Genomic DNA, 60,948 nt, shown 5'->3' with positions numbered 1-60,948 from the left:
AGATCTGAATTAAAAAAAAATTTCCAGGCTTTTTTAAAAACTCACTTTTTTTAGAGCTTGTATTTATTGAGAATAAACAGTATTAAACCCTTGAAAACAATGGCAGAATTGCTTTTGCTTTTCATTTTTCCACCTCCCTGAAAATGTAATAAAAAATATAAAAAAAATCTTATAAACCCCATAGTGGTACCAATGAAAACATCAACTCATTACGCACACAGCTATGTCGATGGAATAATAAAGTTATATCACTCAGAATATGGCAACGTCAAAGCAGATTATTTTTTTAAATGGATTTATTGTATTAAAACTAGGAAAACATAATATAAAACATATAAATTTGATATCTCTATAATAGTATTAGTATTACCCCATAGAATAAAGTTAACTTATCACTTTTGCAGCATGGTGAACACTGTAAAAAAACTCGGAACAAAAATAAAATTAGAATTGCAGTTTTTTTCCATACTCCTCCCCCGACAATCACAAAAAAAACAACAAATTCATAATACATACCCCAAAATGTAACCATGCTTGCCGAAGGGGTTAATAGAACACGCTCGCTCATCACTAATGACGATCTTTATTTAAAAACAAAATTAGTAAGCTTACAATTTACACTCTGGCCACTGGGGCTTTTTAAGACTCATGTTTCCTGTGTGAAAACTGCAACATTTCTATTTTTGATTTTTATTACAGATATAAAATACAGTATTAAAATTAAAAATATATATTTAATATAAAAAACTTGAATTAAACAATAGGTAATTTTTTGATGATCACCCCTTTAAGAGGTTAGGGAAAGGGAGATGCCCCAAACATTACTTCAATATAATACAATTAAAGGGAACCTGTCACCAGCAAAAAGGCTATTAACCTGCAGATATGGGGTCAATCAACAGGTTAATAGCGTTACAGACCTGCCCAGTGCCCACACTTAGCTAAACGCTGCGGGGAGAAAATGAACTTTATTACTCTGCAACGTTCCGATTTCAGTCACAAGGGTGAAGCCGGCGCTGGTTCAGTCACCGAACTGAATATACAGAGCGGCGGCTATAACTACGTCCCCAGCCCTGACTGACTGCTGACCCCAATGTAGGGCAAGTGTCAGTCTGGGTTTGGGGAGAGGTTACACGCCCTTGTGACTGAAACTGGAATGCTCCGGCGGGGAATAAAGTTCATTTTCCCCACGGAGCATCCGGCTACGTGCAGGGAAGGTTAGCAACGCTATTAACCTGCAGATTAACCCCATATCTACAGATTAATAGCGTTTTTTTCTGGTGACAGGTTCCTTTTAACATAGGTAGTGTTTGTGTATTACACCAAAATTGAAGGTTTAACAAACTTTCTGTTCAATTGAATTCTAGCACTTAATATAGTTTGGCAGCCATTGAATGTCTACACTCAATATTCTGTAAAAGAAAGAGGAGGAGGGGGCAAAAAAAAGCCTCCATTCTAAAGTGCATGGGCAAAAGCTAAGTCGAGAGTCCACGACAAATGTTTTGCCTCAACTGAAATGAATGTATCTGTGGGTTTGTCCATAAACATTGTAGGAGATCTGCATGTGTTGTACTATATATTTGGCAGGCATGTGCCAAAGAGTTTCTTATACGATATACCCTGTTAATGGAGCTATAAGATAAAAACTAATGGTGAGAGGGGAAAATCTTGGCGTGTTCCTTGTGATATGGGAATAGGTGGGGAATTAAGTCAAATAATTAAAAGAGGTGTTGGCATTTAGTTAATGTTGCAAGAATATATAAACTTTCTCCAAAACCTAAGTGACATAGTATAGTACTAAGGTATGGTCATGACACAAAATCAAACCCTTTACAAGGCCTATTAACATTGAGTTTATAGAGGATGCATTATGAGATTATATACAGGGTGGTCCAAAAGTAGGTGGCCAGAAAATAATAACATTTATTTTGATTTATATATAAAATTATATTTACTAACACAAGCATAACATCGACAATGAAATTTTATTCTGAACAATAATACAAAAGCCCTTAAATTTTATCAACGCAGGTGCTCAAACTGTTTCCCATTACAATTTGCACAGCTTTGAAGTCTGCCTCTTACGCTTCGACAAACTTTTTTGCACTAATCTCTTTGGGTATTAATTTCTTGAAATGCATCTCATGTAATTTTTCAAATAACTGACACTTTTTGGTTTTCGACTATAAACTTTGTCCTTGAGTACTCCCCAAAAGAAAAAATCCATTGGGTTCAAGTCTGGTGAACGTGCCGGCCAATCAAGTGGGCCTCTTCGGCCAATCCATTTATTAGGAAATGTTACATACATAGTTACATAGTTTAAGGCCGAAAAAAGACAAGCGTCCATCCAGTTCAGCCTATTTCTTGTGCACTGCAGCTATTCCGCAGCGTTGATCCAGGGGAAGGCAAAAAAAAAACATGCAGTATAGGCCAATTTACATCATTGAGGAAAAATTCACTTCCCGACTCCAATCTGGCAGTCAGATTAAATCCCTGGATTAATTAACTAAGCATAAAATGTAATTTTATTGTTCTCAAGAAAGGCGTCCAGGCCTCTCTTGAACTCATTAAGTGAGTTGGACACTCATTAAGTGAGTTGGACATGTTTCATCAAGATACTCGGGGACTACTCCTGAATAATGTGGAGGGGCCCCATCTTGTTGGAAATAAAGGTAATTTGAATTAGGCTGTTGCTGTAACTGGGGAACAACTTGATTCATTAGAATTTCGAGATACTTATCTCCTGTGACTGTTCCATCAAAAAATATTGGTCCTAAAACACCAAAATTTGAAATACCACCCCAAACATTGACACCAGGCTCATTTAGTTGTTGCTCTAATGTTAAATGCATGTTCTCATTATACCAGTAAATACAATTATGTCTGTTAATATGGCTGGATAATTTGATAGAAGCTTCATCACTCCACATAATGTTATCTAAAATTACTGGATTTTCTTCAATTTCGTTAAGCATAATCTCACTAAATTGCAGCCGCCTGTCTGGATCATCCTCCAATAAACCATGAATTAGACGTGGATAGGCTTTCCACCCAATAGATTTCAGGATTCGCAGATTCGCAAGATAGAAGCTCGTGAAATTCCCAATTCCAAAGAGGCTCTTCTGGTGGACTTTTTTGGACTCTGAACAAATGTTTCAGCAACAAGTTGTTTATTATCTTCTGTACAGACTGTTTAGGGTCGACCAGTTTTTGGAGAATTAAGGATTGGGCCAGTGGCATTGAATTTGTCACAAATGCGGTAAATGGTTTGTCTCTTTGGGGCTTGAGTACCAAATGTTTCAACCCAATTTGCTCTAACGGTTTCAGCATTTTGAGATTTCCAATACTCTGTTAAAATCCATTTTTTTTTATCTGTATTTAAATTATTTGCCATTATGTGTTATCTGAATTGAAAATAGATTTGGGGGAGATCTATCTGTGAAAACTAGATCTGTGAAACTGGCTCAGTTGCCCTTAGCAACCAATCAGATTCCACCTTTCATTTTCCAAAGAGTCTGTGAGGAATGAAGAGTGGAATCTGATTGGTTGCTAAGGGCAACTGAGTCAGTTTCACTTTACACCATGTTTGATAAATCTCCCCCTTCATAACCTTATTACACTTTCTGTCCACCTACTTTTGGATCACCATGTATAATAGAATACCGTATATGATGGCCGCTACGGTTTGGCGGATGCTCTTGGTAGGATGTCTGTTTCTGATGGGTCCCAGTTGAGCAGTTGACTCATCAGAAACATGGTTTGCAAGCAATCATCTGTAATAGGAGTTAGTATTTTATAGTCTTCATTAAAGGGTTTGTCTAATCTTTTTTCAGGACTGCACTCCTCTGTCTGATTTATTAATAAACGCACGCCACTGACTGGAGTAAGATTTCTGAGGTAAGGTACGCCGCTTCTGGTAATAAATTAGACAAGTGGATGTTGCCAAATCCCCTTACTGCCCTAGCCCTCTCCCTCCCCATTTTGGCAGAGATGGTCTGAACTGCAGTTGCACAACTTGATGTTGTGCAAAAATTTGGCGATTTTTCAAAGTATTTTATGCCATAAAACTGCAGTAACCACTTTGATGTATCAGCCCCTTACAGTTGACATTCATACTGTAAAAAGACAGTATGCACAAGTAACATGCCCGGGAGCCGAGGCCGTGGGCAAAGTACTCACCTTACACACCCCACCACGTTGCATGAAAATGGGGGTCCTGGCTAGGTGTGTGCTCTTGTTACCTGGGCGATACGCCTCTGCAGACCACATGCGGCCTTTGTACTTGGCAGGCCAGGACCAGATGTTACGGAGATGAGTGAGGAAGACCAGTGTCGCGTCAGCGTCTCTGCCTCCGGCCGGGCAGAGACGCCGATCCCCTCACCGCCGCGGTCCTGGTCCGGCATCCTCCGGCTCCCCTGCTGCACCTGCCCAGGGTGTGCGCACCACGCGCAGTTCCACAGGCACTGTACTTAGGGCGCTCCCACCCTCCTAAAGGGGCCCGCGCACCGTCCTAAAGAGTCCCAGGCCAATGGCCAGAGGACTGCCCCTATATAAGGCACCTCCTCCAAAATGGAGGTGCCTGTGCAAGGTTGTTTGTGTGCTAACACGCTCTCCAGCACTCAGGTTCCAGTGCCCGCCAGCCCGCTTGTCTACCCGCATCACCTGCCTGTCTACCAGCCGTGCTCATCTGCTGTGCCTGTCAGCTTTGGCCATCAGTCCCCTGGGAGTCGCCTGCTCTCACACAAGGTCGGTCCCAGAGTGGCACCTGGTTCATCTTCCCGAGCCCTCCTTGGTTCACAGAGTCGACTAAGCCGCCGGGTGACCAGGGTCGGTCTGGGTAGGCACTTAGTTACGCCCCTCTGGTCCCTCCTTGTATCACAGCACAGAGGTTCCACCACTTTATTAAAGTGCCCTCTGATGGAATCCGCATCAAGCTAGGTACTGTCCTAGTTTGGTGCGAAAAAAGCCTCAAAAAAGCTTCAAGTAAAAAAATGCTCAACACTTGAAAAAAATCTTCAAAACTGTTTCAGGAAATTAAAAACTCGCCCAAAAAGTCCCCAAAGAAGTTTCCTGAAGAGGTTTACATTGGAAAACTCGTCAATTTTGACCGCCTTAAAAACACTCCGCCTGCGTTTCATTACAGCATTTGTGCATTTTTATTGTCTGAGCTTTTAGCGTTTTGCACCATTTTTTTTATTTGCTCTATATGTATCTTTCCATTTGTGCCTTTCCTAAAATCAATTTCATGCGATTTTCGTTTTATTTTCACGCTCGCCATTGTGGGCAAAGTAATTGATGGTAGGTCGGGTTTTGTGGTGCATTTTGTAAGCCATTTCGTGTAATGTGCGACTTTTAAAATTGTACAAAGGGTAAAAGGAAAAAATAAAGGCTTTTTTTACTTCGTACAAAATTCATGAACCAAATGCTTCATTTTGGAGAATTTGGAGGAAAAAAATGGCAACGAATACCACAAGACAAAAAGATTAAAAAACTGCAATGCAATGTCTGCAGAGAGGACTACAATGTCACTGAGGAAAACAGATTACTAATGTTACAACAGAGAAGACTATGAAACCTCAGCACAGAAAGAGACTGCACAGAGACAGAGAGACACTGCACAGAGAGAGAGACTTCCCGGAGAAAGAGAGAGACTTCCCGGAGAAAGAGAGAGACTGGAGAGAGAGAGACTGCCCGGAGAAAGAGAGAGACTGGAGAGAGAGAGACTGCCCGGAGAAAGAGAGAGACTGGAGAGAGAGAGAGACACTGCACAGAGAAAGAAAGAGAGAGACTGCCCAGAGAAAGACAGAGACTGCCCGGAGAAAGAGAGAGAGAGACACACTGCACAGAGACAGAGACTGGAGAGAGAGAGACTGCCCGGAGAAAGAGAGAGAGAGAGACACTGCACAGAGACAGAGACTGGAGAGAGAGAGACTACACAGCGGAAGAGAGAGACTGCACAGAGAAGAGAGAGACACTGCACAGAGACAGAGAGAGACTGCCCGGAGAAAGAGATAGACTACACAGCGGAAGAGAGAGACTGCACAGAGAAGAGAGAGACACTGCACAGAGACAGAGAGAGACTGCCCGAAGAAAGAGAGAGAGACTGGAGAGAGAGAGACACAGCACAGAGAAAGAGACTGCCTGGAGAAAAAGAGAGAGACTACACAGCGGAAGAAAGAGACTGCCCGGAGAAAGAGAGAGAGACTACACAGCGGAAGAGAGAGACTGCCCGGAGAAAGAGAGAGAGACTACACAGCGGAAGAGAGAGACTGCCCAGAGAAAGAGACTACACAGAGAGAGATACTGCCCAGAGAAAGAGAGAGACACTGCACAGAGACAGAGAGAGACTGCCCGGAGAAAGACTGGAGAGAGAGAGACACAGCACAGAGAAAGAGAGAGAGACTACACAGCGGAAGAGAGAGACTGCCCAGAGAAAGAGACTACACAGAGAGAGATACTGCCCAGAGAAAGAGAGAGACTGCCCAGAGACTGAGCCTCTTCACTCGGGCTGGGGACGCAGTCTCAGGGTGCACAGTCACGGATTCCGTGTGGCACCACGGTGCCGGCGCTTTGTTTCCGGGGGAAGCCAATTCCAGAGGACCCGGCGCTGTCATGGCTGCCTGACAACCACACGGTAGAGCCGGATAGAGTGTGTCCTGACCAGAACAGCGAAGTCATAAGGTACGGAGTGCCGGAGGTCCGGTTACCGGGATAAGGAGCAGGAGCGCGGGCTGTAGAGAGGATGAGGCCCGGGACCGTGTTACTCCGCAGCCGGGGTGAGGGGCCGGGCCCAGTGCTGCTCCGCCAGGGGTGACTGGGAGAGAAGTGCCGGGCCTGAGAGCGGACTACGGGCCTCTGCAGTTACCGGGGGGCTTGCTGGAAGCTGTAGGGGTCCGGCACACTGTGGCTTCGTAAGTGGTGTGTGTCAGGCCGGTATATCCGGGCACTGCCTGTATGTGGAGGGGCAGTATGATCTGATCATGTGGTGGGAGGAATAAGCCTCACACAGAGAGGGTCCCCACGATGGCAGCCGGCTTCCCCAGGCTCCTGAATGTCACTCCTGCCTCACACAGCTGTGCTGTCTCCTCATTGCTGCCAGCTAGTCCCATTTACCAGCCCAGAGACTTGGTGACAAACCAGTGAGCTCTGTTATGGCGGCAGATTGGTTGTCACCAGCTCTGGCTGTGTACGATCCATACACCATGTTCCCCACAATGCAGATTGTTGTTCCCATGGGGGTGAGGGCCTTGTTCCTGACGTGTATACCACTATTATACAGATCTGTTGGTGTCAGTACGTAAAAGGGAACCTGTCGGATGATTTTATTACTGAGAGTGCATTGGGGGATGACGCGCACTTGGAAATAAATTGTCACGCCACCAATGCACATTCTGGCAAATTTGCATGTGGCTTGAAAGCTTGACTTGTCACCACTGACCTGTTGGACTACTACAAATCTGGCACCATATATATTGTACTAGAAACTACACAGCCATGCCACTAGATTCAGAAGTAAACTTTTCTTGACAGGTTCCCTTTAAGGTGTTTTTTTTTCAGTGTTTTGTGAATCATAAATTAGTATAAATCAAACTTTTTCACCTTTCTAATTAATTTTGTGTGTTCATTTCCTCATCAGATACGATCAGGAAATGGAGACATTCTTTAAATTCACATGTAAAGGCAGAAAACGGTCTATGAAATCAGCATCATAGATGAGGCACAGAATAAATCTCTCATCGCCTCATAGTTTACTACAATCAGATCGGCTGGGAGTTCTGCTTGCGTAATTCACATATAATGTGAGTGCTGTACTCGGCTACCTCGGACAGTTCCGTAGACATTAAGCTGAGCGCTAATGTGAATGTTTGACCACCACTCCAGTCAATCTGGGGCTATGGGACCTTGGTTGTCTTAGGATTCTGAGTCTGAAAACCCTTGTTTACCATGTGTATTTTCTTAACAGATTTCTGTAGCCATCTTGCTCTTTAGATGTGGGTATTTAGACTCTGTCCCACAAACTACATTTAGCACCTGTTTATAAGATAGGTGATAAATGTATGACTGCACTTCATTCTAGGGCTGTGGAGTCGGTAAGTCAAACCTCTGACTCCTAAATTCTCCTGATTATGACTCCACAGCCCTGGTCACTACTGAGCAAGTACATAAAGTGCAGCACAGATTCATCTCAACTAAAAGCCGAGATCCTTAGATCAGGAGCAGAACAGACATTTGTAGGATATTTCATAACTTTCCCAAATTCTTATGAAAACATTTACAGCACATACTACATTGTACTACTGTACCCAATTTATTGTACACTGCTCAAAAAAATAAAGGGAACACAAACAACAGAATATAACTCCCAAGTTAAACTTCTCTGAAATCAAACTGTCCACTTAGGAAGCAACACTAATTGACAATCAATTTCACATGCTGTTGTGCAAATGGAATAGACAATAGCTGGAAATTATTGGCAATTATCAAGACTCCCTCAATAAAGGAGTGGTTCTGCAGGTGGTGACCACAGACCAGATCTCAGTACCAATGCTTTCTGGCTGATGTTTTGGTCACTTTTGAATGTTGGTTGTGCTTTCACACTCTTGGTAGCATGAGACGGACTCTACAACCCACAGAAGTTGCTCAGGTAGTGCAGCTCATCCAGGATGGCACATCAATGCGAGCTGTGGCAAGAAGGTTTGCTGTGACTGTCAGCGTAGTGTCCAGAGGCTGGAGGCACTACCAGGAGACAGGCCACTACACCTGGAGATGTGGAGGGGGCCGTAGGAGGGCAAAAACCCAGCAGCAGGACAGCTACCTCCGCCTTTGTGCAAGGAGGAACAGGAGGAGCACTGCCAGAGCCCTGCAAAATGGCCTCCAGCAGGCCACAAATGTGCATGTGTCTGCACAAATGGTTAGAAACCGACTCCATGAGGGTGGTATGAGGGCCCGACGTCCACAGATAGGGGTTGTGCTTATAGCCCAACACCGTGCAGGACGCTTGGCATTTGCCACAGAACACCAGGATTGTCAAAGTCGCCACTGGCGCCCTGTGCTATTCACAGATGAAAGCAGGTTCACACTGAGCATATGTGACAGACGTGACAGAGTCTGGAGACACTGTGGAGAGCAATCTGCTGCCTGAAACATCCTTCGGCATGACCGGTTTGGCAGTGGGTCAGTAATGGTGTGGGGTGGCATTTATTTGGAGGGCCGCACAGCCCTCCATGTGCTCGCCAGAGGTAGCCTGACTGCCATTAGGTACCGAGATGAGATCCTCAGACCCCTTGTGAGACCATATGCTGGTGCGGTTGGCCCTGGGTTCCTCCTAATGCAGGACAATGCCAGACCTCATGTGGCTGGAGTGTGTCAGCAGTTCCTGCAAGATGAAGGCATTGAAGCTATGGACTGGCCCACCCGTTCCCCAGACTTGAATCCGATTGAGCACATCTGGGACATCATGTCTCTATCCATCCACCAACGTCACGTTGTACCACAGACTGTTCAGGAGTTGGCGGATGCTTTAGTCCAGGTTTGGGAGGAGATCCCACAGGAGACCATCCGCAACCTCATCAGGAGCATGCCCAGGCATTGTAGGGAGGTCATACAGGCACGTGCAGGCCACACACTATACTGAGCCTCATTTTGACTTGTTTTAAGAACATTACATCAAAGTTGGATCAGCCTGCAGTGTGTTTTTCCACTTTAATTTTGGGGGTGACTCCAAATCCAGGCCTCCATTGGTTAATAAATTTGATTTCCATTGATGATTTTTGTGTGATTTTGTTGTCAGCGCATTCAACTTTGTACAGAACAAAGTATTCAATGAGAATATTTCATTCATTCAGATCTAGGATGTGTTATTTGAGTGTTTCCTTTATTTTTTTGAGCAGTGTATATCGTCAGTCGGTCCATTTTATACCGACACCTATTCCACGACTCTGCCTCCACTGCCCTGCTTCATTCATGAAAACCCGGGCGCCATGGCCCCAGGTTGAATAGAGCGGTGGTCACTCATGTACACTGCCACTCAGTTTATCATCTATGGAACTGATGGACATAGCAGAGTACAGCGCTCAGCTATCTCCATCAATCCCAAAGACTTTGAATGGAGCAGTAACAGGTTCCCCAGTCTTATGTCCAGTTGGGGTCCAACAATCATATATTTCACACTTCTCTTGTGGATTGGTGATAAATCTGGTTTGTATGTTTCAGTACACTAACAGCAATCAGATTTTTGAAAATGCTACCAAGGGAAAACACACACATATGTGAGCTATTGTGGCTCTTCTGACTGGATGGGAGTTTGCTCCTCTGCATTGTTTCTAGGAGAGAATATTCCCGAAGTACAGTTCCCTATGTAACACCTTTCTTTGGCACGCAAAGTGGCTCCAATTCCATATTCTGCCTCCTGTACACAGGCATGGGCATGATGCCTTCATGTGTGCCCACTAGGTGGTAAGAACTGATAATGGTTCCCATGTATTTTAAGGAAATGTCACTGAACTCTCTAATTTCATTGAAAATGGGTGACCATCTAACATATGAGGGCTTCCCAATCTGGTTTCAAAATTCAACATGCCTAAACCTTTTTTCCCACGGCATCATCTGTTAGGGTAAGAAAGGGCTGGGCTTGTTTCAATGTCAGAACCTTTTGTTTTCAGGGGAGTCTGGCGTGGCAGCATTTTACTTCATGCTCCAAATTGAAAACACATAACCATGTGGCCTATTAGAGCGTTTGTATGTGGGGAGATGTTAGCAGTGTGTGTTGGTACCTTAAAGGGTTTTCTGTTGACAGCGCTATAGGCAGTCAGTGAGCTCAGTGTCTCTACCTGAGAAGACTGCAGGAGCCACTATGCTCACTGATCGGTTGCAGCGCTGTTGACATGATGTCAAGGCTGAAGTCAATAACTGACACCAGAAGCAACGGCGGAGACTCAACGCTTGATCTGGGGGGGTGAGTAAAGCCAGGGTTTTGTGTTTTCATGAGAGCTCACTTGTCACATGTCCACGATTGTGAGTACACCTTGACTGAAAGGTCTTTTCAGTGACACATGTTCTCTAAGAGATCTGCGCATCCTCAGTGGAGTTTGTGACACGTCACTTATTGATGAAGCTTTCCACACAGTCTTATAATGCATCTTCTTTCTTCCAGCTCTTAGACCTCTAGCTGTAGTATGGCAGGAGAACAGAAGCCAACCAGTAGTGTCCTGGAGCAATTCATCTTACTAGCCAAAGGCACTAAAGGCTCAGCTCTTCCAGCCCTTATCAACCAAGTATTAGACGCCCCAGGAGTCTATGTATTCGGAGAACTTCTAGATTTACCCACAGTACAAGAGGTAAGATGCCCCCTTTATAAAATGTAAGCACTTGTATACACTGTAGTGACCTCTTTGGCTGTGTTCACACTTAGTGTGCATTTCCTCTCCAGTGCTGATAATCAAAAACTTCTAATGTCATCTCTATATGCCATATTTCTCTTCAGTGAGAGGGCATGCTATGGTAATTTTTTGTCTTTGGATATGGGTACATTCATGAGAAATTGTGTACATGTTTCATTGCCATAGATGATAACTATGTAAACTCTGCTGTTCCCCTTTTACCCGGGGTTCTGAGATAAACACTCATATTTTGTATGTTCATACTGTATATTCCTAGGAGATCCCTTCTGTAAAGCTACAATCACTTACACTAGGATATATGCCGCTCTGCAGCTGGGTAGTTGGGAGGGTGATGCACAAGTAATAATGGTAGATGGGATGCAGTGCTCTCCATCTTCAGAATCATTGGGGTTCCCAGGTGGCATTATGGAATGCCAGTGATTAAAACGTGCCAGTTTACCCACACTTGATATTTTTATTTTTTTTCTTTTAGCTTGCAGACAGTCCACATTCTGGCTACTTACAGCTCCTAAATTTGTTTGCCTATGGGACATATCCAGATTATGTTGGTAAGATTCCTTTTGCTTCACATCGTAATGGTGTACTTCTGTTGATTTGGTAATTGATATGTACATTATAAAAAGCTCAGTAAGTAAAAAAAATCCACTTTTTAATCCATATGAAAATGGGGCTGAAGTGCTCTTTGCATGATTGGAGCACTCCCCGAGGATCTGCATTTCCAGCAGTATTCTTTGTCTAGCCTCACCTTCTGCTTGACTGTGTAGTCCAGTCAGTGAGTTATTAGCCAAGAAGAGCAAAATGGCACTGGGCAGACAATAAGCTGAGGAGGCAGAAGCTCAGGAAGTGCTCCAGTCACACCAGAGCACGTCAATCGAATTCAAATGTGGAATTCTCAGTTATTTTATGATTAGAGCTATAGATTGGTTCATCTTTCAAGGAGCTACATGACAGTGTAAGTGGATTGGGTGGTAAGGGTGCGATGGGTTTGTCTTGAAAGATTCCCTTTAAGCTGCACCTAGAAATCTGCATTTTCCTAAAACATGACATTGTAACCTTGTCTAAATGTTTTATCCCCAGCATTAAAGGATAGTTTGCCAGAACTTTCGGCTGTACAGAAAAACAAGCTGAAACATCTGACGATTGTGAGCCTTGCGTCTAGGATGAAGGTAATATGGGGGGCTAGATCCACATGGTCATACACTACAAAGTGAGCCCTTTTTGCTTTCCTTCCTCTGCCAGCCTAATACTGTATTCACTTGAATACACTTTTGTTTTTACTATATTTCTATGTCATATGCATATATATTATTTTACCAAACTCTGTATGTTTAGATGATGTTGACTATGTGACATTGTCAGGGAGGCTTGGTCCTAGTTTTGCTGTGACAATACTGTTTTCTGTCATTATTACACTGGGGATGTTAGCAGATGGGTTTGCATAGTTCTGTTTTAATTTTTTTGCACTAATCTTATTTTTTTTACTTGTCAGTGCATTCCATACTCTGTGCTGCTGAAAGATTTAGACATGAGGAACCTCAGAGAGTTGGAGGATCTAATCATAGAAGCAGTTTACACAGACATCATTCAGGGCAAACTGGATCAACGCAATCATGTGCTAGAAGTTGATTTCTGCATTGGACGGGACATTCCCAAGAAGGACATAAGTAGCATTGTGAAAACCCTTCAAGAGTGGTGAGGAACTATTGTATGCAGCAAAATTGATGGCTTGTTTTTATTCTGCCGACTAACCTGCTGTAACAAAATATTACAGACAGATGATTGTCCAGTTGTCCTGGCAGATTAGGCTCCGGTCTCCAGACCTAATATAATTGTTTTCTAACCAGGTGATTTTCACCACGGCACAAAGGCTGGCTGAGTTACTGAGCCTTACTCTTTTGCTTGGCATTTAGAAGAACAATGTGGTTAGATGGAGTACTCAGTTTCTCCCTGGAGTATTTCTTAACTGCAGTATTTGTTTCAGTTCTAGAAACTGAAAGGGTTAGCTCACTCCTAGCACTCAGTGTCGCCATACCGCATCGCAGTGCCGTGGCCATTATATGTGGACTCTCTATAATGCCTCATTCAGACGCCATATTTCACGTATAATCTGTGCTTCTGTTTTGTTTTTTTTGGCAGCACAGATGAAAAGTGCCAATACAAGTCTATGGGTCCATGAAAAACAGGGACAGCACACGGATGGCATCAGTGTACAGTCCATGTTCTGTCCTTGTTTAAAATTGCAAAGGATAGGGGACGTTTTGTTATTTATTTATCCAAACATGAAAAACACAGATGACACATGTATCCAAAATACTGATGACACCGGTACCATTTTTTTGCGTATGTGAAAAACACTGATGTCTGAATGAGGCTTAAGGCAGTGGAGACCAATTAGTAGATCATATTCTTACAAGTAGATTTCATTTCAAGGACTAGTAAATCTTAATATTGGCAACCAGTGTATTGCTGGCTTTGGCACAGATGCTGTAAAACTGCTTCCACACATGTTCATAGTGTGTGTCTTTTATTTTTTTCGAGTGAAATGCTCATTAATCCTTTACGGTCGTTGAACCTACTGCTATGTCCAATATTGGCTCCCTGACTTTGATGCGGTATCATGAACTGAGCCTGCATCTTTCCCGCAGACTGTTATTCAGCCATCATCTGCCTATAACAGCTCCAAGTAGAGTGCACCGCCTGCACCTCTTAACCTGTTAAATGCTGCTGGCAATCTGACAGCAGTATTTACAGTTCTCGGCCCGGGACGGGGTAATTGTTTTAGCCGCCCATCGGCTTCTTAGACATGATTGTGGGGTGACATTGGGTTCCCATGACAGCCAGGGATATGCTGAATACCATGTGCTTGTCATGATGGTACTCCTATGAAAGCCAGCCTGTGGCTGGTGTTCATAGTAGTCTGTGAATTTTCCAATATACTGTAGAACTGTGGTATTTCTGTGTATAGTAGAAGTGATCACTTGATCGCAAGTTCAAGATCCCTAAAGGGACTACAAAATACAGTAAAAAGTAACAAAAAAATGTTTTTGAAAAAATATATAAAAGTTTGAGTAAACTCCTTTTTCGTCTATTAAAAGTAAAGAAATAAAAAAATTTAAAAATACAGGAATGTGTATCCCCACGTCCTTGAAAGTCAAATGTATCAAAATATAAAATGAATTAACCCGATCATTAAATACTGTAATGAGAAAAAATATATAAACGCCAAAATTGCGTGTTTTTTTTTCGCTCACTGCAATATTACAAAAAATCCACTAAGAGGCGATCAAAACATTGTCTACACCCCAAATAGTACCATATATACTCGAGTATAAGCCGACTCGAATATAAGCTGAGGCACCTAATTTTACCACAAAAAACTGGGAAAGCTTATTGTCTCAAGTATAAGCCTAGGGTGGGAAATACATAGGCTACTGGTAAATTTCCCCAAACCTGATTTGCATGGCCCCCTCATCCCCAAACCTGGTATGCATGGCCCCATCATTCCCACTCCTGGTATGCATGGCCCCCATCATTCCCACTCCTGGTATGCATGGCCCCCATCATTCCCACTCCTGGTATGCATGGCCCCCATCATTCCCACTCCTGGTATGCATGGCCCCCATCATTCCCACTCCTGGTATGCATGGCCCCCATCATTCCCACTCCTGGTATGCATGGCCCCCATCATTCCCACTCCTGGTATGCATGGCCCCCATCATTCCCACTCCTGGTGTGCATGGCCCCCATCATTCCCACTCCTGGTATGCATGGCCCCCATCATTCCCACTCCTGGTATGCATGGCCCCCATCATTCCCACTCCTGGTATGCATGGCCCCCATCATTCCCACTCCTGGTATGCATGGCCCCCATCATTCCCACTCCTGGTATGCATGGCCCCCATCATTCCCACTCCTGGTATGCATGGCCCCCATCACTGCACACATGGAAAAAATAAACACTTCTACTCCCCTTCCTTCCCTCTGCTCCAGCGCTGCGTCCTGTTCTGCCAGCAGCTGACCTCAGCATCTGAGCAGAGCATGATGTCAGTGCCATGCTCCCTCAGACCCCGTGGTGAACTGCGGGGATATTCACTCCTCTCCATGCCGGGACTATGGGCTTGGAAAGAAGCGAATAGTAATTTTCTTTAATATTGCACAGTGTAGCCGCAGCCGCCAGCTTCCTGCTGCGGCTCAGCTATCCTCTGTGCCATCTACTAAAGAGAATGAATATTCACTTTTCTCCACGCCTATGGGAGTGGGGAGGAGTGAATATTCATACTCTCTAATAGCGGGCAAAGAGGATAGCTGAGCCTGCTACGGCCACTGCTGACACTGCACGCTATTAAAGAAAATGAATATTCATTCTTCTCCACTTCCATGGGGGTGGAGAAGAGTGAATATTCATTTTCTTTAGCAGCGGGCACACGTAGCTGCAGCATTCGGCTACTGCCTGTGCCCGCCCCTCCGCCGCCAAACCCCTCCCACCCTTCACAGCCGGTGTATGTATGTATATGTGTGTGTGTGTATATATATATGTATGTGTGTATATATATATATATATATATATATATATATATATATATATATATATATTAAAGTATATACTCGAGTATAAGCCTAGGGGGGGCTTTTTCAGCATAAAAAATTGTGCTGAAAAAGTCAGCTTATACTCGAGTATATACGGTATTATTAAAAACTTCAGCTTAGGGCGCAAAAAAACAAGCCCTGACACAGCTCCATCAACTGAAGATTGGAAACCTTACGGGTCTCAGAAAATGTTGACACAAGAATTTTATTTTTTTGTTTACAAATTTCCAAATATTTTTCACGCTTAAGTAAAAAAAAAAGAAACAAAACAATGCATGTTTTGTATCACCGTAATCGTATTAACCTGGAGAATCATATTGCCAGGTCATGTTTTCCATATAATGAACGTTGTAAAACGGCAGACAGCAATAGATTTGTGCAACAAAGAGACTATTGAAGGAAGATGGTGCAAAATTTTTAATGAAACTCAATTACAAAAATAATTCTTAGCAAACAATACATGCATTTAAGTAAGAAAAAGAAATGTGTCCAAAGGTGGGAAACCCACTTTTTTTTGTTTCAAAACTATATTATTATTTTATTTATTAACAAGGGGTTGTTTTGATGAATTTAGTTATGTATCATTACAAATTCTTTCAAATTTCCTGACAGTGCAGTCAGCTCCCCCCCCTACACACACACACACACACACACACACACACACACACACACACACACACACACACACACACACACACACACACACACACACACACACACACACACACACGTAATGGTACATAGCTCAGCTGCATCTCTACACGAAAGCTGCAGAGATCGGGGAGAAGAGGATGGCATATTCTTTTCTGCCCTGCATGATGCTGCCTGCTTATGATTAGTCAATCCCACCAGGGAAAGAAGTACACACCCCTGGAGACAAATCTACAATAACGTCCCTTTTGAGTTTATAATAAATTATGACCTAAACTTTAGCTAATATCTCCGCAACAGAGGAGAAATAAAAATTAAGTTTTACTAAGCTCTGCTGCCACTATTCCATAAAGTGGCCAGTTTATCATACTCAAACAGGTGAAAGGTCTTCTTTTACAGTTTTTTCATTTACTGCTCAAATAAAGTGTTGACTTTATTCTGTGGGTCAGTACAATTATGGCGATACCAAATTAACCCCTTACCGACAAATGATGGCTGGGATATTTGGCCATTATCTGCCTCTAGCAGCCGCGTGTGGAGTGGGGCTCTGCCTGCTGCTGTTAACATGTTAAATGCCGCTGTCAATCTCACAGCGGCATTTACATGCATATTTCTATGTGCCCATCGGTGCCCATGATGTGGTCTGATAAAAAACCCTGTTCCTGTCATGATGGTACTCCTCTGAAATCAGGCCCGTGGCTGTCGTTCACAGGAGACCATGATTCTTGCTATGTACAGGAATATATATAGCACAACCACAGGTTCAAGTGCCCTAAGGGGAATAGCAAATACAATATAGAATAAAAAAAAATCTAAAAGTTAAAACCACCTCCTTTTTCACCCATTAATGATTAGGACAAGAAAATACACAAATTTGCTATCGCTGTGTTCGTTAAAGGCCGATCTATCAAAATATAAAATTAATTAATCCAATTGGTAAATGACGTAACTAGAAAAAAAATAGTGTTTTCTAGGCCTCCGCAAGAACACAAAACATTTTTTTTAAGAGGTGATCAAAATATTGTATCTACACCAAAATTATCAGTCAAAACATCTGTTCATTGCACAAAAAACAAGCCCTGACAAAGCGCCATGTCCCAAAAATTGAAAATATTACCGCTCTCTGAATATATATATATATATATATATATATATATATATATATATATATATGCTAATTAGATTTTGGTGCACAGGGGCCGGACTGTACATGGGGTGTCCTCCTCCCTGTCTGTGATTCCATTGCCCCTTTGCTGGCCTCCGAAAAAGGGACCAAGAATGTTGTTTTGGCCTCCATCTCTTAGTAAAGTCCTATATACTTGTTTAGAGGGGTATCTTGAGTACTTTTCCAACGTACATGCGAAATATGGAAAATATGTGGTGTGAACATAGTCCAAGTCCATTCATTTTTTCATCTGCAACTCGGTTGGAAAAAAAGTAATTTTCCCAGTATTTTTGCTCTTCTCTCATTTCCATGCATTCCACTGACATCTGAATATATCTTGCTCCAGGTGTGATGGTTGTGAAGCCGTCTTAATGGGGATTGAACAGCAAGTGGTGAGGGCAAACCAATACAAGGAGAACCACATCCGTACACAGCAGCAAATAGAAACAGAAGTAAGTGATATCTGACGTGTAAGAGGTCGATGGGGGAGAGAACAGGGCTGCTCTGCAGTTTAGTATATTTTTTTTTATTAGGGCAATATATTGGTATGTTGATGATGTTTTTAGAATGTAAACTATTAGTACACACCGCAATGAAAAATATAATGTGCACTTACATACAGGCTTTCTTTCTTTCTGCAGAGGATGCATAGATATGATGCTCTTATCTGCATTATAGGCTGTGTTCGAGGATTTTGTACTGGCTCGAGTGAGCAGTCAGTCATGGGAGATATTTAGAGAATATCCTTCATTTCATTGTTTTTCACCAAAAAAAAGTAGGACAAAGAATAAATAGCACTTTCTATCATAATGTCAGACACCACAGCAAAACCATGAGACAGATGTGACCTGAGCTTACCACTCGGTGTTGTATACTTGTAATCCTATACCAAGTTTAAGAACATGTGTTTGAAACACGTCTGGTAGACTGCATATTTTCTTCCCAATGTTCCACTCTCGTTTTTCCTACAGTGGATTATGGTTTATTCCTATGAACATTCGTGGAATTTGTATCTGTTTTTAATCTGTTTGGAATAAAGAATCTACTAGTTTTATTGACACACAGCATCCTGAGAGCTGGATCATTTTCCTCACTCGTACTTGTGACTGCACATAGCCACTGAAGGCAGGAGGGCACGATGCCCACTGTCACAGCATTCTTCTCTGTATTACTGTATACAGCCAGCAGAGGGCGGAAGCTGTCCACCGGTGATATTCCAGGATGATCGAGTGTGGCCTTTCAGATGTCTGTCTTTTGTAATATGGAGAGGGAAATTAGTGTATTATACTCATATATAGTCATCTACATGAGAATTCCACATCATCCGTGCCGGCAATAATGTCTCTAGAGAACAGATGAATTACAACTTCATGTTTTCTCATTGAAACAGAAACGAATATCTTTAATTTTAAAAACGCTGTTCTTCCTTTGGTTTTCCAGGTGACAAATATTAAAAAAACTCTGAAAGCCACAGCTTCCTCAACTGCTCAGGACACGGACCAGCACCTTGCAGAGCGGGAAGGACCCCCTCTTGCTGAGCAGCGACAGCCCACTAAGAAGATGTCAAAGGTTAAAGGTCTGGTCTCCAGTCGCCACTAATGAAGCTGAAAATATGGAAGAGGCTCCAGGTGGCATACAACTGCTCCTGGATTGTTTACAGACTTAACCACATGCCATCATTGTATCGGCCTCTTTCCATCCAAAACCCTTGGAGACCCTGCCTGCTAAGAGGGACAGTGAACCCATTAGCGCTAGCAGTGCTGAGATCCAGCTTGGTTTGCAGATTGTTGTCCATGCAGATCAGGACACTTTGCCTATAAGTTTGTGGATCCATCTCCCTGCTGGAGAGGTCTGCTGTGGAAGTCACTGCGGTACACAGTAGCCTTCTCTGTCAGAGAGAGGATTCTAGAAATGGCTGCTTATTGCTGTGTGGTTATAAAATCCCAGGTGACTTTGGTCCTGTCATCTCTTCTCTGGAGATTTAAAATGTGCAGTAGGGACAGACCTGTACAGTAAGTTTTCCTATTTTCTTAAATGCACCCTGTTATAGTGTTATTTTTCCAGGAGATTGTATTTTCTTTCTTCTTTCAATGAGACATTTTTGCCTGATCTTGTCATACCATGTGTTTGAGGGCAGTTTTTGAAATGCAGAAAAATAATTTTTAATGGTCATCTGGCAGGAAGAGAAAGTCCACTTCATATGTGAGGTTCAATTTCCTGTATCCAATTTTATCTGTATGGCTTGTGGAAGAGATTAAGATGTAAAACAGTAGCACATATGTATGTGATGCTTTCTTAAGACAGATCACCGAAACTGCCAGAGAATGCAAAAAATGATAAAAAAGACACATAAGGTTAGGTTTCCACAATGAGCGTTTGGTGAGTTTTTGATGCTGGGTAATGTCAGTGTGCAAAAAAACGTAGCGTCTTACAAGTTCAGCAGAGTGGATGGATTCATAGAAATCTCACGCCCTCTGTGCTTTGTTTAGGCTGCATAAACTGACCTGCCGTGCGTGTTGAGTGTACATTGTTTTATGTGTGGATTTTTTTCATAAACTTGCCATTGATGCAGAAAATCTGCAGGTAAAAAACACGCATGCTGCATAAATGCGCTAAAATCGCATCCGCACACGACTGTATCAATATTAAGTTTTGTCAAAGCTATATACCAGATAGTATCAAAAACAAATCTGCTTTATTTATAACATGATGTACCAAAAAGAGACAAAAAGCGCAACGTCAAAAACAAGAAAAAAAAATGCACTCCAAAATGCAAAGAAAGAATGCAAGTAAGTTAATGTACCCAATAGGTGCAGAAATCTACAACATCAAAAACTCACTGTATACTCCTAGTGGTAACATAGCCTGAGTCTCCCTATAACGTAATAAACACAACTCCCTTTTCTTTAAAGTGTTATTTGGGGATCCCATTCATGTGTTTCACTTAGAGGAACCACATCTCCCGTACATGCCTTTCAGTTCTGGGGTTGTGGAGCCAGTTTATTGATGATACACTGTTTCCTTGCTGTGCTTCTAAATCTCCAAATAATTATTAAAAAATTACAAATCTGCGTCACATGTCTGTAATAGTTTTTGTGGATGGTCATCTACAATATGGGAAAGACCTTATTAGTCCGTAAAATGGGGCTGGTTGCAGGTAACATTTGACTGTAATTTCTCTATTTTTATGATGGTGGTATGGAAGTGATGGAAATATGTTTTGTGCGGGTGCAAAGAAATCTATAAAATCTGGGAAACGTACTGAAAATCGACTGGATTTTTCCACAGATCCACAGCAAAACATCATTAAAATTAGTGCCAAGCTCCCCATGTGTATGCATGTGTTTTCTAGGTGAAAATCAGCAGCATAAATTGATTTCTGCTGACTTTTTTCTGCAGTGTGGATCCACTTTGCTACTACTTCAGTATGCCGTGGATTTTCCATCTACAAATACAGATGGAGAATCCACAGCATTTATATCAACTAGTGTTGAACGAGCATGCTCGTTTAACCCTTTAAACAAGCACACTCACGTACACGCCGAGTAGTTTCGGCGTGCTCAGCGTCTGTTTTAGCCGCTGCGAATGCATGTGTCGCGGCTGTTATACAGCTGTGACACATGCAAGGATTTCCTGTTTGTTAGGCAATCCCTGCATGTGTCACAGTCTTAACAGCCGCGACACTTGCAGCCGCGGCAGCTCAAACAGATGCCGAGCACGCCGAAGCTACTCGGCGAGTACTCGAGCGTGCTCTTTTAAAGGGTTAAACGAGCATGCTCGCTCAACACGAATATCAACTCTTTAAACCATTGAATCAGATTTATTTTCTTGGGTGTACTTGTAGTCCTCCATTTAATCAATTGCAATTCTACCTAAAATAAGAATCATTTACATGTCAAAAGTTTGGACACACCTTCTCATTTAAAGATTTTTCTGTATTTTCATGACTATGAAAATTGTACATTCAAACTGAAGGCATCAAAACTATGAATTAACACATGTGGAATTATATACTTAATAAAAAAGTGTGAAACAACTGAAAATATGTCTTATATTCTAGGTTCTTCAAAGTAGCCACCTTTTGCTTTGATGACTGCTTTGCACACTCTTGGCATTCTCTTGATGAGCTTCAAGAGGTAGTCACCGGAAATGGTTTTCACTTCACAGGTGTGCCCTGTCAGGTTTAATAAGTGGGATTTCTTGCCTTATAAATGGGGTTGGGACCATCAGTTGTGTTGTGCAGAAGTCTGGTGGATACACAGTTGATAGTCCTACTGAATAGACTGTTAGAATTTGTATTATGGCAAGAAAAAAGCAGCTAAGTAAAGAAAAACGAGTGGCCATCATTTCTTTAAGAAATGAAGGTCAGTCAGTCCGAAAAATTGGGCAAACTTTGAAAGTGTCCCCAAGTGCAGTTGCAAAAACCATCAAGCGCTACAAAGAAACTGGCTCACATGAGGACCGCCCCAGGAATGGAAGACCAAGAGTCACCTCTGCTTCTGAGGATACGTTTATCCGAGTCACCAGCCTCAGAAACCGCAGGTTAACAGCAGCTCAGATAAGAGACCAGGTCAATGCCACACAGAGTTCTAGCAGCAGACACATCTCTTCAACAACTGTTAAGAGGAGACTTTGTGCAGCAGGCCTTCATGGTAAAATAGCTGCTAGGAAACCACCGCTAAGGACAGGCAACAAGCAGAAGAGACTTGTTTGGGCTAAAGAACACAAGGAATGGACATTAGACCAGTGGAAATCTGTGCTTTGGTCTGATGAGTCCAAATTTGAGATCTTTAGTTCCAACCACAGTGTCTTTGTGCGACGCAGAAAAGGTGAACGGATGAACTCTACATGCCTGGTTCCCACCGTGAAGCATGGAGGAGGAGGTGTGATGGTGTGGGCGTGCTTACCTGGTGACACTGTTGGGGATTTATTCAAAATTGAAGGCATACTGAACCAGCATGGCTACCACAGCATCTTGCAGTGGCATGCTATTCCATCCGGTTTGCGTTTAGTTGGACCATCATTTATTTTTCAACAGGACAATGACCCCAAACACACCTCCAGGCTGTGTAAGGGCTATTTGACCAAGAAGGAGAGTGATGGGGTGCTGCGCCAGATGACCTGGCCTCCATAGTCACCAGACCTGAACCCAATCGAGATGGTTTGGGGTGAGCTGGACCGCAGAGTGAAGGCAAAAGGGCCAACAAGTGCTAAGCATCTCTGGGAACTCCTTCAAGATTGTTGGAAGACCATTTCCGGTGACTACCTCTTGAAGCTCATCAAGAGAATGCCAGGAGTGTGCAAAGCAGTCATCAAAGCAAAAGGTGGCTACTTTGAAGAACCTAGAATATAAGACATATTTTCAGCTATTTCACACTTTTTTGTTAAGTATATAATTCCACATGTGTTAATTCATAGTTTTGATGCCTTCAATGTGAATGTACAATTTTCATAGTCATGAAAATACAGAAAAATCTTTAAATGAGAAGGTGTGTCCAAACTTTTGGTCTACTGTATGTGCCGTGAGAAGAATGTGAGCAGTTTTTGGGTGTCTGTCTATCTGGAATCTACAGTAAGTGCTACGCCTTTTTCAATATGGTAAATGCTCATGAACAGACTCCTTGTGGTGCCTTGGGATTGATCACAAATCTTTTCCAGCTGACACAATTCTACACATTGAAACTTCTTTTAGGCTATGTTCACATTTGCGTTTTTTTGTGGGGTGACTTTGTCAGGGCTTACGTCTGAAGCTTTGGAAAACTGTATTTGGTCATATGCCGTGACGGGGCTGTTGACCGTAATGATGCAGATGCATTGTGTGCTCTGTCAGATATAATTTTTGTCCAAATACGCCTAGTTGAAGAGGTCTCCAAGACACAGTTGGCCACGTCTTGGAACCTTCCTCAAATAGGTGTCTACAGCTGAAAATGATGTCTGACAGAGCACACAGTGTCTCCGTCTGCATCATTACTGACAATGGCCCGGTTACCGCATATGCCCGAATACTGTTTTCCAGGGCTTCACACATAAGTCCTGACGGAGCCACTGACATGACCGTAAAACGCAATATAAACCCAGCCAACTACTCAAATCGTGGTTCTTTCAAGGAAGGAAGAATACAAAACTCTTGTTAAAGAGGTTGCTTATGTTCATGCCAAACATCTGCGGTGCACTAACAATCACACAAACCGGTAAAATACCCCAAAAGAACATGAAATTTATTTTGTAAATTATCATTAAGGCTGCTATGTCACCAGAAATACACAATACAAACAAAACTGCATACAATATGAATTAAATCTTGTCGACCTAATAAGGCCAGTACACTTAACTTTTACCAGTCCATTTCTAATTTTTGCGCTTTCATTTTTTCTTAATCTTTTTTCAAGAATCATACCTTTTTTTTTTTTCTCCTACGGCATAGTCATATGTGGGCTTGTTTTTTTGCAGGATGAGTTGTAGATTTGAATGAAAGTATTCATTGTACCATATAATGTACTGACAGACAATTCTGCCCATTTTTTGGATTTTCGTTTTATGACGTTCACTTTGTGGTAAAAATGACTTGGCTACTTTGTTCTATATTCTTCTATATTCTACACGTCAGTACAGTTATGGTAATGTCAAATTTATAAAAGGTTTTTTTTTGTTTTGTTTTACTCCTTAAAAAAAAAAAAATTAAAAGTATATAATTAACCTTCAGTTGCCTAATTCTGAGAGCCATTACTATTTTTTTAAGGACTATAGAGTTTTAAGATGGCTTAATTTTTTGTGGGGTGAGCTGCAGTTCTAAGGTTCATCTGACTTTCTGATCCTTTAATTCCATTTTTTGGGGAGATGACGTGATCAAAAAACAGCTATTCTCCTATTTTTTTCGCCATTTACCGTATAGGATAAATATTTATTTTATTAGTTCAGACAATTGCACACGTGATGATATCAAATATTTTTACTTTTTTATTTTTTTCAATTTTGCTATTTACATTATGGGGAAAAAAGGTGATTTAAACTTCTTTATATTGTTAAATGTATTTTTTATTATTTCCCTTAGAAGGGTTGAACCTGTGATCACTTGATCACCTATACAAGACAGTACAATTTAGCTTGATTGATAGCTCACTGCCTGTGTGACATTAGGGGCCAGGCCAGGATATCAGACCATGAGCTATCAATCAAGCTAACCAGACTGGTGCGGAGCAGGAAAACAACCTGGGGAGGCTGTGGCTCTTTGAGTGCTCTGCCACACCCAGACCACTTAATGTCGCATTTGAATGAAAACGCTATATACTCGATAATGCCGCAGCACATAAAATATGTCAATGGCTTTACATTTCACAGACCTGGATGCCTATATATACTTTTTATATGTCCTATAAATGTGTGTTTGTATCTGCATAGGACAATATAGTATTACTGGTGTAGGATATACGCTGTGATAACCAAATGAGTTGCCTTAAGGCTGTGTGCATACTGTGCGTTTTCGCAGCGGGTTTTCTGTGCGGAAATAGCCCAAAAATGCTAGGGAATCATTATGCCGACTAATCCAATGACAATCGTGAAGTGATGTGCACATGATCAGGAATTTTTCTGTTGGGATTGTCATTGCGTTTAAATCTGCAGCATGTCAATTCTATGTGTGTTTTTGCAGTGTTTTTCACTCATTGACTTCAATTGAGTCAGTCAAATCTGCAGCAAAAACACAGGTCTAAAAATATTTGCAGATTTTTGGTGCGGATTTGACTGACTTAATTCAAGTCAGTGAGTCAAAAATGTGGCAAAGCACAAAGAATTTACCGCAGGAGACTACTCCTTCCATCATCCTACGGTCGCTCCGCAGATAACAGCGGGAGCAGGCGCCGCTGAGGGGAGATGTAGTCTCCTGAGCCGGCATCTGGGCTCAGTGTAAGGAAAAAAAATTAAAAAAAAGTTAAAATAAATTGCTATTAAAATAAAAACATTTCATACTCTCCTACCGCCATCATCACGAGTGTCCCACGGTGATTCGATCACCCGGCAGCACTCTATACACTGACAGGAGCACAATCGCTCCCAGCAGTGTATGGCGCTGAGCTGCCGGGACAGAGGTCACTTGAGTTCATCAGCTGAGAGCTCCGGTGACCTCACACAGCACTGGTGCAGTAATTGAGGTCACCGGAGCTCATCAGCTGATAAACTCATGTAAACTCTGTTTCGGCGGCTCAGCGCTATACACTGACAGGAGTGATTACATTCCTGTCAGTGTATAGAGTGCTGACCTCTAGAACAGTCACACCAGTGATTGCTGATGTGACTGCTTTAGAAGTGACCCAGATCTTCTTGGGACACTCTGGATTATGTCATTGCGGCAGACAGGTGAGGGATATGCTTGTTTTTTATTAGTTTTTTTACAGGTGACAGTGGCTTCAGCGGATTAGGCGTTAGGTGAGTATACTGTTTTTTTTTGTATTCTTAAATAAAAGATTAAAACCGTGTGGTATTTTATTTAAAATAAAAGACTTTATTCTGGCCGTGTCTTTATTTCCAAACATTTACTACGGGGTTAGTAATGGGGGCATCTTATAGATGCCCTCCATTACAAACCTGAGCTTTATGTCAGCTGCCAATACGAGCCCACGCCACTTTTTTAATTTTAGGCTATGTGCCCACGAACCGGACATAGCAGCGCTTTGGACGCAGCATATTTTTGCTGCGTTCTATTGAACGCAGATAAATCCGCACGTGTTAGCTGAACCATGCGGATTTACCGCATTCAATACATTCTAGTGGTCAAATTTCTGTTGCCGAGACTAGCGACTCCGTAAGAGAAATTGACATGCTGCGGTCCTGAAAGACGCGCCGCATGTCACTGTCCGCGGGTGATCCGCAGCCTCAGATGCACGCATAGTGGACATGGAATTTCTAGAAATCCCATCCACTATGTTGTAACATCTGTCCGCTGTGGGTTTGACGCTGCATACATTTGCATCCACTGCTGCTTCTTTCTGGAAAACATCCAAGGAGTCATATAGTCACTACATGTGTAGATTCATTTCCAAAATGGGGTCACTTGAGGGGGGGATTCTGCTCTTCAACACTTGGGGGCTCTGAATATGGAGTCCATAAACTATTCAAGTAACACCTGTGCTCCAGGAGTCAACTAGTGCTCCATCCCTCCCGAGTCTTGCCGTGTGGCTAAGCAGTACTGTACAGCTACATATGGGTTATTTCCACATTTAGCAGAAATTGTGTGAAAAATTTTGGTGCAATTTTTATCCATTTCCCAGTGTGAAAATGTAATATCTGGGGTATAACAAAATTTTTGTGGTAAAAATAAAATTATTTTTTCTGTACTGCCCAATGGTATAAAATTCTGTGACACACCCGTGGTGTCAATATGATCACTGCACCCTTAGATGTATTCATTGTGAGGTGTAGTTTGTAAAATGGGGTGTCTTGTGGAGGGTTCTGCTGTCCTGGCACTTCAGGGGTTCTTCCAGTGAGTCACTGCACCCGCAAACCATAACAATAAAATCTGTACTATAATATGGCACCTATTCCCTTTTTCAGCTTTGCACTGTGCCTGAAAAGTATTTCCCGATTACATGTAGGGTATTTGCGCACTCAAGAGAAATTGCACAACAAACTGTGTGATCCATTTTTTCCTATTAGCCCTTATTAAAATTAAAAATTTGGGGCTAAAAACAACATTTTAGTGGTAAATATGTAATTGTTTTTTCTTCACAACCCAATGGTATAAAATTCTGTGAGGCACATGTGTCAACATGCTCACTGCACCCCTAGATGAATTAATTTGGGGTTGTAGTTTGTTAGATTGGGTCACTTATGGGGGGTTCCACTCTTCTGGCACCTCAGGGGCTCTGCCAATGTGACATGGCACCCTCAAATCATTTCTGCAGCATCTGAACTACAATATGGCGCTTCTTCACTTCTGAGCTTTTCACTGTGCCTGAAAAGTAGTTTTTGACCACATATGGGGATTGGCATACTCAGGAGAAATTGCACAACAAATTATATGGTCCATTTTCTTCTGTTACCCTTGTGAAAATAAAAAATTTAGGGCTGAAGCAACATTTTTTCAGGAAAAATTTATTTTTTCATTTTCACGGCTCAGCGTTAAAAATTTTTGTGATGTAAAGCACCTGTGTGATCAAGGCGCTCACCACAGTTCTAAATAAATTCCTTGAGGGGTGTAGTTTCCAAAATGCGGTCACTTGTGGGAGGTTTCCACGGTTTAGGCACATCAGGGGCTCTGCAAATGGTGTCCTCTATCTATTCCAGCCAATTTTGCACTCCAAAAGTCAAATGGTGCTTCTTCCCTACTGAGCGCTGCCGTATGCTCAAACAGTAGTTTTCCCACACATATTGGGTATCTGCGTACTCAGGAGAAATTGCACAGCAAAGTGTATGGTCCATTTTCTCCTGTTCCCCCTGTGAAAATGCCAAATTTGGGGCTAAAGCATTATTTTTGTGGGAAAAAGTAAAATTTTATACATTGCTTTAATTACTGTGAAGCACCTCAAGGATTAATAAACTTCTTGAATGTGGTTTTGACCACTTTGAGGGGTGCAGTTTTTAAAATGGTATCACTTTTTGGTATTTTCTGTCATATAGACCCATCAAAGTCACTTCAAATGTGATGTGGTCCCTAAAAAAAATGGTATTGTAAATTTTGTTGAAAACATGAGAAATTGCTGATAAACTTTTAACCTTTCTAACTTCCTAGCCAAAAAAATTGTTTAAAAAATTACACTGATGTAAAGTAGACATGTGGGAAATGTTATTTATTAACTATTTTGTGTGATATAACTTTGGTTTAAGGGCATAAAAATTAAAAGTTTGAAACTTGTGAAGCTTTCTACATTTTTGCCAAAATTCCGATATTTTTGCAAATAAACACAAAAAATATCAACCTAAATTTACCACTAACAAGGTACAAAGTAACACAAAAAAAACAGTCTCGAAATCACTAGGATTCTTTGAAGCGTTCCTAAATTATTACCTCATTGTGACACTGGGCAGAATTGTAAAATTTGGCCTGGTCATGAATGTAGAAACAGGCTCTGGGGGGGGGGGGGGGAGAGATTAAGATAAATTGTTAGCGCTGTTATTTATGGTAGCTTATTACAGTTACATCCTTTTTTTTTTGAGGCAAATAAAAGCAAAGAATAATAAAAAAAAAATACTGTATAGTTTCATTGATATTATATTAACGTGCTGGTTTAGAAAAATGCAGATACACAAAAGATGTTTTTCACAAAGCAAATTACATTCTGTGGGAAATAATAGCTAAAAATTATTTATTAGTATCAAACAGCTCAGAGGCAAAGATACAAGTGCTTCAAACTAAATAGATTATCATCAAAAACTTACCGTAATTTATTTCAGTTCTTCAATACAAAAGGTGAAACTCATATATAGAGTCATTAGAAACAGAGTGATCTATTTCAAGTGTTTATTAATGTTGATGATTATGGCTTACAGCCAATGAAAACACAAAAGTCGTTATCTCAGTAAATTAGAATACTTTATAACAGCTTGAAAAATGTTTTTAAAATCCGAAATGTTGGCCTACTGAAATGTATGTTCAGTAAATGCACTCAATACTTGGTCGGGTCTCCTTTTGCATCAATTACTGCATCAATGCGGTGTGGCATGGAGGCGATCAGCCTGTGGCACTGCTGAGGTGTTATGGAAGCCCAGGTTGCTTTGATAGCAGCCTTCAGCTCGTCTGCATTGTTGGTCTGGTGTCTCTCATCTTCCTCTTGACAATACCTCAGGTCAGTCAAGTTTGCTGGCCAATCAAGCACAGTGATACTGTTGTTTTTAAACCAGGTATTCGTACTTTTGGCGGTGTGGTCAGGTACCAAGTCCTGCTGGAGAATGACATTTCTATCTCCAAAAAGCTTGGCAGAGGGAAGTATTAAGTGCTCTAAAATTTCCTGGTAGACGGCTGTGCTGGCTTAGGTCTTGATAAAACACAGTGGACCTACACCAGCTGATGATATGGCTCCCCAAACCATCACTGATTGTGGAAACTTTACACTAGACCTTAAGCAGCTTGGATTGTGGCCTATCCACTCTTCCACCAGTCTCTGGGACCTTGATTTCCAAATTAAATGCAAAATTTACTTTCATCTGAAAACAACACCTTGGACCACTGAGCAACAGTCCAGGTCTTTTTCTCCTTGTTCCAGGTAAGACGCTTCTGGCGTTGCCTATTGGTCATGAGTGGCTTGACACAAGGAAAGTGACACTTGTAGCCCATGTCCTGGATACGTCTGTGTGTGGTGGCTCTTGAAGCAATGACTCTTGCAGAAGTCCACTCCTTGTGAATCTCCCCCAAATTTTTGAATGGCCTTTTCTTAACAATCCTTTCAAGGCTGCGATTATCCCGGTTGCTTGTGCACCTTTTTCTACCACACTTTTTCCTTACACTCAACTTTCCATTAATATGCTTGGATACAGCATTCTATGAACAGCCAGCTTTAGCAATGACCTTTCGTAGCTTACCCTCCTTTTGGAGTGTGTCAATGACTGCCTTCTGGTCATCTGTCAAGTCAACAGTCTTCCCCATGATTGTGGAGCCTACTGAAACAGACTTAGGGACCTTTTTAAAGGCATTGGAAGCCTTTGCAGGTGTTTTTTGTTAATTATTCTAATTTACTGAGATAATGACTTTTGTGTTTCCATTGGCTGTAAGCCATAATCATCAACATTAACAGAAATAAACACTTGAAATAGATCACTCTGTTTGTAATGACTCTATATAATATGAGTTTCACTTTTTGTATCGAAGAACTGAAATAAATTAACTTTTTGATGATATTCTAATTTAGTGAGAAGCACTTGTATAGTGGCAGCAGTTATATTTAAGTCTTACTGACTGCAGTGATTGTGTTGATTCTTTTAGTCCTCAGTCATTTAGTGCACTTAGCTGGTCGGAACTACACAAAAACAATTGGATTTGGAACCATAGGGGGCCACAGTACTTTAACAAACTAAAAACCCTACAAATTTTTTTTTCATCTTTATTGAGTAATAATAAAACCACACCGTGATTCATCAAAGTTATATTAGTTTAAAACATCAAATTTGATTGAGTAAAATAATATCTCAAGACACAGTAATTAATTTTCACAATAGTAGGGCGACTATTGTTTTAAGGGAGGAGGGTCCTAAAAATTCCCTAATGTCTGTCCATACCGAATTGCGGAGGTTAGACCCCTAAGGGTACAATGAAGACTTTGCCCTATGCAGTCCCTAGAGTTAATCACATATATCCAAAAGGATGTATAATAAAACAGTATACAGTGGGTACGGAAAGTATTCAGACCCCTTTAAATTTTTCACTCTTTGTTTCATTGCAGCCATTTGGTAAATTCTAAAAAGATAATTTTTTTTCTCATTAAAGTACACTCTGAACCCCATCTTGACTGAAAAAAAAACAAATGTAGAAAGTTTTGCAATTGTATTAAAAAAGGAAAATTGAAATATCACATGGTCATAAGTATTCAGACCCTTTGCTCAGTATTGAGTAGAAGCCCCCTTTTGAGCTAGTACAGCCATGAGTCTTCTTGGGAATGATGCAACAAGTTTTTCACACCTGGATTTGGGGATCCTCTGCCATTCTTCCTGCAGATCCTCTCTAGTTCCATCAGGTTGGATGGTGAACGTTGGTGGACAGCCATTTTCAGGTCTCCAGAGATGCTCAACTGGGTTTAGGTCAGGGCTCTGGCTGGGCCAGTCAAAAATGGTCACAGAGTTGTTCTGAAGCCACTCCTTTGTTATTTTAGCTGTGTGCTTAGGGTCATTTTCTTGTTGGAAGTTGAACCTTCGGGCAAGTGTGAGGTCCAGAGCACTCTGGAAGAGGTTTTCATCCAGGATATCTCTGTACTTGGCCGCGTTCATGTTTCCTTCAATTGCAACCAGTCCTGTCCCTGCAGCTGAAAAACACCCCCATAGCATGATGCTGCCACCATCATGTTTCACTGCTGGGATTCTATTGAGCAGGTGGTGAGCAGTGCCTGGTTTTATCCACACATAACGCTTAGAACCAAAAAGTTCTATCTTTGTCTCCTCAGACCAGACAATCTTATTTCTCATAGTCTGGGAGTCCTTATGTGTTTTTGAGCAAACTCTATGCGGGCTTTCATATGTCTTTCACTGAGGAGAGGCTTCCGTTGGGCCACTCTGCCATAAAGGCCCGACTGGTGGAGGGCTAAAGTGATAGTTGACTTTGTGGAACTTTCTTCCATCTCACTACTGCATCTCTGGAGCTCAGCCACAGTGATCTTGGGGTTCTTCTTTACCTCTCTCACCAAGGCTCTTCTCCCACGATTGCTCAGTTTGGCTGGACGTCCAGGTCTAGGAAGACTTCTAGTGGTCCCAAACTTCTTCCATTTAAGGATTATGGAGGCCACTTTGCTCTTAGGAACCTTGAGTAATGCAGAAATTATTTTGTAACCTTGACCAGATCTGTGCCTTGCCACAATTCTGTCTCTGAGCTCCTTGGGCAGTTCCTTTGAGCTCATGATTCTCATTTGGTCTGACATGCACTGTGAGTTGTGAGGTCTTATATAGACAGGTGTGTGCCTTTCCAAATCAAGCCCTATCAGTTTAATTAAACACAGCTGGACTCCAATGAAGGAGTAGAACCATCTCAAGGAAGATCACAAGGAAAAGGACAGCATTTGACTTTAAATATGAGTGTCTGAGCAAAGGGTCTGAATACTTATGACCATGTGATATTTCAGTTTTTCTTTATTAATACATTTGCAAAAATTTCTACATTTCTGCTTTTTTTCAGTCAAGATGGGGTGCAGAGTGTACTTTAATGAGAAAAAAATGAACTTTTTAGAATTTACCAAATGGCTGCAATGAAACAAAGAGTGAAAAACTTAAAGGGGTCTGAATACTTTCCATACCCACTGTATAGGTATCAAAAAGGGCAAAATAGTAACACCCCAATCAGAGATTAGTTAGATAATATATTGCACAAAAATACTCATCCTGGGTTAACCCTAGAATGCATGACCATAAGCTACACTTTCACATACCTGGGGCCTTTTAGGCCCGTGTGCAAATAATAAATAAATGACCAACTGGAAATGACAAACAACTATATACCTGAGGAATACCTAGAGTTTCAAAATTCTAGCTAAAGAAATCTTGCAGAAAATAGAAAACAATTAACAGGGCGGGTCTGCGAGGCCCCAGGTATGCGTTCTAGGGTTAATGTAAACAATTAATGAAGTAGCAAAATATTATTGCATGATATAGCAAAAAATGTTGAACACAATACTCATCTGAGTAAATATAAACCATAGTATAGCAAAAATTATTTGATACAATACTCATCTGAGATTATAGTAAATCCCATCCCAAGATGTTCAAAGTTCCTTGATGCGTTTTGCCCTCTTATATAATGAGGTTCAAAAGGGGAACAAATCTGTATACCAATTAATATCTCGAATATGGATGGAAGATAGATTTCAGATTCATTATGTAGAAGCAATGATGAGATTCACTTAGCTGGTTAGCCATTTTAATGTGCCAGCCTGCCTTTTTTTATTTTTTTTCATTTCAAGTATTATTTTAGGTTCACCTGGTGAGTATAAAATACTTGTGAGGTATACATTAATGTGACCCAGCTTCTTTTCTGACTCAGATCTTGGATTGCCCTTCTAACTTTTCTTGACTGCGTGCCATACTGGGACTTCTTGCGCCTCTCTTGAGTTGTGGACCTTGGCTTTCTCCTGACTATCACTCTCATTGTGAAGCCCTCTCATGTATAACTATTTTCTGCCTTTAACCATGATTTACCTACCAGACCCAAGCAGACAGTCAGTGACTACTTGGCAATATGTGACATTGGGGAAACTTTGCAGTATATTTATTTGTACAGTGTCTGAAAGGTGAGAACTAGACATCCCTAGACTTCAATTTCCAGTTTAACCATCGCAGAGCGGACTGCAAATACTACTCTGCATTTCGTAATCATCACATGCAGTCATATTGCAACATATTTTGGTAGTGAATGTTCAACATTTAGGTTTTAGTTAAGAGAGGAGATGGAGATCCAGTCACTTTGCTGCTCCTGACAATGTATCGTAATTATCGTGGAAAAATGAATATACGTTTAAATATATAAAATATGTCATAAATGGGCTAAATGCAAAAGGAAATGAAAACTTAGTGGGTCAGGTCACTTGGAAACTGAACCTAGGAAAATGAGCACATTGAAAAATGTATTATCGGAAAATTAATTATACTATGAATAATATGAATTATGGTATAATATCTATAATGTAATAGAAATGTAGTAAAGTAAAAATTAAACATTAAAAGGACATTAGAGAAGCTAGCTTAATTGTATATCCAGGGAGGCCAAACAGATATTTGTCAGAAAAACATCATACATCATAGCCCTGTGATGCTACTATTAGGGCAGCTTTAGGTCAATGCTTGTGATTTTACTGCAGTAAAAGGATTTTATAAATTCTATGGCTATTGAGGGATTTTTCAAAAGGATGTTTAAGATTATTCATTATACAGTGCTGAGTCATGAAAGTAGATTAAAAGTACAAAAATATCCAAATCTGAATTCTTCACATTTAGTGCAAAGTGAAGAACATTAAGCAGCACAACTAAGTACCAACCTTTGTATTCATACTTGCCAACTTTTTTTGGGTTGACTGTCAAGCAGAACCTTGAGTTCAGTGCATGAAATACAACATAGGAAATTTTCACTGCTAACCATGCCACCTTTGTGCAGGCAGGACGAACGGACAGGATGAGGTTCAGGGAGCACAGACACAGGGACCTTACAAATAGGTAGCTGAGAACACACTGATTACAAAAGTTGCTAAGGCATCTTCCAATAGGGGAGGTTGCCTTAAATATCAGATGTCTCCCAGCTAATGGCTGGGGACATTAGAGCGCACACGTGCGTGCCCTAAGCATACTCCCAGGAGGCCTGCGTGCCGTGCGCAGGTCCTGGGCTGAAACAGACGCCGAGGGAGGGCAGACGAGTAAGTGAACATGCCGCCATCCCTGCTGAGAGGAGGAAGAGGGGCTCGTGGAGGGGCGCCAGCGCTGTTCTAACAATACCTCCCCTTACGCCCCCTCTTCTTCAAGCTCACTTAGGAATCTCTGTAGAAGAAGTGGAGAATGAGTATTTTTTTGGGGCTCTCAAGACCTTTCTTCAGGACCAAAACCCTTTCAGTCGACTAAGAAAAATGTTTTTTCTCTCATCTTCATCAAGGGTAAGATATTCTTCACCTCAAAGACATCCTCGGAGCTGACAGGAGCAGGAGTAGCACCAGGATCCTTGAAGAAGGGAATCAAGATGACCGGCTTCAGGAGGGACACATGGAAGGAATTGGGTACTTGCAAAGAGGCTGGGAGCTTCAACTTATAGAGATTTATTTGCTTGATGTCTTCAAAGGGACCTCTGAAGCAAGGACCCATCTTGTGGGATGGAATCTTGAGACGTATGTACTTAGAAGAAAGTCACACCTTATCCCCTGGACGATAACAAGGTGGATCTAAGAGTCTCTTGTATGCATGCCTCTTCATATTCTCAGACGATTTCTCTAAAGTGGCCATGGTGTCTTCAAGAAATCCTTTGTGAAAGCATCAGCTGCCGACACTGGAAGAAGGATTCCTGGCTGTTGCCCAAAGACAATAAAGAATGGAGAACTTGCAAAAGACTTACTTTCGTGGTTGTTATAGGAGAACTCTGTCCATGGTAAGAGCTTGACCCAATCGTCATGATGTGCATTTGTAAAGTGCCGCAGGAAGTTTGCCAGAATCTGGTTGATTCTCTCTACTTGTCCATTGGATTGAGGGTGGTATGCAAACAAGAAGTCCAGCACTACATTCAAAAGCTTGCACAAAGCTCGCCAGAATCTGGATATGAACTGGACACCTCGGTCGGACACAATGTGACGAGGGAACCCGTGAAGATGGAAGATGTGCTGGATGAATTTCTCTGCAAGCTCCAGAGCGGACAGAAGGCCCGGCAATGGGGTAAAATGTGCCATTTTTGAGAAGTGATCCACAACTACGCAGATGATGGAACAGCCCAAGGACACAGGAAGGTCTGTAATAATGTCCATGGCGATATGATTCTGCAAAGGAACAGGAAGTGGTAGGAGTCGCCCGGATGGGAGTTGCCTAGGAGTTTTGTTGTGGGCACAGGAAGGACAGGCAGAAACAAACTCCATTATTTCCTTACACATGGTGGGCCACTAATAGTGATGTGATATGAGCTACGACGTCTTTCTCTGCCTAGCCTGGCGAGCCACCTTGAAGGAGTGCCCCCATAGCAGAACTCGCCTCTTCTCTAATTCTGACACCAACGTCTTTCATGGAGGAAATTGGGACAAGTTTACTGGAGCCAAAGTAATCAGTTGAGGTTCCTCCTCTTGGTCGGTGGGCAGGAAGGAGCGGGAAACTGGATCAACTTGTTTTTGTCAGACGGTCGAAAATGCAGAACAAAATCAAAATGGGCAAAAGATAGCCTGGTGCGGGTTCACTCTTTGTGCGGACAGCAGATAGGCCAGGTTGTTATGGTCTGTATAAACGACCAGATGTTCCGCTCCTTCGAGAAGGTACTGCCACTCCTCTAGAGCCATATTAATTGCCAAAAACTCTCGGTTGCCAATCGAGTAGTTGCGCTCCGGGACAGAGAAGGCCTTGGAGAAAAGAACACAGGTTACCATACAGCCGAAGGGGAACTTTGGGTGAGAACTGCTCATGCCCCAGAATATGATGCATCTATCTCCAGAAAGAATTGTTTGTTCACTTTCGGTTGATGTAATACTTGAGCGGAGGGAAAGGCCTGTTTCAGAGAGAGAAAAATGTTCTCAGCCTCTGGAGTCCATACCTTTGGATCAGCACCCTTATGGATCATAGCAGAGATGAGAGCGGTCCGGGACGAAAAATGTGGAATAAATTGTCGGTAGTAATTGGTGAATCCTAGGAATCACTGGATAGCTTTAACTCCGGCAGGGCGCGGCCACTTGAGGATGGAAGACACTTTTTCTGGCTCCATCTTCAGGCCCGTGTACGAGATGATATAACCTAGGAAAGGCAGAGAAGATTGTTCAAACACACATTTTTCAAATTTAACATACAGGCGATTCTCTCTAAGTCGTTGCAGCACTTGGCAAACGTTCCACCTATGAGAGGGCAGAACTGGAGAAAAGATCAATATATCCTTCAGGTAAACCAAGGCACAAGTATAGAGGAAGTCTCAGAAGATGTAATTCACAAATTCTTGGAAGACGTCTGGGACATTGCTGAGCCCAAACGGCATAACTCGGGTGTTGAAAGCCGTCTACTATTCATCTCCTTGGCGTATGCAGATTAGATTGTATGCTCCTTGCAGATTCAGCTTGGTAAAAATCCTGGCACCTCTGAGATCAACGGCAACGGATACTAGCTCTTAACTGTGATCTGATTGAGACCCCTATAATCAATGCAAGGCCGGAAAGTCCCTTCCTTTTTCTTGACAAAGAAGAAGTTGGCTCCTGCTGGTGAAGAGAACTTCTAAATGATTCCCCTTGCCAGATGTTTCTTAACATACTCGGACATGGCTAGGGTCTCCACCTGGAACAGAGGGTAGATATGGTCTCATGGAGGCGAGGATCGCGGAAGCAGGTTCATAGGGCAGTCATACAGCCTATGTGGAGGTAGCGTCTCTGCTTCTTTCTTGTCAAAGATGTCAGCATACGACCAGTAGGCGGATGGTAATCCCGACAGGGAACATGGTGCCAGCGGCAGCTGGACAGGTCGTACAGGTACAAGACGCTTCTCATGACAAGACTGTCCCCAAAGTAGCACCTCTCTGGATTTTCAGTCAAGGACAGGTGCATGCACGCAGAGCCACGGATGACCCAGGAGAAGTGGATAAGACAGACTAGGAAGCATGTAGAAGGTGATCTCAGTGTACAGCGTTTCGATCTGGGGCTCTACTTGATCGGTGACCACCCGAACGGCTTCAGATAGAGGCTTCCCATCGACAGATGACACTAACAGCAGATTCTGGAGTTTTCAAACAGGGATCTGGTAGCGATCTACCACTGCTTGCTGTATGAAGTTTACTGCAACACTGGAATGCAGATACGCTGTCTCAACGAACCGGAAATCTCCACAAGTCACAAATATGGTCAGGATCAATGGCAGAGAGGAATTGCTCTTGCCCAGGGTAGCCTCGCCTACTGGCCTTAGGCTTGGGAGTTTCCTGGCTTCTTGGGACAAGAGCGAATGAGGCGTCCAGTGTTTCCACAACAGAAGCACAAGCCCTTGGCTTGACAGATCTAGCTGCACGTTGTTGACTTGCATAAGTTTAAGAGATGCTGCATCCGCGGAAGGCTGAGGAATGAGCGGCCTTTGGAAGGATGGAGCCAGACAAAGCGGTTTTCTCTCACGCACCGTCTCTCGAGAGTGCTCCTGGAACCGGAGGTCAATTTGGATGGCCAGGGAAACTAGATCATCCAGTGTAGTGGGAATGTCTTGACCTGCTAGCTCATCCTTCATCCTTCCGGACAATTCCTCCCAGAAGGCGGCTACCAGTGCCTCGTTGTTCCAGACAGTTTCAGAAGCCAGGGTGTGGATCCGGACAGTATATTGGCCTACAGACAGACTGGCCTAGCGTAGCCTGAGGAGGGATGAGGCAGCAGAGGTAACTTGGCCTGGCTCATCAAATATTTGCGGAACGCCTCCAAGAAAACCTTCAGATCTGAGATTATAGCATCTCCCCTCTCCCACAAGGAGCAGAGCCATGCCAGTGTGTCACACCAGGTGTGGGAAAGACTTAGTGCAACACAGAGGGAAGAGGGAAAGGGAGCCCAGACACTAAGGAAAGGGGGAAGTGGAGACCTCCTAGTCTGGTCTAGTGTCACCCTGTCTCAACTACCATCCCTATATTGCCTCTTCAGCAATCGCTGCACGCGTGCCTCGCCCTGTCTTTCCCTGGCATATGGCTAAGGATAGGGATGGGATGAGATGAGCACTAGTCGATCTCCACTAAACTCTACAGACAACAAGGGTAGACAAATAGGGGGAGAATGCTTAGCTTTAGACGACTCCAGACAAATACGAATTCGGCCTGAAGCTCCAGAGAGGACGAAGTACTGCTCTTGCTAAGCCTTCATAAGTAGAAATGAATATAGCCGGCACCTCCCTTTCAGACACACCAGGTATATATACACCCAGGCCAGGGAGCTAATTACCAGAAGGAGGTAGCCGCTAGGTTATAGAGACAGCCTCTTATCTAAGGAGATGTCTGTTTTGCCAAACGTAGAGATCTCCTGCAACCAACTGCAAGGCGACTGTCTGTCACCTCTGATACACCTGTGACAGTACCCCCTCCCCCTCTACGAGTGTCCTCCGGACACTCAGGACCGGGTTTCTCTGGAAAAGAGGTGTGGAATGAGCGAACCAATCTGGGAGCGTTCACCTCTGATGCTGAAACCCACATCCTCTCCTCTGTACCATAGCCTTTCCAGTGCACCAAGTATTGTAGAGAACGATGTTGGAGACGAGTATCTACAATCCTCGAAATCTGGAACTCCAGATTACCATCAGCCATTACTGGGGGTGGTGGTAGAGGTGAGGGCTCAAGAGGTTCCACATACTTTTTGAGTAAGGACCTGTGGAACACATTGTGGACCTTAACCCCTTAAGCCCCACGGGTGGTTTGCACGTTAATGACCAGGCCAATTTTTACAATTCTGACCACTGTCACTTTATGAGGTAATTACTCTGGAACGCTTCAACGGATCCCCCTGATTCTGAGATTGTTTTTTTGTGACATATTGTACTTCATGATTGTGGAAAAATTTCTTCGATATCACTTGCGTTTACTTGTGAAAAAAATGGAAATTTGGCGAAAATTTTGAAAATTTTGCAATTTTCAAAATTTGAATTTTTAAGCCCTGAAATCAGAGCGATATGTCACACAAAAGAGTTAATAAATAACATTTCCCACATGTCTACTTTACATCAGCACAATTTTGGAACCAAAATTTTTTTTTGTTAGGGAGCTATAAGGGTTAAAAGTTGACCAGCGATTTCTCATTTTTCCAACAAAATTTACAAAACCATTTTTTTAGGGACTACATCACATTTGAAGTCACTTGGAGAGGTCTTTATGACAGAAAATACCCAAAAGTGACACCATTCTAAAAACTGCACCCCTCAAGGTGCTCAAAACCACATTCAAGAACTTTATTAACCCTTCAGGTGCTTCACAGGAATTTTTTGAATGTGGAAGAAAAAAATGAACATTTAACTTTTTTCACAAAAATGTTACTTTAGACCCAATTTTTTTTATTTTCACAGGGGTAACAAGAAAAAATGGACCCCAAAATTTGTTGTGCAATTTCCCCTGGGCACGCAGATACCCAATATTTGGGGAAAAAACACTGTTTGGGCGCACGGCAGGGCTCGGAAAGGAAGGAGCGCCATTTGACTTTTTGATTGTAAAATTTGCTTGAATAATTAGTAGAGATGAGCGGTGTTCGACTAGAACTGTTCGCCAATCTCAAATTCGAGCTGTTTTGGGCGGTGTTCGAGTTGTTCGACGAACCCGAACGATTTGCAAAAAATTCGGCTGTTCGAGGTTATGTTCGATAACTGTTCGTGCACCAAAAGCGTGTCCTGCATGTCTGGCGCTATTTAGAGCACCAATCATGCAGGGATTGTCTGCCACTCACTGTAATGCCACAGCCATGGTGGTTGTGGCATTACAGTGATTGCCCAAATCGATGGGAACAGTGCCAACAGTGAAACATGAAAAGCCGGCAATTCAGCAGCGGCATACACCTGTACCCGACAATTTAGAACCGAAAGAATAGAGCTTCACACATAGATTAGATAGATAGAAACATGTCAGCCACATATATATGAAGTACAGTGACAGTGTTGGTTACTGTACTTGTCATTTAGCGTAAAGGATTTATCAAAAAAAATAATAGTGTTTTCATGCACTGTCTCTTTAAAAAAGCCGGCCGGCAATTCAGCAGCGGTACCCGACAATTTATAACAGACAGAATAGAGCTTCACACATAGATTAGATAGATAGAAACATGTCAGCCACATATATACGAAGTACAGTGACAGTGTTGCTTACTGTACTTGTCATTTAGTATTAAAATAAAGGATTTATTATTAAAAAAATTGGCGTGGGATTCCCCTTAATTTTAGTCTCTAGCGGAGGTTAAGCAGACGGCTGGGGCAGATGTTTGAAGCCTGGGAAGGGGGTAATACCCACGGAGCTTCCCAGGCTACTAATATCAGCCCCCAGCTGAATACATAGCCTTTACTAGCTATTAAAATGGGGGACACCCCAAAAAAAATGACGTGGGGTCCCCCCTAATTTAATAGCTAGCAAAGGCTAGGCAGACAGCTGGGGGCTGATATTAATAGCCCAGGAAGGGAGCCATGAATATTGGCCCCCTCCCAAGCTAGAAACACCAGCCGTCAGCCGCCCCAGAAATGGCGCATTCATAGGATGCGCCAATTCTGGCACTTAGCCTCGCTCTTCCACACTGCCCTGGTGCGGTGGCAGGGGGTAATAGGGTTGGGGTTGATGTCAGCTTATAATGCCAGCTGACATCAAGCCCAGGTTAGTAATGGAGAGGCGTCTATAAGACACCCCCATTACTAACCCCATAGTCAAAGTTAAAAAAAACACAAACACCCAGAATAAAGTCCTTTAATTGAAATAAAGACACAATCCTTTATTGTTCTAAATTAAACCATACTTACCATCACGCCCATTCCAGCTGAAGCCAACGATCTCCTGCAATAAAAGAAAAATAATAAAGCAACCTCATCCTTACCTTTCCATGGTTCCCACGACAGCTTCAGCTCTGCTACATCGAGATGACAGGCTGGACCGCAGCAGAACGCTGCCATCCAGCCTCTCATCCCGCAGACACTGAGAAGCGCAGGCTTGCTTGCGCTGCTCAGCGTCTCTCTGTGACGACATCCAGATGAGCCGAGTTCATGTCCAATGAACTCGGCTCACCTCATGCACGTCACTGACAGCGTGGGAAAATTCTCACGCTGAAGCGGTGAGTGCAGGAGAATTCTCCCACGCTGTCAGTGACGTGCATAAGGTGAGCTCATGTCCAATGAACTCAGCTCACCTCCTGTACTTCACTGACAGCGTGGGAGAATTCTCCTGCACTCAGCGCTTCAGCGTGAGAATTCTCCCACGCTGAAGCGCTGAGTGCAGGAGAATTTTCCCACGCTGTCAGTGACGTGCATGAGGTGAGCCGAGTTCATTGGACATTAACTCGGCTCATCTGGATGCCCTCACAGAGAGACACTGTGGAGCGCAAGCAAGCCTGCGCTTCTCAGTGTCTGCGGGATGAGAGGCTGGATGGCAGCGTTCTGCTGCGGTCCAGCCTGTCATCTCGATGTAGCAGAGCTGAAGCTGTCATGGGAACCATGGAAAGGTAAGGATGAGGTTGCTTTATTATTTTTCTTTTATTTCAGGAGATCGTTGGCTTCAGCTGGAATGGGCGTGATGGTAAGTATGGTTTAATTTAGAACAATAAAGAATTGTGTGTTTATTTCAATTAAAGGACTTTTTTCTGGGTGTTGTGTTTTTTTTAAATACTTTACTAGAAATTCATGGTGGTCATGTCTAATATTGGCGTGACCCCATGAATTTCGGGCTTAGGGCCAGCTGATAATGCCAAGCTGGCCCTAACCCCTTTATTACCCAGTGAGCCACCGCATCAGGGCCCTGGATGAGTTGGGTACAGCGCCAGAAGATGGCGCTTCTATGAACGCGCCATTTTCCGGGGTGGCTGCGGACTGCAATTTGCAGCGGGGGTGGCCCAGAAAGCTTGGGCCTCCCTGCGCTGCGGATTCCAGCCCCCAGCTGCCTAGTTGTACCTGGCTGGACACAAAAACAGGGCGAAGCCCCACGTCAATTTTCTTTAAATTATTTCATGAAATAATTAAGAAAAAAAGGGCTTCCCTATATTGTTGTGTCCGGCCAGGTACAAATAGGCAGCTGGTGGTTGGGGGCAGCCCGTTCCTGCCTGCTGTACCTGGCTGGACACAAATATAGTGCGAAGCCCCACGTCAATTTTTTTTAAATTATTTCATGAATTTCCTGAAATAATTTAAAAAAATTGAAGTGGGGCTTCGCACTATATTTGTGTCCAGCCAGGTACAGCAGGCAGGAACGGGCTGCCCCCATCCACCAGTTGCCTATTTGTACCTGGCCGGACACAACAATATAGGGAAGCCCTTTTTTTCTTAATTATTTCATGAATTTCATGAAATATTTAAAAAAAATTGAAGTGGGGCTTCGCACTATATTTGTGTCCAGCCAGGTACAGCAGGCAGGAACGGGCTGCCCCCAACCACCAGCTGCCTATTTGTACCTGGCCGGACACAACAATATAGGGAAGGCCTTTTTTTCTTAATTATTTCATGAATTTCATGAAATAATTAAAAAAAAAGTACGTGGGGCTTCGCCCTATTTTTGTGTCCAGCCAGGTACAACTAAGCAGCTGGGGGCTGGAATCTGCAGCGCAGGGAGGCCCAAGCTTTCTGGGCCCCCCCCCCGCTACAAATTGCAGTCCGCAGCCACCCCGGAAAATGGCGCGTTCATAGAAGCGCCATCTTCTGGCGCTGTACCCAACTCATCCAGGGCCCTGGTGCGATGGCTCACTGGGTAATAAAGGGGTTAAGGCCAGCTTGGTATTATCAGCTGGCCCCAAGCCCAAAATTCATGGGGTCACGCCAGTATTAGACATGACCGCCATGAATTTCTAGTAAAGTATTTAAAAAAAACACAACACCCAGAATAAAGTCCTTTAATTGAAAAAAAGACACAATTCTTTATTGTTCTAAATTAAACCATACTTACCATCACACCCATTCCAGCTGAAGCCAACGATCTCCTGCAATAAAAGAAAAATAATAAACCAACCTCATCCTTACCTTTCCATGGTTCCCACGACAGCTTCAGCTCTGCTACATCGAGATGACAGGCTGGACCGCAGCAGAACGCTGCCATCCAGTCTGTCATCCCGCAGACACTGAGAAGCGCAGGCATGCTTGCGCTCCTCACTGTCTCGCTGTGACGGCATCCAGATGAGCCGAGGTCATGTCCAATGAACTCGGCTCACCTCATGCACATCACTGACAGCGTGGGAAAATTCTCACGCTGAAGTGCTGAGTGCAGGAGAATTCTCCCACGCTGTCAGTGATGTGCATGAGGTGAGCTCATGTCCAATGAACTCAGCTCACCTCCTGCACGTCACTGACAGCGTGGGAAAATTCTCCTGCAATCAGCGCTTCAGCGTGAGAATTTTCCCACGCTGTCAGTGACGTGCATGAGGTGAGCCGAGTTCATTGGACATGAACTCGGCTCATCTGGATGTCGTCACAGAGAGACGCTGAGCAGCGCAAGCAAGCCTGCGCTTCTCAGTGTCTGCGGGATGACAGGCTGAATGGCAGTTTTCTGCTGTGGTCCAGCCTGCATCTCGATGTAGCAGAGCTGAAGCTGTCGTGGGAACCATGGAAAGGTAAGGATGAGGTTGCTTTATTATTTTTCTTTTATTGCAGGAGATCGTTGGCTTCAGCTGGAATGGGCGTGATGGTAAGTATGGTTTAATTTAGAACAATAAAGGATTGTGTCTTTATTTCAATTAAAGGACTTTATTCTGGGTGTTTGTGTTTTTTTTAACTTTTACTATGGGGTTAGTAATGGGGGTGTCTTATAGACGCCTCTCCATTACTAACCTGGGCTTGATGTCAGCTGGCATTATAAGCTGACATCAACCCCAACCCTATTACCCCCTGCCACCGCACCAGGGCAGCGTGGAAGAGCGAGGCTAAGTGCCAGAATTGGCGCATCCTATGAATGCGCCATTTCTGGGGCGGCTGACGGCTGGTGTTTCTAGCCTGGGAGGGGGCCAATATTCATGGCTCCCTTCCTGGGCTATTAATATCAGCCCCCAGCTGTCTGCCTAGCCTTTGCTAGCTATTAAATTAGAGGGGACCCCACGTTATTTTTTGGGGGGGGTTCCCCCATTTTAATAGCTAGTAAAGGCTAGGTATTCAGCTGGGAGCTGATATTAGTAGCCTGGGAAGCTCCGTGGGTATTACCCCCTTCCCAGGCTTCAAACATCTGCCCCAGCCGTCTGCTTAACCTCCGCTAGAGACTAAAATTAAGGGGAATCCCACGCCAATTTTTTTAATAATAAATCCTTTATTTTAATACTAAATGACAAGTACAGTAACCAACACTATCACTGTACTTCATATATATGTGACTGACATGTTTCTATCTATCTAATCTATGTGTGATGCTCTATCTTTCTGTTCTAAATTGTCGGGTACCGCTGCTGAATTGCCGGCCGGCTTTTTTAAAGAGACGGTGCATGAAAACACTATTATTTTTTTAAATAAATCCTTTACACTAAATGACAAGTACAGTAAGCAACACTATCACTGTACTTATTATATATGTGACTGACATGTTTCTATCTATCTAATCTATGTGTGAAGCTCTATTCTTTCTGTTCTAAATTGTCGGGTACAGATGCTGAATTGCCGGCCGGCTTTTTTAAAGAGACGGTGCATGAAAACACTAATATTTTTTTTAATAAATCCTTTACACTAAATGACAAGTGCAGTAACCAACACTGTCACTGTGCTTCTTATATGTGTGACTGACATGTTTCTATGTATCTAATCTATGTGTGATGCTCTATTCCTTCTTGTCTAAATTGTCGGGTACCGGTGTATGCCGCTGCTGAATTTGCCGGCCGGCTTTTTTAAAGAGAGTGTCTTCTGAGCAGTTTGTCAGCTTTTGGACACCTTTGCAGGTGTTTTCTATGTGTTTCTATGTGTTTTTGTTTGCCTGCCATTGGTTTTAACGGTGTTCTAAGGTGTTCGACGAACAGTTCGACGAACAGTTCCTCGAACATCCCGGTGTTCGACGAACCGAACCGAACCCGAACACTACGGGGGTGGCTCAACACTAATAATTAGCGGACGCCATGTTGTGTTTGGAGAGCCCCTGTGTGCCCAAACTTTGGAGCTCCCCCACAAGTGACCCCATTTTGGAAACTAGACCCCCCAAGGCACCTTTATAGATGTATAGTGAGCACTTGGAACCCCCAGGTGCTTCACAAATTGATTCGTAAAAATGAAAAAGTGAAAAAAAAAACACTTTTTCATTTTTACGAATCAATTTGTGAAGCACCTAGGGGTTCCAAGTGCTCACTATGCATCTAGATAGGTGCCCTGGGGGGTCTAGTTTCCAAAATGGGGTCACTTGTGGGGGAGCTCCAATGTTTGGGCACACAGGGACTCTCTAAATGCAACATGGTATCCGCTAACAAATTGAATGGAAAATCGGCTCAAATTGTTAGCGGACACCACGTTGCGTTTGGAGAGCCCCTCTGTGCCCAAACTTTGGAGCTCCCCCACAAGTGACCCCATTTTGGAAACTAGACCCCCAAGGCACCTTTCTAGATGCATAGTGAGCACTTGGAACCCCCAGGTGCTTCACAAATTGATTCGTAAAAATGAAAAAGTGAAAAAAAAAACACTTTTTCATTTTTATGAATCAATTTGAGAAGCACCTGGGGTTCCAAGTGCTCACTATGAATCTAGATAGGTGCCTTGGGGGGTATAGTTTCCAAAATGGGGTCACTTGTGGGGGAGCTCCAATGTTTGGGCACACAGGGACTCTCCAAATGCAACATGATATCCGCTAACAAATTGAGCCGACAATTTGTTAGCGGATATCATGTTGCATTTGGAGAGTCCCTGTGTGCCCAAACATTGGAGCTCCCCCACAAGTGACCCCATTTTGGAAACTAGACCCCCCAAAGCACCTATCTAGATTCATAGTGAGCACTTGGAACCCCAGGTGCTTCCCAAATTGATTCATAAAAATTAAAAAGTGTTTTTTTTTTCACTTTTTCATTTTTACGAATCAATTTGTGAAGCACCTGGGGGTTCCAAGTGCTCACTATGCATTTAGAAAGGTGCCTTGGGGGGTCTAGTTTCCAAAATGGGGTCACTTGTGGGGGAACTCCAAAGTTTGGGCACAGAGGGGCTCTCCAAACGCAACGTGGTGTCCGCTAACCATTTGAGCCGATTTTCCATTCAATTTGTTAGCGGATATCATGTTGCATTTGGAGAGTCCCTGTGTGCCCAAACATTGGAGCTCCCCCGCAAGTGACCCCATTTTGGAAACTAGACCCCCCAAGGCACCTATCTAGATGCATAGTGAGCACTTGGAACCCCAAGTGCTTCACAAATTGATTCATAAAAATTAAAAAATGTTTTTCTTTTCACTTTTTCATTTTTACGAATCAATTTGTGAAGTACCTGGGGGTTCCAAGTGCTCACTATGCATCTAGATAGGTGCCTTGGGGGGTCTAGTTTCCAAAATGGGGTCAATTGTGGGGGAGCTCCAAAGTTTGGGCACACAGGGGCTTTCCAAACGCAACATGGTGTCCGCTAACAATTTGAGCCGACAATTTGTTAGCGGATATCATGTTGCATTTGGAGAGTCCCTGTGTGCCCAAACATTGGAGCTCCCCCACAAGTGACCCCATTTTGGAAACTAGACCCCCCAAGGCACCTATCTAGATTCATAGTGAGCACTTGGAACCCCAGGTGCTTCACAAATTGATTCATAAAAATGAAAAAGTGTTTTTTTTTTCACTTTTTCATTTTTACGAATCAATTTGTGAAGCACCTGGGGGTTCCAAGTGCTCACTATGCATCTAGATAGGTGCCTTGGGGGGTCTAGTTTCCAAAATGGGGTCACTTGTGGGGGAGCTCCAATGTTTGGGCACACAGGGGCTCTCCAAACGCAACATGGCGTCCGCTAACAATTTGAGCCGATTTTCCATTCAATTTGTTAGCGGACACCATGTCGCGTTTGGAGAGCCCGTGATGTGTCTAAACAGTGGAGCTCCCCCACAAGTGTCCCCATTTTGGAAACTATACCCCTCAAGGATTTTATTAAGGTGTATAGTGAACATTTTGAACCCAGAGGTACGGCACAGAATTTGTTTACATTAGGTCATCATATTGAATAAGTTGTCATTATTCTTGAGCGCAAGTGCTCGCTACTTGAGTTTGCATCGGGTACTCAGGTATGCACCATGTACAGCGTGTGCTCGAGTGACATGCTGGAGTCCCTGCTCCGCATGTTTCACGGTTATTAGACACCGAAAAAAAAACATGCGGGGATCGCTCGTGCATGGCAGGCAATCCCCGTAAAGTTTTTTGGCCACGAAGCATATGGGGCAGAGACTCGAGCATGTCACTCAAATACCCACGATACTCAATGCATACCAGAGCACCCGATGCAAACTCAAGTAGCGAGCACTTGCTCTCAACACTAGTCGCCATATCGTCATCTTTTTTTCTTACTTTTGAAAAAAATCCCAACCCCAGCCCTAACCCTAGCCCTAGCACAACCCTAGCCCTAGCACAACCCTATCCCCAGCACAACCCTAGCCCCAGCACAACCCTAGCCCCTGCACAACCCTAGCCCCAGCACAGCCCTAGCCCCAAACCCAGCCCTAACCCTAGCCCAATCCTAACCCAAGAGTTTATTTTTGACGCTGTTCCTTGTGCGGTATAAGTGATTAGACGACTTTATTCTTCGGGTCGGTGTGATTACAGCAATGCCAGAATCATATGGGGATTTTATGACTGACAGCTGTCACACACTAAAAGACGCATTTTTTGTAAAATCTAGTTTTTGCATCGCCATATTTTGAGAGCTATAATTTTTCCAGATTTTGGCAGACAGTCATGTGATGGCTCGTTTTTTGCGGGATGACTTGACGTTGTTATTGGTGCCATTTTCAGGCACGTGACATTTTTTGATCGCTTTCTATTCCGATTTTTGGGAGGCAGAATAAACAAAAACCAACAATTCAGGAATTGTTTTTTTTTTTTTTTTTTAATTCTGTTCCGCGTGTGGTAAAATTGATGAGGTATCTTTATTCTTCGGGTCAGTACGTTTACAGCGGTACCACATTTGTATCATTTTTCTATGTTTTGGCGCTTATACACAATAAAAGCTATTTTATAGAAAAAAATATTTTTTAGCATCGCTTTATTCTGAGAGCTATAACTTTTTTATTTTTCGGCTGATGGGGCTGTATGGCGGCTTGTTTTTTGCAGGACGAGATGACGTTTTCAGCGGTATCATTTTTATTTATATGCGTCTTTTTGATCGCGTGTTATTCCACTTTTTATTTGGCGGTATGGTGATAAAGCATTGTTTTTTGCTTCGTTTTTTTTTTTTTTTTTTTACCGTGTTCACTGAAGGGGTTAACTAGTGGGACAGTTTTATAGGTCAGGTTGTTCCGGACGCGGCGATACCAAATATGTGTACTTTTATTGTTTTTTTTTTTTTTATAATAATATTTGTTGATGGGTACATTATATTTTTATTTTTGGTGGATTATTTTTTTTATTTTTTTTTAATATTTTTGCAAATTTTTTTTTTATTTTTTTTTTCCCACTTTCACACAGTTTATACACTTTATTACTTTGTCCCACTCTGGGACTTTCACTTTTTTTTCTCTGATCGCCTGCATGGCACAGGAATGCAGCACCATCCCTATGCCATGCAAGCTGTCAGAAATGCACAGTGTGAAGATTGCTTGGAGATGCACTGCGCATGTCCAAGCAATCTTCCTGCTGTCTGGTGACCCGGATGTTGTCATGACGACATCGGGTCGTCATGGCAATGTAGCACCCTGAGGATTCGGCTGCTACAGGGGTATTGCACCTCAATCCAGAGGTGTGATATTCCACTCCCGGGTAAGGATGGAGTGTGGAACTGAGCTCGGTAGGCTGCATGCACTACATACATCCCATTTCCGAGGAACAGGCCGACGGTACTCCCACTTAGAAATGTGCAGGTACGACCGAGTCTGTTCCTGGCTGGAGTGGGAGGGGGGTGGTACATCCCAGTAGTGTAGGGGCAGATAGGGGGAGCAGCCTGGGTAAAGATAGGAGCTCATTGGGTGCTGGTCACCTGAGCTCACACATAGAGGGTGTATATAAGGTGGGCACCATCAGAGAACAGGGTCAGTCTGTCAGAGTAAGAAGCAGAGGAGCAGAGAAGCCCCAGAGAGAGAGAGAGGAGAAAGCAAGAGAGACCCAGAGGGGGAAGCAGAAGAGAGGACTCTAAGACCCCAAATCCAATCCACGGGTGAAGAGTCGGCATTAGGGTACCGGAACCCAAGCTGGTGGGGGCAAAAACACACCCCAGCCAGAGACCGGAGGCCGTGGGCAGCGTCTGCCACGGCCACCCACCACATCCACCACGAAGGCATACCACGTGGAGGGTCAGGGAACCCAAGGCCAAGGGTCACCCAACAGAAGGCCCGAGGGAGCTGGACCTGGGTGGATCAATAGTGGGGACGGCCAGAGAAAGGACAGAAGGAGAGCTCAGGGTCACGCTCCGGACTCGCTTGGGGGTTGGCTGGATCCGGGACCTGGTGGATGCAGCACGGCTCGGGAGGTCACTTGAAGCTGGAGTGACCGGAACATCAGCAGTGAGTAAATACCCTAAACTGCACAACCCGACTCTGTCTTCCTTTAACATCTATGCTGCACCACCACAACCCCCATCCTCTGCACCTGACCCCCTGAGGCTATACCCCACCCGTTGGGGGTTATACCATCACAAGCTGCACCTACACCATCAGCCTCAGCGGACCCTGCTGCAGCGGCGGCCATAGTGACCGCAACACAACGGGTGGCGTAGTCGACAATAAAGAACTTATAACATCTGTAGGACTGCCACATACAACTGAGTTTGACACCCTGGGCACGGACCGGGTCACAGCCACTCGGAAGACTACAACCCCCATCTGATCCGGCTCCGGATATTCCCACTAAAGAATATGGCCCAGGGGGCGCGTCAGCAACACCCGGGAAGCCTTTGCAGACTGCGCTGGAAGCCGGAAGAGGAGGTGAGTATCGGCGATCACCTCCCCTTGCCCCCGCAATGCCGCGATCGACTTCGATCGCAGCATCGCGGGGGTTAATGTGCTGGGAGCGGTGCAGGACCGCTCCCTGCACATAGTACCGGGTGTCAGTTGTGACAATCAGCTGACACCCGGCGGCGATCGCGCCCGCACAGCCTGTGTGCGCGCGCGATCGCCATGACGTACTAATACGGGTCTCGCTCTTAAGTCCCAGGGCACAGACGCGTATTAGTACGGCAAATGTTGTTAAGGGGTTAAGGGCCTGAGGAAGTTCAAGATGAAATGCTGCTGGGTTAATGACGGCCGTTATTTTATAGTGACCAATAAACCTAGGTCCTAGCTTCCAAGAAGGAACTTTCAGTCTTATATTCCTGGTAGACAATCACACAAAGTCATTCACATTCAGGGCCGGATCTGGCAAGCGTTTTCTGTCACCCATACATTTATACCTGTCTCCCATGATCTTTAAATTACTCAAAACACCCTGCCATACCGTGGAGAGCGATGAAGCAAACCGTTCCTCCTCAGGAACTCCTGAAGCTCCTCCCCCACTAAAGGTACCAAACTGTGGGTGATAATCATATGCACCGAAGAACGGTGACCTGCCAGTGGATTCTTGCCGATGATTATTAATGGCAAATTCTGCCAGCGGTAAGTAGGATGCCCAATCCTCCTGATTTTCGGAGACGAAACACCTGAGGTAGGTCTCCAAGTTCTGATTGACACGCTCGGTCTGACAATTCAACTGAGGATGGAAGGCAGAGGAAAGGGACAGCTCCACCCCCAGTCGAGAACAGAATGCCTTCCAGAACTTGGAAACAAATTGGGTCCCCCGATCTGACACCACATCGGAGGGAACCCCGTGAAGCTTCACGATCTCATTTATGAACACCTGAGCAAGTGTCTTGGCATTGCAGGTAAAGCGACGAACTGAACCATTTTACTGAACTTATCTACTACCACCAAAACCACTGTTTTGCCTGCAGAAACCGGTAGGTCAGTAATAAAATCCCTGGATCAGTGTGTCCATGGCCTACTAGGGATAGGTAGCGGAAGAAGAGTACCAGACGGATGGGTATGCGAAACCTTAGAACGCGCGCAAATACTACAAGCAGCTACGTGTTCAATCACATCCCGACGCAACCTCGGCCACCAAAAACTACGAGATAGGAGGTCCGCGGTTGCCTTACCACTTGGATGCCTAGCAAGCACAGAGATATGATGTTTTTTAATTACTTTGCGGCGCAGATCAAATGGTACAAATAACTTTCCTGAAGGGCAGGGGGCAGGAGGCAGGGGCGTCCCCCTGTGCCTCCAACACCTCACCCTCCAGTTCAGGATAAGGTGCCGAAATGACTACCCCTTTCTGTAATATCAGGGCAGGGTTCTTATGGTCACCACCACCAGGGAAGCTCCGGGACAAAGCATCAGCCTTGACATTTTTGACCTCAGGACAAAAAGTGACAACAAAATTGAACCTAGTGAAAAACAGGGACCATCTGGCTTGCCTAGGGTTGAGACGTTTAGCTGACTGGAGATATGACAGGTTCTTATGGTCAGTAATAACAGTAATAGGATGGACAGCCCCCTGCAACCAATGTCGCCATTCCTCTAATGCCAACTTGATCGCCAAAAGTTCCCTATTGCCCACGTCATAATTTCTTTCAGCCTAAGACAATATTTTAGAAAAGAAGGAGCATGGACGCCATTTACCAGGGGACGAACCCTGAGACAACACAGCCCCAACCCCGACATCCGACGCATCAACCTCCACAATAATGGGTTGATAAAGATTGGGTTGACTGAGTATAAGTGCAGTGGGAAAATGATTCTTTAAGGAAGAAAAAGCCTGGAGGGAAGCATCCAACCATTTGGAAAAATCAGACCCCTTCTTAGTCATGTCAGTAAGGGGTTTCACAATAACAGAGTAATTCTGGATGAATTTCCGATAAAAATTAGTAAAGCCCAGAAAACGTTGTAGAGCCTTCAGGTTCTCGGGACGTTCCCAGTCAAGGACTGCACAGATCTTCTCCGGGTCCATCCGAAAACCCGAAGATGACAACAAGTACCCCAAAAACTGCACTTCCTGAACAGCGAAAACACATTTTTCTATTTTGGCATAAAGTTTGTTATCCCTTAATATCTGTAGCACCTACTTAACATGCCCCCGATGAGTCTCAAGATCAGATGAGTAAACCAAAATATCGTACAGATAGACCACCACAAACCTCCCAACCAAATGATGAAAAATATCATTTATGAAATGCTGGAATACTGCAGGTGCATTGGTCAAACCAAAAGGCATAACCTAACCAGACTCTCGAAATATCCTTCCGGACTATTGAAAGCTGTTTTCCATTCGTCCCCTTCCCTGATTCTAACCAGGTTGTAGGCTCCCCTTAAATCCAACTTGGAGAATACCTTAGCTCCCACAACCTGGCTGAACAAATCAGAGGAAGAGGGTATGGATCACGGATGGTAATTTGATTTAATTCCCGGAAATCTAAACAGGGATGTAGACCACCTTCTTTTTTCTTCACAAAGAAGAACCCTGCCGCCACAGGCGAAGATGAGGACCTGATATGTCCCTTCTCCAGTCTTTCCGCAATAAAATCCTTCATGGCTTGTCTCTCAGGGCCAGAAAGATTATACAGTCTGGACTTCGGTAGTTTAGCTCCGGGGGTCAGGTTAATAGGACAGTCATAAGCATGATGAGGAGACAAATCCTGGCACCCCCTCTCAGAAAAAAACGTTCTCAAAACCAGACAGAAAAGCAGGTAACATTTCTGTAGAGACAGTAGCAAGGGAAATTTCTAAACAGTTCTCATGGCAGTAATCTTCCCATTCAATAATCTCCACGGTTTGCCAATCCACCAGCAGATTATGTTTAACAAGCCAAGGTATACCCAAGACAATTGGTGTGGGAAGATTGTCCAGAACATAGCAAGGAATTATTTCACAATGAACTGACCCCACCTTCAGCTTCACACTATGTACAATCCAAGCTAATGCCCTCTGTGCAAGTGGCGCTGAGTCAACGGCAATGAAGGAAATAGGTTCAGCTAAAGCACAGCAAGCAAGACCATGAGTTTTCACAAACTCAACATCAACCATGCTAACTCTGGCTCCACTGTCAACAAACACAGAATTTTTCTTGGTTTTGCTCTCTAGCACCACCTCAGCTGTCAGGACAAAGCGGGAACTGCAGTTTGGCCACAAATGCACCCCTTGTTTATCCATCCCCAGCCTACCAAGAGTTAATCAAGTCTACTTTTGTTTATGAATTGAAGGACAGGTCCCAACAAAATGTTCCTTTTTCCCACAAACAAACATACGCCTTTTTTCTTGCGAATCTCTGGGGAGATGTATGATGTAGAGACACCCCTTAACTGCATGGGTTCTTCCACTTCCCCACTACTGGTTCACCCCCAGACCGCTCCCCTGGCAGAGGTACACAACCCCGACAAGAAGGCCCCGGAGTAGGTGGTCTCACCCGTCTGTCCCGAAGGCGTCTATCAAGACGTATGGCCAAAGACATGGCAGCCTCCAAGGACTGAGGGGTTTCATTTGGAATCTATCGCCCATCTACGGAATTCCGAACTGTACGTTTCCACTGACCAATTCCCCTGCTGAAGACGAAGTAGCCTAGACTCAGCCAAGGCGACTCGGTCAGGGTCCTCATAGATGAGTGGCAGAACTCCAAAAAACCTCTCCACAGACTGGAGACAAACAGAGTCCTGCAGTAACGAAAACGCCCATGACTGAGGATCTCCCTGCAATAGAGAGATCACAATACCAACCCGTTGCTCCTCATTACCGGAGGAGTAAGGACGAAGTTTGAAATACAATTTGCATGCCTCCTTAAATACAAAAAACTTGTCCCTATCTCCTGAAAACCTGTTCGGGAGGGCAACCTTAGGTTCAGGCTGGACACGCCTACCTGCAGAAACCCCTACATTGGCGACCTGTAACTGATGCTGCTGCTGAACCTCACAGCGGAGGTCATTCATTTCCAGAGACAGACGGCGGAACTGCTCTGCGAGCTCTGCAACTGAACCCGTACCAAGGGAGAAAGGAAAAAAAAGGTCCATGCCCAAAAACACAATGTCAGTTTCTTTTTTTTCCCCTTTTCAAAACGTGCTTGGCCGGCTATAATGTCACGCCAAGTGTGGGAAAGACAGTGCAACACAGAGGGAAGAGGGAAAGGGAGCCCAGACACTAGGGAAAGGGGGAAGTGGAGACCTCCCAGTCTGGTCTAGTGTGACCCTGTCTCAACTACCGTCCCTATATTGCCTCTTCAACAATCGCCGCATGCATGCCTCGCCCTGTCTTTCCATGGCGTATGGCTAAGGCTAGGGATGGGAGGAGATGAGCACTAGTCGATTTCCACTAAACTCTATAGACAACAAGGGTAGACAAACAGGGAGAGAATGATTAGCTTTAGATGACTCCAGACAAATGCAAACTCGGTCTCAAGCTCCAGAGAGGACGAAGTACTGCTCTTGCTAAGCCTTCATAAGTAGAAATGAATATATCCGGCACCTCCCTCTCAGACACACCAGGTATATATACACCCAGGCCAGGGAGTTAATTACTAGAGGGAGGTCTGTAATGCCAAACATAGAGATCTCCAGCAACCAACTGCAGGGCGACTGTCTGTCACCTCTGATACACCCGTGACACATTGCCTCTCCTCCAAGATGGGACATTAGGAAGGCTACATTCGGCCGATCAGAGAGGAACTGGTGGGCCAGCAGTTCAAAGTGCAGTGAGCACTGGTTGATAAAACCTTGATATTGCTTAGAATCCCCATCAAAACGTGATGGTGCAGACAGAAGGGGTCCAGGACCTGGAGCATGAATTGCGGACTAAATAGTCACTGCCGAGGTTGCCGCAGCTTGAACCAGAGCGGATTCAGCGGCTGATGTCAGAGCGTCCAGGCAGGTGTTAACTGTCCGTAGATAAGATAGGATCTTGTCTTGCTGATCTCTCTGACTGGTCATCTCTTGGTACAGGCCCAAGATTGGAGGGGTATGAGAGTCAGCGGGTTCCATGGCCTTAGCAAACTGTTACGCACGTGGTTGTGGAACCACTGTTCCACGGTCCAGGGAGAGCCTGGAGGGGCATAAATAAGTGACAACTGGTTCTTCATTGGAGCCCCTGATTGTGTGGTTAGACTTGAACCCAGGTGGATGCCAGGTGCTTCTCCAGGACAGATCCCAGAGCCGTGGCAGCGGACTCCCAAAGGGGCAGGGAAGCAGGACCAGCCAGGAACTGGTTAACAGGTAGACATGCATCTGATAGACAGAACAGATCCCAGATCAGGACTGCACAGCTGGTAAACAGGACAGATACTAGATTGGAAACAGACAAGATAAGTTCAGGAACACAGGACGGACTCGGGTACAGGATCACAGGTGCAGGTTCAGACTGGACTGTTGAGGGTAGCGGTATAGGTGTGAAAAATATACATCAGGTTCTGGACTAGGTGGAGGCAGGACAAGCTTAGAAACAGGTTACAGCAGGGCAGACAAGATCAAGTTCAGTCAGGGCCGGCAGGATCAGGTGCAGGCAGGACGGACAGGATCAGGTTCAGACAGGGCAGGCAGGACAGACAGGTTCAGGGAGCACAGGCACAGGGATCTTACAACTAGGTAGGAGGAAACACACTAATTACTGAAGTTGCTAAGGCACCTCCCAATAGGGGACGGTGCCTTAAATATCAGACGTCTCCCAGCTATTGGCTGGGGATGTTTTCAGAAGCGCGTGCGCTGACCCTTTAAGAGGCAGGGAGGGCACACCCTAAGAACACGCGTGCCGTGCGAAGGTCCTGAGAGGAAACAGACACCGAGGGAGTGCGGGTGGGTAAGTGAACATGCCGGCGTCTCTGCTGGGAGGAGGAAGGGGACTCATGCATGGGCACCAGCGCTGTTCTAACAGAGGCCGTACTCTTTCACACTCTCCTCCACTTTCCCTCAAAAGCAAAATAAGAAGCCAGGAATCTGTCATAATGAAAGAACATGTAGCACCCTGAGGATTCGGCTGCTACAGGGGTATTGCACCTCAACCCAGAGGTGTGATATTCCACTCCCGGGTAAGGATGGAGTGTGGAACTGAGCTCAGTTAGCTGCATGCACTACACACATCCCATTTCCGAGGAACAGACCGATGGTACTCCCACTAGAGAAATGTGCAGGTACAACAGAGTCTGTTCCTGGCTGGAGTGGGAGGGGGGGTGGAACATCCCAGTAGTGTAGGGGCAGATAGGGGGAGCAGCCTGGGTAAAGCTAGGAGCTCATTGGGTGCTGGTCACCTGAGCTCACACATAGAGGGAGTATATAAGGTGGGAACCATCTTAGATCAGGGTCAGTCAGTCTGTCAGTCTTTTGTCAGAGCAGAGCAGAGGAAGAGAGCAGAGGAGAAGAGCAGCTCCAAGGCCAAGAGAGAGAGAGAGGAGAAAGAAAGACCCAGAGGGGGAGAAAGAAGGAACTCCAAGAGCCCAAATTAGACCAGAGGGTGAAGAGTTGGCAACAGGGTACCGGATCCCAAGCTGGCAGAGGCTACAGCACACCTCAGCCAGGAACCGGAGGTCGTGGGCAGGACCGATCTGCCACGATCACCCACTAAATCCACCCGGAAGGCAGACCAGGAATAGGGTCAGGGAACCCAGAGACAAGGGTTTACCACCAAGAGGCCCGAGGGAGCCGGACATAGGTGGATCCCTGGTGGGGAAGGCCAGAGAAGAGGACAGAACAGAAAGGGAGCTCAGGACCACGCTCCAGAATCACCTGGGGGTTGGCCGAGTCCAGGACCTGGTGGACGCAGCACGGCTCGGGTGGTCACTTAAGGCCGGAGTGACCAGAACAACTGCAGTAAGTAAACAAACCCTGAACTGCACAGCCCGACTCTGAGTCTCATTTCCATCCCCGCTGTACCACCACAACCCCCATCCTCTGCAACTGACCCCCTGAGGCTATACCCCTCCCGTTGGGGGTTATACTACCTGAGCTGCACATACATCACCAGCCTCAGCGGACCCTGCTGCAGCGGCGGCCGTTTTGACCGCAAATCAACGGGTGGCGTAGTCGACACAAAAGAACATCTAGTAACATCATAAGGACTGCCACACACTGAGCTTGACACCCTGGGCACGGACCGGGTCACAGCCACTCGGAGACTACAACCCCCATCTGATCCGGCTCCGGGTATCCCCAACAACACTGGCCCAGGGGGCGCGTCAACTTTGGCGTAGTCGGCAGGATAACGTGCCCACAACAACCGGGTACTGCGTGCCTGAAGAAAAGTACACCGTTACCTTAAAAAGAAGTCTCCTGCCGGTTCCGGAGGGTCCCCGCCATCGGGCCCCATCACAGGTCGTTGTCCGCCATTTGCAGCTTTTTCCCGCCATCCATGGAGTTTCCCGCCACTGGGAGACGATTCCCGCCATTTCCAAGGATTTCCCGCCTTGGGGGAGCGGACGCCATTATGGGCGTGCCAGAGGGTGGCAAGAGGCCATCCTCTCATCGTGGGCCAGGTCGAAGAATGGCGCCAAAAGCGGAAACCGCGCCCACCAACAGAGACTGTGATGCTGGAAGTGTCCATCAGCGTAAGAGAACTGCCCCTGGAACTGAAGTTGCCCCGGGACCACCCTCGATGTGGGCGGAGACAGAAGGAGAGAACAAAGATGGGTGTCGCCTGGAGCAGTCTGGAGAGAGCGCACCCGGAGACAAGACGTCTGGAGGAGAGTCCAGAGAGAGCCTACCCGGAGATGGAGGGAGAGCCAGGCAGCACCGACCCAGTGGTCAGGAGCCTGATGCGGGCCGCCACTCCAGGCAGCACCGACCCAGTGGTCAGGAGCCTGTTGCAGGTCGCCACTCCAGAAGGCCTGCTGGAGATCCTAGCACAGCTCCCCCGAGATCGGGAGTGTGCACAGACCGCGCTGGAGGGCCTTGCACGGAGGATGGCCCGGGTGCAACGAGAGACGTTGGCGGAGTGGAGCCGAGAGATGGCCCAGCAGACCGAGACTCGTCAGCGGAGCACGCCACCCGAGACGAGGAGACAGACCGCCTCTGAGGATGGCGCAGGAGGACTGAAGGCCGGAGACGGCGCCGAGAAGGGAGCCGAACGAATGGAGGCAGGTAAAGGGGACGTCACTACCCCGAGCCGGGAAACCGCGTGCCTGCCCCAGCTCCCCGTCGCAGAGCCCGAAGTACCCCCTGCCGTGCCCGTCGCTGCAACGTCACCGCCGCCGACTAGGCCTCAAACGGAAGCCGCGACCCCTGTGACGTCACACGCCTCGACCCCGAGCGTGGCCAAGCAGGAAGTACCATCGGCCTGGTCGCAAGGCCTAGTACCCCCGGGCGCCGCAATACCAACAGCGCCCCCTACCTCCGCGGAACCCCCGGCCTGGTCGCAGGGCCAAGTAACACAGGGCGCCGCCGTTCTTACGGTGCCCTTTACTTTCAAGGTGCCCCAGGCCTGGTCGCAAGGCCTGGTTAACCCGGGCGCCGCTACCACCACGGCGCCCATAACACCTAAAGTACCGCACCTGGGTGAGGACCTGTTCGCCCAGCATACGTGCCCGGATGGGCAGCCCTTCGTATGGCCCCAGGAATACATCCAGCTGGAGCTGCAAAAAGCAAGGGCCATGTGCGAACCCCTGATCCCGGCTCCAAAGCCCATAAAGAGGACCTCGCCCCCGCTAGAAGAGACCCAGTTTGAGTGGGATCCCACCGGAGAAGACCTCATGGGGTTCACTCAGGAGACTCGGGCAGCCGCAGCGGAGCGTGCAGAGTGCTGCCGCCAGCAGCTCGAGGTCTTTGAGAGGGAGCGGAGAGAGAGGCGGGTCCGGGAACAACAAGCCCAAATAAGGAGCGCGGAGCAGAAGAGCCGGACCAGGAGAAACCCCCGTGCAGCGCATGGTCCCCGTACCATCGGGACTGTGATAAAGTTCAATCTGCAGCATGGGTGGGGTTTCATCAGGGATCACCGCACCCCAGGCGACGTCTTCGTGACCAGGAGAGACGTTGAGTCCCACCTACCGGAGGGACACAGAGGTCGTGACCTGTATTTAGGGGACGAGGTCACCTTCACCCGGCACAAGTGTGCCAAAGGACCCTACGCCCTCCATGTGCATCGCCTGACGGAGGAGGAGCTGCGGTGTGAGGAGGAGCAAGAGGACCCGGACGGGTCTGAAACTGAAACTGTCCACAAAGAAAGAGCAGGAGGACGCCGTCGTTGAGTACGGTAGTGAAGAGACTGTATAAAGTTGCCCGTCAGGGTATAAGAACTGTTCTAGTTAAAATATAGTCCCCGTTGGGACCAGCCAAGAGTGAACTGTTAATCCTGTGTGTCCCTATTCCCACTGACCGAGGACTGAGAGCGGTCATTCCTTTCCTAATATCTGGCCGAGGACTGAGAGCGGCCATATCCCCTTGTATATAGTTGCGCTTCCTAAAGCGCCCCCTACCGGTTTTATAGGAAACTGTTGTTTTTACTACAAGAGACTGTCGCACTTTACCCGGTCACAAGTTGCACCGTGACCGGAGGAAGCAGAAACAAGAATGTTTATATGAAAAGTTTATTGCTGCTGATAATATATGATGTTTTATATGTTTATGTTTTATGAAAAAAAAAAAAAAATGTATGTTTTGGATGTTTTTATATCTTACAGCCCGAGGACGTGCTGTGATTTACCAGGGGGGAATGTAGCACCCTGAGGATTCGGCTGCTACAGGGGTATTGCACCTCAACCCAGAGGTGTGATATTCCACTCCCGGGTAAGGATGGAGTGTGGAACTGAGCTCAGTTAGCTGCATGCACTACACACATCCCATTTCCGAGGAACAGACCGATGGTACTCCCACTAGAGAAATGTGCAGGTACAACAGAGTCTGTTCCTGGCTGGAGTGGGAGGGGGGGTGGAACATCCCAGTAGTGTAGGGGCAGATAGGGGGAGCAGCCTGGGTAAAGCTAGGAGCTCATTGGGTGCTGGTCACCTGAGCTCACACATAGAGGGAGTATATAAGGTGGGAACCATCTTAGATCAGGGTCAGTCAGTCTGTCAGTCTTTTGTCAGAGCAGAGCAGAGGAAGAGAGCAGAGGAGAAGAGCAGCTCCAAGGC

At 44.7% G+C, this 60,948-nt stretch overlaps 1 protein-coding gene across 2 annotated transcripts; it reads left to right on the top strand.

Moving 5' to 3' along the window:
• The first annotated feature begins 6,126 nt into the window (after positions 1–6,126).
• Positions 6,127–21,128, top strand: COPS7B (COP9 signalosome subunit 7B). Of its 2 annotated transcripts, XM_073675261.1 has the most exons (8): positions 6,127–6,681; positions 7,637–7,799; positions 11,153–11,336; positions 11,872–11,947; positions 12,477–12,565; positions 12,889–13,091; positions 18,149–18,254; positions 19,243–21,128. In XM_073675261.1, exons 3-8 carry the CDS (start codon positions 11,175–11,177, stop codon positions 19,399–19,401), a joined length of 795 nt encoding a protein of 264 aa, XP_073531362.1. In that variant the 5' UTR covers positions 6,127–6,681; positions 7,637–7,799; positions 11,153–11,174; the 3' UTR covers positions 19,402–21,128. The 2 variants fall into 2 exon arrangements, with proteins under 2 accessions (XP_073531362.1, XP_073531361.1); XM_073675260.1 differs by lacking the exon at positions 7,637–7,799 and having other exon boundaries at positions 6,153–6,681.
• Positions 21,129–60,948: the final 39,820 nt, after the last annotated feature.

This window comes from Phyllobates terribilis, unplaced genomic scaffold (assembly GCF_046119375.1).
Source record: "Phyllobates terribilis strain yellow unplaced genomic scaffold, ASM4611937v1 Scaffold_3__8_contigs__length_932513732, whole genome shotgun sequence".
NCBI classification, from domain to species: domain Eukaryota; kingdom Metazoa; phylum Chordata; class Amphibia; order Anura; family Dendrobatidae; genus Phyllobates; species Phyllobates terribilis.
The sequence above is the reverse complement of the archived record's forward strand: the minus strand, read 5'-3'. Positions and strand labels throughout refer to the sequence as shown.

Bases quoted from the DNA above. Each gene is read 5' to 3' on its own strand.
- COPS7B (XM_073675261.1), top strand. From the start codon at position 11,175: ATGGCAGGAGAACAGAAGCCAACCAGTAGTGTCCTGGAGCAATTCATC. The intron at 12,566-12,888 runs GTAATATGGGGG...TTTACTTGTCAG, and splicing joins GCCTTGCGTCTAGGATGAAG to TGCATTCCATACTCTGTGCT. The intron at 18,255-19,242 runs GTAAGTGATATC...TTGGTTTTCCAG, and splicing joins AGCAGCAAATAGAAACAGAA to GTGACAAATATTAAAAAAAC.